Raw genomic sequence first — 72089 nt, 5'->3', positions numbered from 1 at the left:
TCTGCCCAGATAAACAGCTAAGCTTTTGAAAGGACAACATAAACCCTATTTGCCTCCATTTAAGAACCAGGCCTGATTTAGAAAAGAAGGCCATACCACACCAGCTCCAGGAACAGACCATAAAATCCACAAACAAGGTCATAAAACCCCCTCTCAAAGAACAGCCTGGGGGTAACCACAAAAATGGAAAAATATCTTATCTCAGGATGGACTATCTGTGTTGGGCAGCCCTATCTCATCCTATGATTAAACGTTCATGACATAGGAATGCAGACCACTGACCACCTGCCACCCCCTACCCAACTATCCAGTGAGGAGTGCGGCAGGACCTCAGGTGGCTCTTCCGGAGAGAAGATCTCTTCCCAAGTGTTATAGCTCTTGGAACAAAAGACTCAGCCGAAGGAGTAGTTCTCACACACCTTTAATTCCCTGGATAGATTTATATACAGTTCTGGGGTTGACTCAGGGTTCGACAGCAGGTACCTCTCATTGGCTTGGAAACCTTATTTACATGTGAGAAGGCTTGATGCTGTTCCTACGGTGACTGATAGCGCACCTCTCCTGTGGTGGCTGTGGGGATGGTAACTTCGACAGGAGCCAGATGTCCAGGAGACATGATCTTCTGTCCCATGTAGGTGGAAATTACCACCCACCAAGGTTCAAGAACTAAGCTCGACTAGCTTAGACCAGGCTGTCTGTGTGTAGCCCGTTGTCCCACAAGCCAGCACTACACAGGGGAACCCAGTGTTGAAGAAACAGAAGGGGAACAAGGAGGAGGAGGAGGAATATCCACAAGCACCACTGCCAAACTGAACCCCGTATACTATGTGTCTCTCTGTATGATTGTGTCCCCTGTGTATGTCTCTGTGTGTTTCTGTCAGTTCTGTTGGTTGGATAAACAGGTGTAAAATGGAAGGGAAAGTGAGCCATCCCAAGACTGCAGCCACTGGCAACTCAGGCAACACATGATTTCCTGCAGGTTCACAAGGGCACCTCACCCCGAACTCTATAGTGTCCCAGCTCTGCCAGTGGTTATGTGTGTGACTACTTCTGCTGTTGCTATAGCAACATAGGTGTGCATCCCACCCCACCCTCAGGAGCTGCAAGACCCCCACCTTACCTTAAGACCTGTGTCCTTTCACTGGGGACCCAAATCCTTTTGACCCAGCCAGGTCACCCAGAGAAACTCAAATTTTCTGCTTGCTCTTTCAGCCCTGCCACAGGAAGGAAGAAATAGTGTTGGCTATTCATGCTGACTTGGATGGCAGTGGTGGGGTTGGGGATGGGAGTGGGGAGTGGGAAGTGGGGGCTTTCCCTGCCAAGCACAGAGACTCCTTTATAAGCCCCACCTCTGGAGATCTCTGGCTGCCAGTCTCTAACCCTAGACTACTAAGCTGGCTGCTAGGCCTGACCCCTAGAACCTCAGGAATGGCCAGCACTAGCCCCCAGAAGCTGAGAAGTGTCAACAGCCAGGCCCTGCCTCCCAGATTTCCCTAATGGCATGGCTGTAATAGCTGTTCCTGAGAGAGGCCAGGCTCCATCCTACCAAAAAAAAAAAAAAAAAAAAAAAAAACACCACCAACAACACACACACACAAACTTGTCCCAGATCCACGATTGGGCCATATAATCCTTCCTTCTGATCCCAGGTCAACCTGTAAAGCCCCCCCTCCCACCCCAACCCCCCTCCCGCCAATTCCACCATAACCCTACATAAACCCTGTCTTCTATTCAATTCTTTGTTGCTTCTCACCCAAGCACAAGTAGTCCCCTCTCCCAGGTTGTTGTCTCCCAATAAATATCTCCATGTAAAGTTTCTAAAGCAGTGTGACTTTGTGTTAGCCCTTGGCTCCTGACTGCCAGGAGCTGTAACACTTGCAGAGAACTCCCTACCACCATCAAAGCTTAACACTTGCACTGGGGGAAGCCTTTCCCCTGGAGAGATGTAACACTTACACCTTTCCCATCCCAACCGTCACCCTTCCAAATAGTTCCCAGAGCCATAAGCTCCTCCTTCTTTTATGCCATGGGAAGGAGGGTGTAATTCCCCAGTCCCACGGGGGAGGGGACTGGAAGTTCAATTTCTTCCCTGTTCTCCTCCTGCTTTCTACCAGTGACTTGTATAATCAGAAGACCCCAAAACCTCCATTTTCATAAAAGCCTCAGGCCTTTATCAGTCTGTTGGAAATTGATTTAAGGTAAGAGGGCTTTAATATTTTTTCCACCAAACATTATTGTGCAGATCAAAAGCAACAGCCAGGAGAACTACCAGACAAATTAAGGTCCCTGGGGTCACTCAGAGATCTGATGAATCACCTGGAAAGACTCTGCTAGACATGTCAGGTATTTACCTCCATAGTCCCAGATGTATAGGAAAACCAGACACTAATATCGCCTATGTCATGAAGCTGACCCCAGGCAGAAGGAGAAAGCTCCAGAAATTAGAGGGATTTGAAGGGATGAGTAGGTTTCGGCATTTGTAAATTGCTCAGAAAATTCACAACAGCCAAGATTCAGTCAAAGACAGAGAAAGAAAGGCACTGTCCCATGCGGTCATCACTGCACAAGAGAGGAGAGGGAGGGGACAGACCAGGAGTCATTCAGGAACTCGTCAGCATCATTCGACGGGGCTTTGAGTGCAGATCTGTTGGAGTTTAGACAAAATTATCCACAAGACATCTAGCTCCAGTGTGTCGATGGAATCCTCACAGCCTCAATCGCTGAGGAAGAGTGTGGGCAGCTGACAGAAGGCCTTTTAAAGCTGACTGTCCCTCAGGCTACATACCTCTGCTACAACATGGAGGAAGGAAAGCAAATGCACCCCCCCATAACTATATTTCAGCTATCCTGCAAGTCCCCACTCTCTCATAGACCTAGAGGTGGCTTGATTGCTGCTGTTCACAGACAATGGGATTTCATAGAGAGCCAAGCCTCTTCTATGCCAGTACAAAGCCTTTGATATGGAATGAGAGTGGATCGGAAGGCCTTCGAGACCTTGAAAAACACCTTGGTGCCTGGCCCAGCCCTGGCCCTCCCAGACATTACTAAGCCATCCCATTTGTACATGGGTGAGGCCAGAGGCATTGCCTAGGGGGTCCTCACACAAAGCCTAGAACCTTGAGAAACACCAGTGGTGTATCTGTCCAAGAGCCTTGACCCAGTCACAGCCAGATGGCTGGTATGTACAAAGGCCATAGCTGCCACTGCCCTGCTAGTAAATGAAGCTGACAGATTAACTTTAGGACAAGAGCTGTTGCTGACAACCCCACATTCTGTTGAGACCCTCTTAGGGAAAGCACCTGAGAGATGGATGTCTTACACCTACTGACCTTGGGTTTGGTTCCACAGGACATGAGGCCTCAACCATGACACTCTCCTACCAAACAGTGACCCCCCCACAGGTCCCCTGCATGACTGTCTTGAGGTGACTGACCTGATCCAGTCTGTCAGGCCCGATGACCCATTGGAGACACCAGATGAGGAATTACTGAGTGATGGGAGCAAATTCACCAAAAATGGGGTCAGGTATGCAGGGGCAGAGGTGATGTCCCAAGACTATCTGGACACACTTTTCGAGAAGAACCTCAGCTCAGTGAGCTGAGCTTTTAGCTTTTCCTTGGGCAAATTTCCTGCAGATCAAGATGAGAACTTCATGAATAATGCTGTCTCGATGAATGAACAACTTTATAAAATTCCTGATTTGCTTCATATAATTTGAGGAAGGAAGTTTAAGGAGATGATGGTTTTAGTTGTTTTCCAGGAAGATGTAATCTAGTTAGAATCAAGAACAGAATGCGCCCCCTCCTCATAGAATAGTAAGGGAAGGTTGTATAATAAGGAACACCATGGGCTGGGCTCTCATAAATTACACTAAAAAGAGAAATACCCTTGGGATAGATTTGTGATCAAGGAAAAACATTCACTGTAAGTCAGGTCCAAGGATGAAGCCACAGGTGTGCACTGTGATGAAGCAAGGCCATGTGAAGCTATGGCTTTGAACCTTAATGATCTTATAGAATGAAACACTGGTTTGAACTTACTATTGTCAGCCTTCTATAACTCCCCTTTCGTGTAACATTGTATCTATGACGTCATTCTTTCTTATATATGTCTAAAAAGCTATAGAAAGCTGAAAGCAATAATAAAGAGGGTGTAGCCCTTTTCTGTTTCACCCAGTGTGCATGTGTCTGTGTATGTATGTGATTTTTTTCTTTCTGTCTTTCTTTTTTCCCCTTTCTCTCTGTCTCTCAAAGAGTTAAGGAACTCAAAACCTCTCACCTGGCTAGCAAGAGGCCATTGAGCCAAAGAGAAAAGAGTCCAAGTAACTAAATTTCTTTTCTTAATCTCTTGCTCCTATCAACAGGAGTTAATTACCAGAAGCCAGAAGCTTTGGGCCCCAGAGCAGCAATAGAGAGTTAAATTGCGCCGGGTGGTGGTGGTGCACACCTTTAATCCCAGCACTTGGGAGGCAGAGGCAGGTGGATTTCTGAGTTCAAAGCCAGCCTGGTTTACAAAGTGAGTTCCAAGACAGCCAGGGCTATACAGAGAAACCCTGTCTCGAAAAAACCAAAAAAAAAAAAAAAAAAAAAAAAAAAGAGAGTTAAATTGCCAAAAGTCATCAGTTTTGGGGCCCAATTGCTGATGCTATATCTCCTTGCTGCCTTCCATATACCGTAGCCCTTGGCACATGGTCCTGGTAGTTGGGCAGGGGAGTCCCAAGACCAAGGGAGAGAGATAGCCCATCCTCAGGAATAGGCAGATGAGAACATTTAGGCGGTTGGTTGACAGGAGTACTTATTTGTAGTAGGTTTAGCCTTCAGTTTGTGAATATAAGTTGCCACTCTCTGAAGCTTACAAGATTTTCTTTTAAGTTTACAAAAAGAGATAAAAGTTTTAGAGGTCTGAGCTTTATTACTGCTTATAATTTGTACTGAAATCCATATTGTAGAAAAAGCAGTAGACTCATGCCTTTGAGTCATAATAAAAGCTTGGGGACCCAGAAAGTGATTCTGGGTTAAAAGCATTAACACTCTTTCCTCTGTCCAGAGGGCTGGATGTGTAGATTGGACAGAAATGTCTTTAGCTTTATGAGATGCACTTTAAGTCAGTACTTTTTACTATAACAATAGCACAGCCAGAGGGAAGGGAATCTAAGACATTTTTCATTTTTCATGCATAAGTTGTTGATTACTGAGAGTAGTCACTGCAAAGCAAATTCCTTTAAATAAACAATTTAAAGAAAAGTTACTTTGAAAATCTGTTTTGTGAGTTTATCTCTTTCATAGTGAAGTTTGCCAGCAACTTAAACTGTCTGCCTTTCTCAGCTGGAGACCTAGTAACTCTCTAAGTGTGAGACCTGAGGCCCAATTCTACATAGGAAATGAATAGAAAAGGCAGCTGAGGGTGTGTAGGAGGGATGGATAGGGAGTGCTTGCTGCTGTCAAACTCACAAAGCTATAGTTGGCCAAAAACACCATCAGAGATCTGATAAGGATAAAGTATACCAGGATGTATCAATTAAAATGACAGAGACTCACCAGTCCCTGTAGCTGCCTAAGTCTTGGTGGCTTTATTAGGGGCAGAAGTATGTTCTTCAGCCGTCACACAAAACAGTATCACATCTTTATTTGCTGCACAGGACATTGGCCTCTGGCTGCCAGACCCAGAAGGTCTGAGAGATTTTCCCCTGGAGAAGGAACTTCTCAAAATTGACCAGTTAGGTCAGACAAAGTATAGCAATCAATCCAATCAACTGAAGTTTGGGCAGCACCCTCAGGGCAGCTGAGGTATGAGGAGTTCTTTGCCCCATGATTAGTATTGGCACAAATGAAATTGAGTCATCTGTGCCCCATCATCTTCTGGAGACCTCAGGGTCGCTGCTAGGAGCTAGCCTTTTTCTTTTCTTTCCTCTTCTCTTCTTTTCTTTTCTTTTCTCTTCTCTTCTTTCTTTTTTTTTTTTTTTTAAGATTTATTTATTTTATATATGTGAGTACACTGTCACTGTCTTCAGATACACCAGAAGAGGGCATTAGATATCATTACAGATGGTTGTGAGCCACCATGTGGTTGCTGGGAATTGAACTCAGGACCTCAGGATGAGCGGTCAGTGCTCTCAACCACTGAGCCATCTCTCCAGCCCAGGAGCTAGCATTTCTATCTATCATGAGAAGCCTTTTAAGTAAACATTTTAAATGCCATATTCAGAAGATCTCTGAAGAGTTTGAGGACCATTATCTATTACACATACCTGATTTTAAACAAATCTTATTTGTTTCTAGCTTCTTGCTTTTGGCTGAACCTTGAAAACTTATACAGGAGGCTAAATAAAGCTTGCCCCTGTAATTGAATTATTTACATATATATTTAGCATGGCTATGAGCATAGCTTTGAGCACATTAAAGAATTTGATCATTAATAGAGTAAGATGATTAACTTGCATGCCTTAACCATTTTTAGCAGTTTATAAATTAGCAGTTTTTAATAAGATTAGATTTTATACCTTTATTCCTATTAAGTTTGAGCATTAAAATTTTGAGTTGAAGATTTCATTGAAGATCCTTTAGTATCAAAAATAAAACTTTAAAATATAAATGCAGTCCACAGAGAGACTGAGAACATTGCTTTTCTGGTTTCTTCATAGGGCACCATAACAGAATACCACAGTTTCTTGTATGATTTAGATTATCCAAATAGCCAAAGCTTAATGAAGTTAGCAAAGACAAAAAGGCTAGACAAATATCATCAAGTCAGTTACTGTTAACCTGAGTGGAGCTTAGGAATTTATTGTGGCAGGCACACTGTGAACCCCAAGACTGTTATTTACTGGGGGGGTTGGGGACCAACTATTGCTAGTTGTGGTGTGGCTCAGCCTTTAGCACACACCTTTAATCTCAAACAATGAAGGTAAAGTTATTGGTAGAAGGATGCACCCATGTTTGAAAGTGATGTCTCATTGAGTAGCAGACAAAGTGATGAATCAGAGAAAGATTTGACAGAATAGGATATGCCCAACCCTTATAAGAAGAAAGAGGGAAGGGAAGCTGTTTAAGGAGCAGTGCAGAGAGAGAGAGGAGGCTGCACTTTTACTGGGATACTTGTACATAGACGGGTTGCAGACAGGACAGACAGACAGAGACAGAACAAGCTAAGCACAGGTGAAAACAGTAGGCCCCAGAAGATTAGAACATATTGCCAAATTAGTATGAGGCCAACCAGAGCAATTCAGAAGAGTCTGAGAGAGAAGTCAGATTGAATCAGTCAGCTTGGAGAAAAGTTTAAGCCAGAGCAGCTGAGTCAAACCAGACAGCCAAAGAACAAAAAAAGGTGAACTTATTCAAAAGTAAATCTCAGAGGCTGGAAATATTCTAGGCCTAGATTAGATTGTATGGAGGCTAGAAGCTTCCAGAAATAGGCCTAGGTTAGCAGACAAAAGCAGGAAGCATCAGAGATGACAATTATATCAAGCAAATAAAAATACTTTTACAATTTATAAACCTTATTTATCAAATATGTATTATTTATTAAATATATTGTCACATATGTTTATTATATACATGTTTATACATGTATATGTGTTACAGATATTTATTACTCATATATTGTTATAAAAATTTTTAGAAGCCTTGTGTTGGACACAGCAAAGATATAAGTGATTATATATACATCTCTAAGTCAGGTACCATTAGCTTGAGTATAGCTTTACAACCTTAGGAATTTATAAACCTTGATCAAACATACTTTGTTTGTCAAACATTTTGTTTCTTATCTAAAATTATATAGAAGCCTTATATTGAACAAAGTTGGCAAAGATATGAGTGGTTTGGCATACATCTAAGTCAGGTTCTGTTAACATGAATATACTTCTATTACCTTTGGAATGTATAAACTTTATTTATCAAACATATGTTGTTACTTATTTAAATTTTTATAAACCTGATGTTAAATATATCTGAAAAAGACATAAGTAGCTAGATATACATCTCTAAATCAGTTTTTGTTAACTTGAGTATACCTTTATAACCTTAGGAACTTATCACATGAAAATCCATCCTCATCCAAGATATTTTGGAGACCTGATGTTGCTTCCTTATCTAGAAACTAGAAAGAGATATAATCATAAGAAGGCAGCTCAGTAGGAACAAGAAGTGTTGCCTTAGTTGATACCACATGGTCATCTTAACCAAGATGGTGGTAAGTTACATTCTATGTACTCTCTAACCATATTAAAGATGGCTGCCAGCCACATAGTTGCTTCCATCATAATGAGATCATCAGCCAAGATGGAGGCAAGTCACATGAATGCTGTTGAAAACATCTATTTTCCTAATTCAAGTTACATACAAGGTATATCTTAAAATATAGCAAAATAAGATTGCATATGCATAGTTTTTTTAACTGTTGACTTTTTGTTACAGATTTTATAGACCCTTTAACCATACCCAGTGAACTTTCAAATCCTGAGATAGTTGACATCATAGTCATAGATTTATAGAGACCAGAGAGCAAATAAATCATAGAGATAAAAGAATTTGAAGAATGGAAAATAGACATTTTGGGGATTATAGAGCAGAGAAAGTTTTTTATTAGATATTTTCCTCATTTACATTTCAAATGCTATCCCGATAGTCCCATATACCCTCCCCACCCCCGTCCTGCTCCCCTACCCACCCACTCCCACTTCTTGGCCCTGGAGTTCCCCTGTACTGGGGCATATAAAGTTTGCAAGACCAAAGGGCCTCTCTTCCCAATGATGGCTGACTAGACCATCTTGAGCAGAGAAAGTTTAAATATGAGAGATTTGGATCATTTTTTGGGCAGTGGCAGAAGTTGTTATCATATGAGAGAATTTGAAAATCTAGTGTGCAGATTTTTTTGGCCATTGATTGAGCTGTACTGAGGACAAGTCATTTTCAGTAAGACAGGAAAGCTTTAATAGAATGTCTGAGTGTAAGGAGGAAATGAGAAAGGGTCATCAGTAAAGGCCCAGGAGGGCGCAAGGAAGAGACAGAGCAGTCAGCTCCATAGGGGAGGGAGGGGAGGGAAGGGCCGAAGTGTAGGATGGGGGGGGGGGAGGTAATGAAGCTGCAGGACTACAGCAGAGAGCCAAAGGAAACAGGGTTACAGAGCAGAGGAACCACCAGAGGCAGGATTCCAATATCAAAGAAGTCAGCTAAGGAAGCGTAAGGAGGCAGCAGGACTGCAGGTGAGGTGAGGAAGCTCTTCTAGTCTCCCCAGTAACTGGCTGTAACCACCTTTATTTAAGTAAGAGTTTTAAACTGGGAGCAAAGTAAATAAATAAAATAAAGAAATAAAATTTAAAAAGTAAATGTAAATAGCATATCGTGGTGTCCGTGAGGATCTGCTCCTCGAGAGACCACCAGATCTTGGGGACCACTGGGTTTGGGGTAGGGGGTGAGGTGAGAAGTGCTAGGAGGGGCCACGGCTACTAAGTAATACTTGTCCCAGGTTTCTTTGGAACCTAACAGAGTGAGCTCCCAGACCTAACCAGGATGCCTCCAAGTGAGGTTCAATGACCTTGCTCTAGTGTTCCCCCCACCCCCGTGTGTGTGTGTGTGTGTGTGTGTGTGTGTGTGTGTGTGTGTGTGTATGTTCTGGTGTGTAATCTCCCACCTTGGTCAGGTGTGTCAGAGCAAAACAGTAGGTAAGGGAAAGGGCAGAGTCAGTGAGTGAAAAGAAAAGGCTGCCTGAGATAAAGGGAGACCCTTTACCTTTCACAAGCTGGGGGTTAGGGAGCATATGAAAACCAGGCAGAGTTGTCAGGAGTGTATGTGTGTCCACTAGCAGGCTCAGATCTCCCATCCCAGCTCTTTAGCACCATATATTAGAGTGTTAAAATAGATAGATGAGAGGCATAAAGAAAGAGACTTGGTCTAACCTTAAGTGGGACCATGTTTCTTCACAGCAAGGGGCCATCTTTGTCACTCACACGTGCTGATGGCCTCTTATAGGGTAAAAATGGCATTGATTGTCTGCAATGGAAGATGGGAAGTGTAGTCTTTCACCAGGAAACTCACCTACCATGATGGTAATGAATTAATACTCTGAAAATGTAAGCAAGCCCAAATTAAATACTTTCTTGTGTACAAATTGCCTTGGCCCAGACCTGGAGACTTGAGGGTAGTGAGGAACAATCTGATGTGTCTAGCCAATGATGCTATCTGGGACTACGATGGGGTCCTGGCCTGTGCTCCCACCAGGGACTGGGTCTGGGTCTGTGGCCCTGCAGTAGCACCAAAGGCCAGGCAGGTGTCCCTGGTCTGGGCTGCTGTTGGGAACATTTTGATGTCTGACAGTTGTGCAGAACTGGCCCTACCCCTTGCCTTGGCATTGTGGAAGACCTGGCCCTGGGTGTATGAGAGCAAGAGAGATGACCCCACCTCTAACGAGCTGCGGTACTCTGGAGTACACATTGCAGGAATTATGGGTAAGCCAGCCCTGAGGCCGTGAGCATGGGAGAGCTGGCCCTGCCTCTTGTCTGCTGTGGCACAGATGAGAGAGAGATTCTCTTCCCTCCTTTTGCCCTCACCACCCATGGAGGGCAGGAGAATTGACCCTGACCAGGTCATAAAAGCAGAAGAGCTGTCTCTACCCCTCATCTGCTGCAGCAGTCAGGAGTACGGGCCTTGCACCTTACCTGGACACCACAGTAGAGATGTCTGGACATGGAGACTGCAGATGAGCCGGCCCCAAAAGCATGAGTACATGAGAGCTGGCTATGTCTCTTGTCTGTTGTGTGGTGGCAGGATGAGGGAGAGATGCCCTACTCTACTCCCTCATCTCTTGGTACCTGTGGCAGGTGGGAGAGCTGGCCTCAGGGTCAGAAGAGTCAGAGAACTGGCCCTTTCACCAGCTGCAGTATTTGGGAGAGTGGGCCCTGCACTTTGCCTGGGCTGCAGAGTAGAGCTGGCCCTGGTTGCAAGGGTTACCCCTGAGCCATGAGCCTGAGAATGGGAGAGCCAGCAGGCTGACCAGCTTACATGCCTCTCAGGCCCAGATCCAGGGATTTGAGTTGCCCTATTCCCACATCTGCTGGAGTGGATGAAAGGGCTGGTCAGACAGATCCAAAACTGTGAGATCTCCATGACACAGAGCAACAACAGGATTTCCGAGAGGAGACCCAGTGAGGTTCCAGTACTGATAGTGTAGCAGAAGCCAGAGACCTCATACCAGACGGATGAGTCACTGTACTGAACATTTGCAAGCGAAGGAGTGTGGAGATAGGGGTACACTGTGGGATGCATTATAACACACTACAGCTTCCTCTGTTGGAGAGGAGGTTTAAGGGTGCAGGGCAGGTGTGAGTGGGTGGGGAGAATTGTGGGTTGGGCTGCATGATGTGGAGTTCAAAGGGAACCAATGGAAAGTTTTTAAAAAGTTTACTGATGTCTTTGGCAAAAAGAAAAGGAAAAGAAAAAGAAACAGAAACCATTGCCTTGGTCATGGTGTCCATGTGTCTTTTCACAGCTATAGAGCAGTGACTGAGACATAATGTTCATGTTTTTCGTTTATTGAACAGATATTTTCATACAATATATTCTGATTACAGTTTCTACTCCCATTACTACTCCAAGTTCTCTCTATTATATCTGGATCTGACCCCTTAACTGTCTCTCAGAAAACAAACAAGCATCTAGGAAATGATAATAAAATAAAATATTGTAAGCTTATTTTAATCAGAATGAGACAAAACAAACGAGAAAAAGAGCCAAGAAAAAGTCAAAGAAACACAGGCATAGAGACACACTTGTTCACGAGAGAGAGAGGAGAGAGAGAGAGAGGAGAGAAAAGAGAGAAAAGAGAAAGTAAAAAAAGAAAGAAATCTAATAAAAAGTACAATCTAATAAAAAGTACAAACACTAAAGCCATAATATATACACAGAGGCTCTGTGCAGGAGTGAAAAAGTGCTGACACAACATTATGAAACAAGGAACTTCCAAAGACACTACTGAGTCCATTATCTGTCAGCCAATTCATACCAGGCTTGGGCCTACCAATTCATACCAGGCTTGGGCTTACCCACAACAGTGATCTGTTTCACCAGTGACAATCCCTTAAAAGAAACTAAATTTTCATTTGGAAGTGGTTATAAACTGGAGATAGCTTCTGGATTAAAGATGGGGACATAAATCCTCTTCTCCTTTCAGCTCCAAGACCCTGTCAGGCCCTGTGCGTGCGTCCTCAGTCTCTGTGAGTTCATGGGTGTGTTGATCCCTTGGTGGTCTCTATATTTGTTCCCATCTGCTGCAGGAGGAAGCCTCTCTGATGATGGCTGAGCAAGGCACTGCTCTGGGTATAATAGAGTGTCATTAGGAGTCATTTTGTTGTTCCTTTCCTTTACTGACACATTAGTATTGTGTTTTCCCCTAAGTCCTTGGGTTATCTAGTCTCAGAATCTTCATCACCTAGGCAACATCAGGTATTGGTTTCATCTCATGGAGGGAGCCTTAAATCAAACCAGCTTTTGGTGTGTAACTCCCACAAGCTTTGTGTTACCACTGCACTAACGTATCTTACTGGCAAGACCATTGTAGACGGAAGGGCTGGTGTTTACCTTTTGCCTTTAGTAGTCTGCGGAGTACCTTCCAGTGTCAATAACACTAGCCTATAGGGGTGTTATTGCAAGCACCAGCTTGGCTTCTCCGTGTTCGGTGAGTTACATAGCTGTTGCCTTTAGCAATGGAGCCTTACTGTCAATTTGTAGAGAGCAGCTGATGGTCTTGGCAAGAGCTTAGGTTGTTTAGATAGAACCCATTCCCAGTACCAGAAGCTCCATATGGTGACAAGAAATGACATCATAGCATTTGTAGGTAAATGGGTGGAACTAGAAAAAATACATCATCCCCAGTAAGGTAACCCAGACCAAAAAGGATAGTTGCATCTCTGTCTCCCCTGTTACTTGCCAGTTTTGTTTAGATCACGTTCATATATGTCCATATTTCAGGAAGCATCTACTGTAACAGGTTTCCATGTGGTCCTTCAAACAAACCCTGCTTTTAGATGTCCCTCCACATATTCTGTCCCTCTTCCCCTCTTCTCTCCCTTCCCCTTTTGATTCTCAGTCCTTCCTCTACCCCACCCATCTGTAACAATCCCCTTATTAGGGAGACCTATCATTACCCTCTAGTCCCTTGCTCTATGCCTAACCTCTGTGGTTCTGTGAATTGAAGCATATCAATGACGTAACAGCTAACATTTATGAATAAGTAAGTACAAACCATATTTGCCTTTTTGGGTCTGGGTTACCTTTCTCAGGATGACTATTTTTTCTGATTCCACCCATTTACCTGCAAATTTTATGATTTTATTTTTAATGGCTGAGTGATTTTCCATTGTGTAAGTCTAACACATTTTCTTTATCCATTCATCCGTTGACAGACATCTAGGTTTCTTCCAATTTCTGGCTTTTACAAATAGAGCAACAATGTTTCCACAAGTACTTCTGTCGCAGATATAAAGCACTCTTTGGGTATATCCACAAGCAGTATAGCTGGGTTTTGAGGCAGATCAATTCCCAGCTTGCTGAGGAGCCACCACACTGATTTCCACAGTGGCTGTACAAGTTTGCACTCCCACCAGCAACTAACAAGAGCTCCTTTTTCTCTATATCCTCACCACCATCAGGAGTCAGCTGATTTATTGATCTTGGCCACTCTGACTGCTATAAGACGAAATCTCAAAGTAGTTTTGATTTGCATTTCCTTGACAACCAAGGATGTCGAAATTTTCTTTAAGTATTCTTCAGCCATTGAAGTCTCCTCATTTCTGAATTTCCTGCTTAGATCTGTACCCCGTTTTAAAGTAGGTTATTTGTTTTCTTGATGCCCAGGTTTGTTTGGTTGTTTTTAATTTGTTTTGTTTTTAGTTATTTGTTTATTTTGGATATTAGCCCTCTATCAGATGGGTAGTAGATAAAAACAATCTTTTCTGAGTGACAGTGTCCTTGGCCATGCAGAAGCGTCATAAGGTCCTATTTATTGTTGACCTTAGTTTAGAGCCTCAGATATCAGTGGCCTATTCAGAAAGTCTTTTCCTGTCCCGGTGAGTTCAAGTCTATTCCCTACTTTCTCTTTTATCACATTCGGCTTATCTGGTTTTATGTTGAGGTATTTGATCCATTAGGACTTGAGTCTGTGAGATAAGTATGGATCTATCTGGATTCTTCGGATACAGCCATACAGCCTGACCAGTGCCATTTGTTGAAGATGCTGGGTTGATACCTCCAGCAATTCTTTTATCATTCAGGAATGTTTTAGCTATTCTGGATTTTTGTGTTTCCATGTGAAGCTGAAAATTGTCCTTTTAAGAACTGTGAAGGGGGGGGGGTATGGGGGACTTTTGGAATAGCATTGGAAATGTAATTGAGGAAAATATGTAATAAAAAAATAAAAAAAAAAAAAGAACTGTGAAGAGGCCGGGCGTGGTGGCGCACACCTTTAATCCCAGCACTTGGGAGGCAGAGGCAGGTGAATTTCTGAGTTCGAGGCCAGCCTGGTCTACAGAGTGAGTTCCAGGACAGCCAGGGCTACACAGAGAAACCCTATCTCAAAAAACCAAAAAAAAAAAAAAAAAAAAAAAAAAAAAAAAAAGAACTGTGAAGAGTTGTGTTGGAATTTTGATGAGTATTGCATTGAATCTGTGATTGCTTTTGGTAGGATGGTTATTTTTTTTAACCTTATTAATCCAACTGATTCATAAACATGGGAGATCGTTTCCATCTCTGGAATGAAGCCTACTTGATTGTAGTGGATGTTTTTGTATGTATGTGCTCTTGATTTGGTTTGAAACTATTTTGTTGAGAATTTTTATATCTATGTTCATTGGGGAAATTGGTTTGAAATTTTCTTTCTTTGTTGGGTCTTTGTGTCTTTAGATATCAAGGTATATCTAAAGATATTTTATGGCCTCATAAAATTAATTTGGCATTTTACTTTGTATTTCTATTTTGTAGAATGATTTTAAGAGTATTGGCATTAACTCTTCTTTGAAAGTTTGGGATAATTCTTCAGTAAAACCATCTGACCCTGGGCTTGTTTGGTTGGTTGGTTTTATTTGTTTTGTTTTGGTTTTTTTGATACACTTTTAATTACCGTGTCTATTTCACTCGGGGCTATAAATTATTCACTAAGGTATGTTTAAATTGTTTATCTATTCATGTTTAACTTTGGCATGTAGTTTGTATCTAAAACTTTACTCATTCTTTTAGATTTTTCCAATTTGGTAGAGTCCAAGTATTTAAAGCACACCCTTATGCTTCTCTGGGTTTTCTCAGTGTTTGTTGTTATATCCCGCTCCTCAATTTCGCTAATTTGGATTTTGAGAGTATGATCAGGACTCTACCTTTTAGTTAATTTGGCTAAGGGCTTGACAATATTATTGATTTTTCTCAAAGAACCAACAAAAATTTCCTGGATGTTTTATGCCTGAATTTTTTTAGTTTTAACATTTTCTTTGATATAGCCATTTCTTGTATCTTGTCTTTGTTTCATTGATTCTTTGTATTGTTTTTTGTTGTTGTTTGTTTCTATTTTGTTGATTTCAGCCTGAAGTATGGTTATTATTTGCCATCTACTCCTTTTGGGAGTAATTTCTTTTTGTTCTAGAGCTTCCAGGTGTGTAAAGAGAATCTCTTGTGTACTGTATAGAAGCATCACCTGTCAATAAAAAAGCTGTTGGCCTATTAGCTTAGGCAGGAAATAGGTGGTGGGAGTTCTGGCAGGCAGAGAGGATTCTGGGCTTGTCAGGCACGGGAAGGGATTCACCTCAAACACTGATGAAAACAGTTGCATGAACCTGGGGAGAGGTAACTAGCCATGGGACAGGGCTTAGCTATGATAGAATAAATGGGATAACTGAATAGTTACAAGCTAGTGTGAACAAGCCAAAGCTTTAGCCTAGGCATTTATTCATAGACAATTCAGTCTCAGAGTTATTATTTTGGGAATTGGGCATGAGTGGAACAGCCTGTGGTCACATGGGTGTGCTGTTAGGTTGCTACTATGAGATCGATCACTCCAATTTTTTGCCCAAATATTTGAGTTTATTCATTTCTTTTTTTTTTCCAACAGAATATCTTTATTATTTGGGAATTTCACTTCCCAGTCCTCCCAGGTCTACCTCTCAACCCTTGTGACCTCCTCCCCTGCCCCTCAAAAAGAAGACAAAGAAGAAAGAAAAAGTACCATATGCTCACTGGAGGATGGTCAAACTCTCGGTGACCAGCCCCTTGATAAACAGAGCACTTTCTGGCCCCCACCCCTGCCAGAAGCTATCAATGTGAAGCACTGAGCTTCAGCATCCCTCCCACAATTGTTACGAGTTCTCTTCAATAGCTTCCAGTCTAGACTGTTTCTTACTTTTGTTTTTGTTTTGGTGGGGTGGGGTGTCACAGAAACCTTCTAGGTTTCTCATTCTCAACTGGGTCAGCAGCCACTAATCCAAAAGAAGCCTCCATGCCCCTTACAGTGAGCAGCAGTAAGGATCAATGACTTCCACATGGTTTCTGGTGACAGCACAGACCACAGACATCCACGTGGTCTCTGGAATCATCACAGGCTATGGACCTCAGCATGGTCACCAGTTGTAGTACAGACCATGGACCATCAGCATGACCCTCTGCCACAGCAAAGATAGCAGCATAGGTCACAGATATCAGCATGGCCCCCAACAGCAACATGGGCTACATACACCAACATGGCCCACAGTGGCAGCAGGATCCGAAACCATCAACATGGCTTCAGGCAGCAACAAACACCAAGGACCTCAGCATGGCCTTTGGCAGCAGCAAGAACCATGGTCATGATCATGATCATCTGAGGCAGCCCTCTGCAGTCTATGCTGTCACCAGAAACCATGTGCAAGTCCATGATCCATGCTGCTGCTGACTGTAAGGGGCACAAGAACATGGCCTCCATTGGCAGCACAGCCTGTGGACCAAGTTTTTAAAATATAGACACCTACTACTATGGACTTGCATCTTAGAACTGCCTTCCTCATGCCTCATAAGTTTGGTATATTGTATTTCATTTTTACCCAATTCTAGAAAGTTTTAAATTTCTTTCTTAATTTCTATCTTGATCTATTTTTCAGTCAGTAGTGAGTTGTTTAGTTTCCATGAGTTTGTAAGCTTTCTGTAGTTTCTGTTGTTATTGATATTCAACTTTAATTTGTGGTGGTCAGATAGGATGCAGGGTGCTATTTCAATTTTCTTAAATCTGTTGATACTTATTTTGTATCCAAGTATGTGGTCAATTTTGGACCACATACTTTCATGAGCTTCTGAGAAGGTATATTCTATTGAGTCTAGGTGAAGTGTTCTGTAAATAACATCTATTTTGTTTATGATGTTGGTTAGCTCTAGGATTCCTCTGTTTAGTTTTTGTCTAGATGACCTGTCTATTGGCAACAGTGAGGTACTGAAGTTACCTATTATCAATGTATTAGGGCCAATATGAGATTTAACCTGTAGTAGTATTTATGAACATCAGTACCCTTGTGTTTGGTGCATAAATGTTGAGAATTGCTATCTCTTGTTGATGGAGTTTCCTTTGATGTGGATATAGTGTCTTTCCCTATCTCTTCTGATTAGTTTTGGTTTAAAGTTTGTCAGATATTAAAACTGGTACACTGACTTGCTTCTTGGGTCCATTTGCTTGGAATATCTTTTTCTATCATTTTACCCTGAGGTGATGTCTGTCCTCACCTGATATGATATTAAGGTGTGTTCCTTAGATGTACAGAATAGGTCCTGATTTCACATCTACTCTTTTAATCTGTCTTTTTATTGGGACAGGAGACCATTGGTATTGAGAGTTATAAATGATCAGTGTTTGTTGATTCCTGTTATTTTGTTGTTGTGATGGTGTATCCCTACACACATACTTGTGATTCACTGGTGTGGAAATCAAGTTACTTGTGTTTCCTTGGATGTGGTTAACTCTTCAGGTTGGTTTTCCTTCTAGCACCTTCTGCAGGACTATATTTGTAAACAGATACTGATTAAATTTCATTTTATCATGGAATACCTCTTTCTCCATCAATTATGATAGAAACTTTTGCTGGGTCTAATAGTCTGGATGGTATCTGTGGTCTCTTTGAGTCTATAGAATATCTGCCCAGGCTCATCTGGCTTTTAGAGCCATTGTGAAGTCAAGTATTATAGGTCTGCCTTTATATGTTATTTTGTCTTTTTCTCTTGCTGATTTTAATATACTTGATTTCTTCTGTACACTTAGTGTTTCTAATATGTGCTATGGGTAATTTCTTTTCTGGTCCAGTCTATTTGGTGTCCTGTATGCTTCTGGTGCCTTAATAGGCACCTCTGTCTTTAGGTTAGAGAAATTTTCTTCTGTTATCTTGTTGAAAATATTTTCTGTGCCTTTGACCTGGGTTTCTTCTCCTTCATCTATTATTTGTAGATTTGTTTAGTGTCCCAAATTTCCTGGATGTTTTGTGCCTGATTTTTTTTAACTTTTTTTTTTTTTTACTGAGGTACCCATTTCTTCTATTTTGTCTTCAATGCCTGGGATTCTCTCTTCTATCTCTTGCGTGCTCTTGGTGAGACTTACCTCTCAGGTTCCTGTTCAAGTTTCTAATTTTTCATTTCCAGATTTCCCTCAGTTTGGGTTTTCTTTATTGATTCTATTTCCAATTTCAGGTCTTAATCTGTATTATTCATTTCATCCACCATGTCATAAATTTCTTTAGTAGATTTATTCATTTCCCCTTTAAGGACCACTAAGGTATCCACAAAGGCTATTTTGAAGTCCTGGTCTTTATGCTTCAACTATGTCTTATTTCTTAGGGCCTACTGTAGCAGGGTTGCTGAACTCTACTGGAGACATATTGACTTGGTTGTTATAGGTCATATTATTACGCTGGTGTCTAGGTATCTGGGTTTGAAATGATTATAATTCTAGGTTAATATCAGTCTTGTCTTTGTTGGACAGGTATTTTGTTCCTTGTTTAGTTTTTGTCTAGATGACCTGCCTATTGTTAAGAGTTATTGAAGTCACTTATTATCAGCATATTAGGGTCAATGTGTGATTTAAGCTGCAGTTCTCTGTGATTCCCTCTCTGCTTCTTAGAAGAGTATGGTAGATTAGGTTCCCTGATAGGGAATGCTTCTGGGATCCTGTCAATTGTGGCCACTGGGGTTCTAGTTAGAGTGGTCTAGGTATTGGGAGATAGATAACAGTTGGAAACAGGAATAGTCTAGAAAGGAGGAGGCCTGAAGGGATCCACAAGAGGGGGGAAAGCAGAGTAGCCCCAGGATCTATTCAATCCACTGCAGTGCAGAGGGTGATCTGCTACAAAGTTGGGGAGAAGACTCAAGGACTATACTTGGAGGAGAGGACTGGGAGTGGAGGTCTGATGATCATGCCTACCTCCCTGGACTATTTACTTCTCTGGCAGGTATGGTGAGCAGGTTCCCATGGAATACATGTGGGAGATGGGGGCTGAGACAAAGGGATGGGTAGGGAAGAAGGTGGTAAAAGAAGAACTGCATAAACTGTTGACAGCAAGTGGCCTGCTACAGACCTGGGGATGAGACTTGGGGATTGGATTTGGAGGAGAAGAGGGAGAGTGAATTGTTCTCTCTTTCAATAAGAATAACTTATGACTATGCCTTTAAATACATTTTATATATATGTAAATAAATGTATATCTAAATACAAACATTAAATGATGTTTTTACTTCTATGTTCTCTTTAAATACATACTAATAATCAAATGAGTTTTTTTGAGATCCAATACACGCTTTCTGCCCTACTTTCCAAAGTAAACAACTATCATTTTCTTGTCTTCAGCTGAGCCAGTGTAAAATGATCACAACAAGTCCTGCTCAGTGCTAATACTCATTTACAATAAAAGAAGATCAACGGGCCATCCCAACCAATTTTGTTTTAATAAAGGGGAGATATAGCTATACAATTATAAAAAGATATGGTTTAAAATATTTTTTAATGTTTTAAGGATAAAAAGATATGACATTAAAAATAAAAATGTTATAAGGATAGAGATAAAAATTATCTTAATAAAAATACATAAAGATTAAAATTATTTTAATAAGTAAGAATTTATATATAAGGATCGAGATGATATATGCTTACAAAATGAATAACTAAAAGACTTTTATAAATTATAAATGTCCAAATAAGTTAAAGAACAGCAGAAGGTATAATATAGAAAGAGGATAACACTTATAAATAAGATATTTAACTTTATAAAGTGTATGATTAACAATTATGGACAGCTGGCTATAATGTATATCAAATCAAATTTTACTTTAAAATAACTCGCTATTAAAATATTATATAATAGTTATAAATCCTCAGACTGAGGTAATTGATCTGAAGGTTTCTCACCTTCCCTTTGACTATACTGGAATAACATCCAGTATTCTAACTTGTTTGTCGTTAGTGAGTCAGTACATACATATCTCTCTCATCTGAGTGACCCACAAGACTTTGGCTTTGGGGTCTGGCAAGGATTTGATGTGCAGGTTTTCAATATCATCAACTCATTCTCACTTGAGTTTTCTGGTTTCTGATCACTCACTGGTTACCCTGTTAGATAGACATTTCCCTCTGTGCAGTGAGAATCTGGTGCCTGGCTTTAGAGTGAATTTAGAATTCACTCTTGGGTGGAATGATCCACACTTCTAAAAAACTTTGTGTCTCTGAGTAGATAACCTGAATTGCTGGTTGACTTGCCTTGGAGGCACCCACCCGGTCTGGATGAAGGTAACCTTCTAGGTTCTCCTCATTAGCCATGCCCTGCTATAATGTCTCCAGAGGAAAGGTTCGGCCAGACCTTTGGCTGTTAGCCACAGCCCTGGACACTTTGACCATCTGTGAGACTTCTGGAAAAGATAACTCTAGCATGAACATCCTTTCATGTTTAGACTCACTGCCTATTAAACCCTTCATATATGTCACCGAACCGGAGACCTTATATTTTAAAATGTGGAGATGCTTCAATGTTACTGGTACCAATTGTTCCCCCTCTAATCGGGTATAGTCTTCATTTTAGCCAACAGTTTTGCAGTAGTCACTGCTATAGCATCTGCAGCTCCTTCCACTGTGGCCCTTACTTACAAATGCAAACTACCTATTTTGCTAATCAGCTTGCTTGCGATACCTCTATAGCTTTGGCAACACAAGATGTTACATAAAAATACAACCCTAGAAGCTAAATTAAATGCATTAGAAGCTGTAGTGTTAACACTTAGGAGATACAGTTCAAACAATACAACTTCAGTTAAAGACATTACAGTGTCCAGCTGGCTTTGGTATGTTTGTGTTACTCCTTTAAGGTATAATGAATCCGAATAAAAAGTGTGATAAAATCCAAAACCACTTGCAAGGAATATGACATTGTGAGAATGTTAGTTTAAATTTAGTAACCCTCAGACAATTAGTTACTGGCCTGGGTCATGTTTGTCTCACATTCTATTCCCCTTGGGAACTGGCTGAAGATAAATTACACAAGCTGCAAGGGTTAGCCCTTTAACATCCTTCAACATTCATTCCGTCTTACACTCAGATTACTGTGTAATGTGCACATAATGTTAAATCACCTACATGTCATTCGTGTTGGTGATGCTTTCGACAATATTAGGACATTTGTTAGTTTAAGGAATATCAGAGTCTCTTAGACACTCAGATACAAATTAAACATCTGACTTTTAAAAATAAAAACGGGGACCTGTAGGGAGCATTAGGAAAGTTGGAAAGCCCCTTTCTAGGACGCTCATCCCCTATTTGGGATACTCATGTCCCATCTCCTTCACTGAACAATACAATTTAGAGTTCCTTTGTATTCAGACTCAATGTAGCATCAGTTTGTATTCAGACTCAATGTAGCATCAAGATTTGTGAATATACACTAGCTATTCTCACTAAAGATTCAACCACGTACAATCCCCTGCAGTTAGATTTCACTGGCTGCATCTCAGTACCATGTTACATTCAAAGAAGCTTTTCCATTAACTTTGTGATGAAAAGGAGAGAGGAGAACAGTTGACACTGTAGGCGGTGGGTCAGAAGTGTTCACTGGCGCCTGAACTTGAATACCTAAGTGTGACCTGTTTACTACAGCTGTTCCCGGTCAGTGTAGGAATTAAGCTATAAATTCTGGATGATGGGGTAACCTCACAGTCCTGACACTGGGATGCAGGAGGATGTCACTGCCTCTGAGGAGTGGGACCAATGTCTGTGGCCATCAGCTTTTACCATTTCAATGAGATCTTTTTAAAAGAAAAGCTCGTCTCACTGTCCATACTTATGGATGCTTTGGGATCAAAGTACGAATCCTAGAGATCAAGGACATCTCAAGATTTTTAATTGGTCATGAAGATACTCATAAATAAAGTTTTACAGTCCTAAGAAATATTAAAAAAAAAAAAAAAAAAAGAGTTGGTGAGGGGAGGTTGAGCAGTGGTGGCACATGCCTTTAATCCCAGCACTCAAGAGGCAGAGAATTCAAGGCCAGTGCAGACAGTTTCAGAACAGTCAGGGCTACAAAGAGAAACCCTGTTTTGAAAACCCAAAATGAAAGAGAGAGAGAGGGAAAGAGGGAGAAAGTAAGAGAGGAGGAGGGAGGGACAGGGAGGGGGAGGGAAGGGGGAGGGGAGGAGGGGGAGGGGAGGGGGAGGGAGAGGGAGGGGATGAATAGGTTGGGGATATAGCTAAGCAACAAAGCACTTGTATAGTGTGTGCCAGATCCTAGGTTCAATTCCTAACAGAAAAAAAATTACCAGCAAAACAAAANGAGAGGAGGAGGGGGAGGGGAGGGGGAGGGAGAGGGAGAGAATGAATATGTTGGGGATATAGCTAAGCAACAAAGCACTTGTATAGTGTGTGCCAGATCCTAGGTTCAATTCCTAACAGAAAAAAAATTACCAGCAAAACAAAACTCGATCCAACAGTCATGCTGCAGAGAGGGTAACCAGAAAGACAAGCAAGAAGGCAGTAGTGCACAGTCAGGGCAGCTGACGCCCAAGCAGGTCCAAGGCGTTTCTCATCAGCAAGTGCAGGACTCCCATCAGTTAACACCTACACCAAGAACTGGACAGTGAAATACCTGCCACTAAGACCCATAAACATCTGTCATCACAAAGTGCTATCATTTTATATATTGTCCGATAAGCAAGGTTTGAAAGGTTCTGAATTTTTCAATTGAACGTTTCACTGGTTTTGTGCTACTCGCTCAACAAGCAGGCCGACAGTACTGAAGGCTTCAGCTCACATTTCTCAGATTGGCACCGTCAGTAGTCACTGTGGCTTGTTCTGGCTCAGTTCTACGATTCCCTGAGAAGTTGTTATAAACTGATAGCTAACTACTGAGTTAGGAAGTAAGCTTTAAGACAGGAAGGAAAGCTGAACATGGAAGATTTCGGTAAGTCCAGCTCTAGGGAGCCAGAGGGATTACCAACAGCTCTAGGGTAACCTGTGCTACGTGGCAAATTCCATAACAGAAGATCCCATTCCAAAAAAGATCGGATTGTTTTCAAAGGCCACACTTCTAGGTTGTCTTCCCAACATGTCACCCACGGAAATGAAAACACAAACTGTCCCTTTTAATTCACTTTAGACTTTAGTCTCAACGGGTACTAACAAGTTTGGTTTTTTTTAATTCTAAGTTTGTAGCTGGGCATGGTGATATATGCCCACTGCCCCAGCACTCAGACAGCAGAGGGGTAAGAGAAAGAGTTGGAAGATCAAGAAAGGCCTGGCCTATGATACTTTGTCTCAGAAGTCTAAGAGGTATTCCGCTGAGGCAGTTCAGGTTGAGGGCTGGCTTCTCTTATAGAACGTTGGTGATGAGCGTCTTGCACAAACATGAAGGGGTTCACCTCTCACTCTGGCTCCTTGACAGTGTCTTGAAAGTGCAGCTGCAAGACAGGGATTAAAATATATGCACACACCAAAATGTCACTCTAAAGAAAATATGAAAATAGATACTTCTCACCCCCTGCCCCCGCTCATTAACTAAATTAATTTTAAAAAGCACGATCATTCACAAGCCCTTTACATGTGAAAAGCAGGTATGCATCTAGCCTTCCCGGATTATAAATCTATTCAAGCTACTATTCAAGTAGCAAAACATAATGGTAGTATACATAATTTTTGCCCAAAAAAAAGCCCAAAATGTATAACTGAGTGGCTTTCTGGGATGCAGAGTCCACAAAGAAAGCACCCAGACCCACAGTTTGTTTCTTTTGAATTATACTTATTGCTGAGCATGGCGGTGCATGCCTTTAATTCCATCACTCCAGAGACAGAGGCAGATAGATCTCTAAGGTCAGCCTGGTTTCTTGTTAGCCAGGGATATGCAATGAGACACTGCCTCCGACAAAAACAGAAACATACAAACATTTCTTTATGGTGTGTGGTCAGGAGTGAGTGTGTGAAAGTCAGAGGAGTCAATTCTGTTCTTCCAACATCATGGGGGTCCCAGGGATCAAACTAAGGTCATCAGGCTTGGTGGTAAATCCTTATAACCACTGAGCTGCCTTGTCTGGCCCTATCTGCTCATGCTCCCTTAAGCTAAGCCTGGCCAGGATGTGTCTGTCCACAGTCTTTCCTTCTTCAAGTAGGACCTTAAACTGAGCACAGAGGGACTCTCTGTAGCCTATCCTTCGGCCTCAGAGGTAGGAAGTGCTGGGATAACAGATGGCAGCTGCTAGGCTGGGCAGTCTTCTACTGAGCATCTGGGGGTTGTACTACCCCACAGTATCTTCCTATATGATTATCTACCCACAGCCTTTGCTTGAGGAGGGCAACTGGTTTCGGAAGAAACCCCATGCACTCCTTACTGCAAATAGCATTTCTTAATTCTTTTCTTTTCTGTTGTGCCAATAAGCACTCATCAAAAATAGAACATAGTATGTTTTATTAAAAAAACATATTAGAACTTGTTAATCGATTAAAGATTAATTTGGTCTCGGAGGCAGACATAGTTGGATCTCTGTAAATTTAAGACCAGCCTGGTCTACATAGCAAGTTTCAGGCCAGTCCAGGCTACATAGTGAGGTTCTATCTCAAAAAACAAAGAAACAAAGAAAGAAAGAAACAAAATAGCAGCAGGGTAAACTTGGTGTGAAATTCTGAACTGCTAGAATGTATGGGTGGCTCAATGACACAAAGTCCTCCAACAGGCAAGAAGGTCAAACAGTCTTTTAATGCACATTCCTGTAACACGGAGGTAAGAAAATAAGCACTGGCATTCCTAGCCTGCAGTATAGTGAGGGCTCTGGATAACAATCTCTTAGTTAAGCAGGCATACCTACCTGAGACTTTACTGGAGTTACATGGGCATGGAACAGGAAGTGACTCCTTCATTTCTGTGGCCACAGCCCCTGGCAGAGCTGGTGAGGTTCTGGAGCTCGCAGGTATCCGGGTTTCCCGACACAGCAGGCAGCTTCTTGCTTGTTGGTTATTCCCGAAGCAGCAGCTCATCGTCCACAGCCTACTCTGGTGATGTAGCACCTTGGAGTTTTGTTTTTGGCACAGAGTCTCATGTAGCTACCCTTAAACTCCCTATGTATCTAAGATTGACCTTGAACTTCTGATCATCCTGCCTACACACCTGAAGATCTGGGATCACAGATATGTGTCACCATATCCAATTTATGTAGTTTGGTGGATCAAACCCAGGGCTTCCTGCATGTTGAACTCCATCCTAGGCCCTAGATCTATTTCTTCAGGAAAAAAAAAAAAAGTCTCAAAGCATCCCAAAGAGTCTATGAGCCGTCTATACTCTCTAATCCCCTTCATGTAAAGAATGAGAAGCTTCTTACAGAACATCCCATCACCTACAACCAAGAATTGTGACTCAGAAAGGATTTGTCTAGTACAGGGGCATTGAACACGGGCTAGCATGGGGCTGTAGCTCAGGGCACAGTATGTCTTTTTCTTCCTTTGCTCGCTTTCTCTCTCTCTCTCTCTCTCTCTCTCTCTCTCTCTCTCTCTCTCTCTCTCTCTCTCTCTCTCTCTTTTGAGGCAAGGTTTTGTCATAGAGCTCAAACTCATGGCAGTCCCCCTGCCTTAGACTTCCCAATGCTAGGATTCATGGGCATTCACTACCAAACCCATGAAAGGTACATGCTCAGTGGGTACAAAGTCATGTATAGGTTTGAAGTCCCACCACCACAAAAAGAGGGATGGGGCCAGCATGGTGCAGGAGAAAGGATTCAATGAGACCTCTTACCACTTCAGCCTAAGGTACCAGAGAACATGATAGCATGACTTCAGAGTGCTAGCTGTTCACTCCTTCCTACTCACGCTGAGTTACAAAGAGTAACAGTGGCTCAGATTGAGAAATGCCCAAATCTGGAGCCTCAAAGAACTGAAAGACAACTACAGATGTCCTCCCAACTGAACTGGGAGTAAGCCTAGGCTCTGGGAACTGCAGTTTCCTCAACCTTCCCAAGATCTCTCCCTTAAGGGTTTCCGTGCTGGGCTGGGGGGATGGCTCAGCAGGTAAGAGCACTTAGTGGTCTTTGAGAAGATGGAGGTTTAATTTTCAGCACCCACATGGTGACTCACAACCATCTGTCACTCCAACCCCAGGGGATCTCACGTTCTTTTCTGGCCTCCCTGGACACCAGGCACACACATTATGCACAGATATATATATGCAGGCAAAACATCCATACCCACAAAATAAAAATAACTGGGGCTGGAGAGACGGCTCAGCGGTTAAGAGCACTGACTGCTTTTCCAGAGGTCCTGAATTAAATTCCCAGCAACCACATGGTGGCTCACAACCATCTGTAATGGGATCTGATGCTTTCTTCTGGTGTGTGTCTGAAAACAGCTACAGTGTGCTCATATAAATAAAATAAACCTTAAAAAAAAAATTCTTCCCAGTGATAATAATCATCCAAGGGAGAAAAGACCCAGTGAAAGGTACTGTCATCCCATCCAAACCTATAACCTAAAAAAAAGAGCCTTGAGTTAAGACCCTGGAGAAAGAGAGAGCACAGAGGCCGACAGACAGATGAGATTCTTTCTCCAAAACTGTCTACAGAGGATGTCACTCAGTGGTGGAGCGCTTGCCCAGAACTCAGACAGCTCAATTCAATCCTCACCATCAGAAAATCAGAAAAAACAAAACAAATCCGTATTTAAATCTTGCTGGAATCATACCTGTAGCCCAGTGTTCAGGCTTACACCTGTAATCCCAACCCTTGCAAGGCTACAGTGGGAGAACTGCCATAAGTCCAAGGTTAGCCCAGGCTCTGCAGAGAGTCCCCAGTCAGCCTGAGCCTGTCTAATAATAATAATAATAATAATAATAATAATAATAATAATAATAATAAATCAAGATACCTGCTTGAGGAACTAGCTGGCAAAAACAAAACAAAGAAAACATGATCCTGCCTGCAAAACAATGCCTGCAGCTGTTGGCTAAACCAAGCCTTGAGCCTGAAGCCTGCAGCAGTAGAACATAGGCTAAAGCTGCCAGACAAGTAGAATACCCTTCCTAAAGTCCATTCAGATATGTCCCCAAACATCTGTAGACAATAATTATAGGACAGAACCCAGACCTCTGAGGACACTGGGACAAAGAAGCTACTCTCAGAACTGCCAACCAGGGAATGCCTGATGGGCAAGCAAGGGGACAATCATACCTTACAGCAGAAAGGCCACTGTTCTTGCCAAACAATATCTTTTTTAGGTGATAAAGATCAGCTATCCTGTTCTAATTGTTTCTCCTCCTCTTCCTTCTCCTCTTAAGTTTCTTATAGTTCTGGAGGTTGGTGATAGCCTCGCTCATGGTAGGCAAGAGCTGTCCTGCTGAGCTACCTCCCAGCCTTCCTCTAAACTTCCTATCTTGCTGCAGTTTCCCTGGCCCAGGCATCTTTTATGTGGTGTTCTCAGGGCAGAAAACACAAGGAGCCATGGTCTAACCCGATGGAGAGGGCGACAGAGTAATATCGTGGTCTTGGGCTCATGTGCAGTGATGATGGGTGAGCTTCTCCTTGGAGTGGGAGGATGAGAGTCTCTGACTCAGGAGAGCACAGAAAGAACTTTAGATGAGAAGCAAAGTCGAATGAGGTTGACTTAAGACTGAAAGTGTGGGGTATTCAGCTTGCAGAGGGCATCGAGGAACAGCAGTGTGACCTGCGGTAGGAGGCCCTGGTCTAAAGCTGCCACACAGGACATCCTCTGAAAGTCCACTCAGGCATGTTCCTGAACATTGGTGGACAGTCAAAATATAGGAGATACAAATTCAAATCTGCTGAGTTCTTCTGGAATGTTCCTCAAGTCCTTTTTCCTGTCCTTCCCCACTGCCATGATAGCCAGAGGATAAAACCACACACTGAGGACAGCAGAGTAGCAGAACAGAGATTTCTGCACCACTCCTAGATTTCCTTAGCCAAAGGGGGAGACTTCCTGTTAGTTTCTATCATTGTCACTGGTTTTCTAGAACATGAGTGACTGTTCTAGAAACAGTAACTGTTCTAGTGACAGAAGCAACTGTTCTGAGGCACAGAGGCCACTCAACTGAAACCTAGAGGGAAGGGTGCTAAAAAGCAGTCCAAAGTCACCAGAAACACTGGGGTCAAAGTGGCTTTTTCAGAATATCAAAGACAGATTTGCTAAGAGAGAAAGATAAGCACCCCTGAAAGGAAGCCATCCTCAGAGTGACAGCAGGTTACCCTCAAGCCACCCTCAGAGCTCTTTGTCCTAGCCAATGTCAGTGTCCAGAAATTATGGGATGTGGCCCTTGGACCACTAACAGAAAGAAAGAACAGTGGGAGGAGTGGCTGGGTTTGTTTTTGTCCTTTTCTGGGAGATTTCAATCCTTAAATATCCATGTCAAAAGATAAAAACTTGTGTTCTCACTTAAAAGTCTCTTCCTTTATTCCAAATGTGCTTTAAAGTATTTATTGAGTGGAGAGAAAAGAAAGGATGTTGAAAGATGAAATAGATGTTGAATCAACGGTTTTCTTCCAAGTTCTGGCAGACATCAGGACTTTATGTGTCTGTTCAAAAGAAGTATGCTTGCATTTTAAACATATCTTCCTTTATTCCGAATGTTCTCTTACTTACAAATACATTATTTTACTTTTTAAAGGTATGATTAGCTCATCAGAGACTATAAATTATAAACATGTTCCCTAGTAAGATTAATATAAATGATCATATAAAAATTACAAGTAAATTTGAAATAAATCACTGTGCCAGAATGAAGGCAATTATGTGGTATTTGAGAACTGTTCACCCATGAAATTTTTGGAGAACATTTCAATTTTCTTTAATGTAAATTTCTCTACTCCTTCAAATATATAGAAATATAGCATGAATTATAATCATCTGAATGAAGATAGACTGCATTCAAAATGAAGATGGATATCAATTCATAAAGGTTTATTTCCCTAAACAAACAAAGAAACAAAATTACATACGTGGCTCAAACTTCAGCTCTCCCGCTGGCCCTGATGGAGCAATGCCTTGTTGAAGTTTCTTCTGTTCCAGCTGCTGTACGGCCTGGGAAGTAGAAACAAAATATAAAGGTACTGCTTGATATTTTGGGTCATAGATGCAATCTTTGGCTAGGCTTAACAACCTGAGTCTTTTTTCTAGAACACTCTCCTATCATACCCTGGATATGAATGCTGGGTGAATGTTGTCTGACTTCACATAGACTCAGAGCGGAAGGTAGCTCGTGAGATGGGCTTTAAGGCAGAGTCCACTGTGGGTCATCGGTTCCCTGGGGGTCCCTAGCAGCTCTTCCTCCAGCCTGAGGGTGTGCCAGTTACTTTCATACACATTCAGTTACCCCTCTGACAAAGATCTAACCTCACAGTCTCCCAGCTCTGTGGTGCATACCTCCAGTCCCAGCACTGGGGAGGAGAGGCCAGAAGGTCAAGAGATCAAGACTATCTTCACTATACAGAGTTTGAGGCCAGCCCTAACTACAGGAAACCTTGTCTCAAAAGCCAATTAAAACAATCAATTTGGTCTCTTGGGTAGATCTGCTTTATGAGAATTATTAAGTAATGATTTTCCTTACTCAAGGATTAAATAATGCTGTCCCGAAACACTCACAGTTGCTTAACATACCTAGTTTGTTTTTTTGTTTTGTTTTGTTTTGTTTTGTTTTGTTTTGTTTTGTTTTACATGAATGTCGGGTAATCCCCATAAGTTTTTAGAAAAGGCAACCTGGTCCCTTAACAAACTGTAATCAAGATTTGAAACAAGGTTGAGAGGGCCTTCTAAACAATACTGGTTTTTTTAATCCAGTCTGGCCAGCTGATGACACTCCTGCTTGGCTCTGTTCTTGGGGCTGTGCATCGTTAACGCTCTGGTCTCATTCACTGGGAAAGGTCTAATAGCCTTAAAGTTACCGGTGGCAGAGTTTGGGGTATAAACAGGTAGGGCAAGTCTCTGACCAGGCAATAAGGAAACCCACCTAAGATTACTTAAGGAGATTTTAGTCTTTTAATGGCCCTGCTAATGATGTTCAAATGCAGAAGCTCCAGGTGAAGCTTTGACCATCAGAAAGCACAGTAAGACAGAGCCAGGGTAGGATGAGTAACATTGACTGTAAACTTGACAAGAGAAGGTCTACAGCTATCTAGAAGATAAAGCTCAGGGCGTGTCTGTGAGGAACTTTCCAGATTGAGTCAATGGGTGTGGGAAAAGCTACTGTATGTATGGGTGTTGCCGTTCCGTGGATTGGGGTCCTGGACTGCATAAAAAGGAGAGAGCAAGCCAGGTACCTCCCTCCAGCTGTCTTTGCTCCCTGATTACAAATACAGCACAACCAGGTGCCTCATTACTACCCAGCATGCCTTCCTTCCACGACAGGCTGCACCCTCAACTGTAAGCCAAAACAAACCCTCCTTCCTGTAAGTTAAATCCCACCTGGTACTGTCACAGCAACACAGAGTGTAACCAATACAATTTGTCTCCATGAGTTTTCACCCCACCCTAATCTTGTTTATCTTGAAGACAAAGCATGTGTAGGTCAGAAGGTCCCCTCAGATGGGCTGACAAAACTGGCTGAATCCAAGATGGCTGTCAGAGTGAATGTCAGACAGCCTCTGAGTTCCTATCATGCCATAGGCATGCTGAAGGACACACCTCTCAGGGCCAGGACAGTTGGCGAGTGTCGTGGAAGGAGCCATAACAGGAACAAAAAGAGGTGGCGCCCAGATTTCTGGAAAATCTATACTTATACCCAGAAAGGACATGGACATCCCTTTTGTTAGGCCAGAGGTTTGGGGACAAAGCCAGGATGGCATGGGCTAAGAGGTCCCTACCCCTGTCTTCTGACCGGGAACCTGTGCTTCCAAAAGCCTGTGCAAAATACTGGACAAAGCCAGCTCCTAGTTCCAGGTTCCAAAGTGACCAATGGCCCTAAATTCACCCCAGTACCTCACTATTGCACCACTGCCTCCCTCCCCTCCCCTTTAAGAAGCCCCTACCCTAACCCCCCCGCAGACTGGGAAAGTTGATTACTCATTTTGCCTCACTTTTCCTGCTCTTGGCCAAAGATAAAAGTTGTTTGCATTGCTCAGCTAGCGTGACACGTTCTCAATGATCCCACAACTCCAAAACTGAAAACGTGTATCAAAACTAGTTTCAAAACACACAAAAATTTAAAATGTGACAGCTTAGTAGTTCATCAAGGCATACTATAAAAACACAAGGTGCCGGGTGTGGTGGCGCACGCCTTTAATCCCAGCACTCAGGAGGCAGAGGCAGGCGGATTTCTGAGTTCGAGGCCAGCCTGGTCTACAAAGTGAGTGCCAGGACAGCCAGGGCTACACAGAGAAACCCTGTCTCGAAAAACCAAACCAAAAAAAAAAAAAAAAAAAAAAAAAAAAAAAAAAAAAAAAAACACAAGGTTAGCTTGATATTAAGGATCGGAAGTTCCAGGCCAACCCTGGCTACCTGAGAACTTGGAATAAATGAATAATCAAAACACCACCACCACAAGATGGTTATGGTGCACGCCTTTAGTCCCAGGACTCTAGAAGCAAAAGCAGATGGATCTCTGGAGGCCAGCTAGCCTGGTCTACACATCAAATTCCAGGGCGGCTAAGATAACATAGAGAACATAGAGTTTGAGCCAACCTGATCTACATAGTGAGTCCCAAGACAGACAAAGCTACACAGAGAAACCATGTCTCTTTGGGTTCTTTGTTTTGGTGGTGGTGGTGGTTTGGAGTTTTGCTTTGTTTTCTTTTGGAAGGGGGGGTTGGTGGTTTGTTTATTTGTTTTAATCTTTGTTTTTGTGAGACAGAGTTTCTCTGTATAGCCCTACCTGTCTTGGAACAAGCTCTGTAGACCAGGCTGACTTTAAACTCACAGAGATTCACCTGCCTTTGCCTCCTGAGTACTGAGATTAAAGGCATATACTGCCATCACCCAGAAACCCTGTCTCAAAAAAGCAAAATATGTATGTAAGTAAGTAAATAAATAAATAAGTAGCACAAAAAACATGAGCTTTTGGCAAAGCATCTAACATCTGGCTTGGATTTCTTGTCCCACTGGAGACCAAGCCCAGGGATGCTGACATGCTAAGAACACTCCCTGCCTCTGAGCTATACCTCCAGCCCCCAATTTGGGGTTTGTTTGTTGCTTGTTTTTGTTTATTTGAGACAGGTTTTACTCTGTGACACAAATGGTAGCTGGGCTCAAGCAATCCTCCTGTCTCAGGCCCTTGGACTCCAGACATGCCCTGAAAGTCCCTGCAAGCCACACCCCTTGGTGTCTACCTGATGATACTCCTGCTTCTGCGCCTCGAGGTGGTCGTGCTGCCGCTGCAGATCCTCCTTCTGCTTCTGCAGCTCTTCTGCCCTCTTCTTAAGCTCGTTCTCTTGAATAGCAATAATGCTTTCATACTCTTTAAGCTCGTCCTCGGTGAATAACTGCTGCTGGTCCAGTGTCTAAAGGAAAGGGAAGTAAAGAAATGGCCAGGAGCACAGAGATGTTTGTGCTCAGCCTGAAAATTCCAGAGTCACCACTGTACAAAAGAATAATATATGTAACACACTTTGGGGCAAAATAATAAAATACATGTTAACAAGGCATGGTGGTTCATCCCTATAATGGCCTCCAGTTCAAAGTCAGCTCGAGCTAGAGTGAGTTCCAGTCCAGCCTGGGCCATAAAATCCTCTCAAAATACAAAACAAACAAGTGAAAAGGATGCATGCCCAAGTTAGTTGATATGGCATCCAGAACATCCTGGGCTACGAGCGACCAGAAGTGAGTGGGAGTGAATGGGTGGGCGGGTGGGTAAACAGAAACGAACGATGGGAGAAAAAAGTATGCTTATCGGTCATTTCTTTTTAACTAATTGATTTGCTATATTTTAAATATTTATTTTATGTTATGTGTACATGTGTGCGTGACTGAGTATATTTATGGTACCATATGCATGCCTGGTGCCTGTAGAGGCCAGAAGAGGGTGCTGAATCCTATAGAACTGGAAGTATAGGCAATTGTAAGTCACCTTGTGCGTATAGGAAACCCAGCCAAGGTTCTCCACAGGAGCAGCAAATGTCCTTAACCACTGGGCGGTCCCTCCAACTCCTGTTCATACTTTTAAAAACTGTTTCCTTTCTGATCTTTGGAGACAGAGTCTCATATAGTTCAGGAAGGCCGTAAACTTGCTGTGTACCTGGTGATGACACCTTGACCCTGATCGTACTGCCTCCACCTTCTATGTGCTGAGATATAGGCACACATGACGGCACATGGACTATATGTCCTTTATATTTATTTGTGTTACTGGAGACCGAACATAGGTAGGACCCTGCACACGACCATGGCGTATTCCTGAGCTACACTCCCCACTTCCCTTTTTACCACCACCACTCTCTTTTCACTTTCTGCTTTGACAAGGTTTTACCAATTTGCCCAGGGTGGCCCTGAACTAATTCTGTAGCTCAGGGATAGCCTTGAATTTAGAGCAGTGTTCCTATCTCAGTCTCTGGAGAGTACCTGGGCCAATAGATTTACATCACCATTTGAGCTTCTTCTATAGATGGAGAGTAGAGGTGGCTGAACAATGCATAGGCCAGAGAAGACATGGGTGTCCTACTCTATCTCTTTAGACAGGGTCTTTGAACTTGGAGCTAGTCTGGCTGACCGCAAATCCCAGCAGTCCTCCCCCTTTGCCCCTCCCCCAGCTGCAGGATTACAGGTGTGTGTGACCACGCCTGACTTTTCACGTGGATTCTGCAGATTTGAACACCAGTTCTCACACTTGCACACCAAACATTCTGACCCCCTGAGCTATCCTCCCAGGCCCCAGCTTCTTTTATAATAGCAATAAAATATTGGAGGACAGGTCCAGGGGCTTATGCTTGTAATCCCAGCCCTCAGGAGACTGAGGCAGGAAGGCTATTTCAAGGGTGAGGTTGAAACACAGTCTCAGAAAACAAAAACATGATGGTGCATGCCTGTGATCACAGCACGTGGGAGGTGAGGCAGGGAAATCTGTTAAGGCCATCCTTGGCTACAAGGCCATCCTTGGCTACATGAGACATAGCTTCAAACAACAGTCATGAAAATGTATCTATACAGTGTAACAGCTGACTTTCCTACTTACACCCCAGTTACTGAAATAACGACCCCTAGTTAAATTATTTATGAAAAAATGCCTAGATAAGCTTGATCTTATTCCCCAACTAGCTTATAACTTAATTAATCTGTTTATTCTATTCTATGAATGCTACATGGCTAGTTGTCTCTCTCAGTTTTTTAATGCATCTGTCTCCTCAGATTTCCAGGCAAATCTGTTCCTGCACCTAACTCTATCCTGGAGTCCTCTCTTCCTACAAGAATTTCCACCGATTACTTCCTTATGCTAATAGGCCATCAGCTTTTTATTGACTGGTGATGCTTCCACACCGTACACAAGACAGTCTCTCTACAGTAAAGACAGCTCAGTGGGTCCTTTAATTTAATCCTAAAATGTACCTATGTTTTAATTTTTCAGTGGTGATTTTATTTTTTTTAAAGATTTATTTATGTATATGAATGAGTATACTGTTGCTGTCTTCAGACACACCAGAAGAGGGCATCAGATCTCATTACAGATGGCTGTGAGCCACCATGTGGTTGCTGGGAATTGAACTCAGGACCTCTGGAAGAGCAGTCAGTGCTCTTAACCGCTAAGCCATCTCTCCAGCCCTCAGTGGTGATTTTATATTTAGCAAATGTATACTTTTTAAAAGGTTTCTAATTTGAGCAGTTCGGAACACTGGCCACTCTTGCAAAGGACCCAGGTTCGGTCCCTAGAACCCCCATGATGGCTCACAATTGTCTATAAGTCCAATTCCAGGAAATTGGATACCCATTTTCCACCTCTTCAGGCACCAAGTATGCACAGGGTATACATGTATGTATACAGGCACAGATACACATAAAATAAAAATAAATAAATCCTTTTTTTAAAAAAAAGATTTCTAATTTTACACAGTATGATCATAAAAAAGATAAATTGCTAGAACGTTTTCCAAGGAGACAAGGAACTATTATTTTATAGTGACACTTTATATCAAGCATGAATACTGTAAAATTACACAAACAAACATAATGAGGAATGACAGTTAAAGCAGGACCCAATGGGACAGAGCTTCTAGAACCTCATGTCCCTGTAAAGTTGGCCTTGTTACCTCCCAGCTATCAGGCTCCAGGAATTCTTTCTTCTCTGTAGCTCTAAGGAATTCCTCCAGAGTCACCAATCGGTCTTTGTTGTTATCAATCTGATTAGAGGGAAATACAAAGGCAACATAAATAAATCTTCCATATTTTTAAGGTATAAATCTTCTTAGGAATGCTACTTTGTAAACATTCAGCTAATTATTATTATTATTATTAGGAACAGGTTAACATACACAGAAACAGGAAGGAAAATGAAGAAAAGTACTCCATTTTCATAGAATAAAGAAAAACATCTTCCTCTTCTATCAGAATTAAAACTTGAAAATGCAAGCTATCCATCTACCTGATATGCTCAAGACCAGCACACTGGCTGGTTAGGTTGTTCTGGCCAGTGCCTTCACCACAATAAATATAATCCAGCTAGACCCAAGTGCTTAGACAAGAAAAATCCACCACTCAGGAACAGCTGTAAAAGCCAAGAATAAAGCAGGTAAGGTTAAGATGCTCAACATACTGGTTGCTCAGGCATGGGGATATGCTTCCCAAGACAGGGCCTCAGTATGTATGGATCTGGCTATGAAGACCAGTTTGGCCTGACCTTCTGGTGGTTCTTCTGCCTCTGCCTATCAAGTGCTGAGATCAGAGGCATGTGTGGTGGTCTAAAGAAGAATGGTTCCCATAGGCTCATATATTTAAAAGCTTTGTCACAGGGATGGCAACAGTGGCACTATCTGAGAAGGATTAAGAGGCGTGCCTATGTTGGAGTGGACGTGGCCTTGTTGGAGGAAGTGTGTCACTGGAAGTGGACTTTGAGGATTCAAAAACCCAAGCCAGACCCAGTGTCTCACTCTTTCTGTCTGCAGATCATGATGTAACTTTCAATTACTCCTCCCACACCATGTCTGCCATATGTGCCATTATGTTCTCTGCCATGATCATTCATTCGTGTGTGTGTGTGTGTGTGTGTGTGTGTGTGTGTGTATGTGTGAGAGAGAGAGAATTGTCTTGGCCATGGTGTCTCTTCAAAGTAACAGAGCAATGACTAAGACAGTGTGTATGTACCACCACACCTGATCTGCCTGATTCAACTCTTTTTTTTAAGAAATATATCTAAACCATACTACAAATATATCTAAGCAGAAGTCAGTGGCCTCTCTAAGTCCTCTTCAATGCACAGTGTACAGTTCTTGGCAAACTCAATTACAATGGTGAACTTTAATGACCAAACAAATTCATTTGACACTGGGGCTATAAGACAGGGTCTCATTGGCAGTCCAGGCTAACCTCCACTCTACAGAGGCCCCAGTTCAGCACTGAAAGAGCAATAGTCCCAAGGAAACCACTGAAGCCAAACAGCAGCTACCCTGGGGCTGGAGAGAAGGCATAGCACTTAAGAGCATTTACTGTACTTGAAGAAGACTGGGGTTCAATTCCCAGAACCCTCTTGGTGGTCACAACTTCCTGTACTTCTACTTCCGGTCTATAGAGCACATGCGCTGATAGAGGGTGTTGTGGTCACCCAAGGAATGGACGAGAGCATGAAGACGACCATGGCCAAGGACAGGCCCAGCCACTGACATATTCATACTGGGGATTCCAGGGACTCGAAGAAGATGGTGTGGACTGTACCAGCGTGCCAAGAGCCAACTGCTATGAGGTCACACTGCATTGGTCAGCACTGCACTGGCCAGCGCAGGATGGATGGCCCTGAGACAGAGGAGGCTACAGCACAAGCAGCATAGGTTATGGAGAAAATAAAAGATCATGTCTGCCCTCTGGTGGAGGGAGTGATCCAGTACAGAGATGAAACCTGACCAAAGAGACACAGGGGCGTCAACAGCAGGAGTCTTTGAAGAGAGAGACTAGTATTCTTCCTGTATGAAGGAAAGGGCTTTCAACAGGAGCAGTAGCCATGATTACCCACATAGCAGATGCAAGGCAAAATGAACGGGCAGAAAGGAAGAGGGCCTGGAGGATTTGGTGGGAAAGATGGGCTGGTTGCTCCTCTGTAAAGCACTGGAAGAAAGGGAAGAAGAAGAGGGGCATTTTGAGGTCTTAAGAACAAAGAATAGGAATGGGGGAATTAATGGACCAGGGATTAGCATGTCCAGGCAGAGGTCGTCTTAGTGATCTGGGGTCGCAGCCTGGATTTAGTGAGCCAGTTAGCATGCTTTTGCGTTAGTCTCCATCACGTGTCTCCGTTCCTGTACGGGAGCAGGCGGGTGGGTGGGGGTGCACAGCAGGGTCACACACTAGAACAAACACTGTGCCTAGGCACCTGTCCTGCTCACACCTGCCAGGCACTTAACGACAGTACCTCACAGGGTGCTGTTTCTAGAATCCCAAGTCATGGGAGAAAGAAAAACTCACTCACAAGGAAAGTTTTTTAAAAGTCAGTTGCTCTAAAAGACAGAAATTCAAATTTTAGGTCTCTGTGATGGTTTGTGTTGTTACTGTAATTATTGCTCCAATCCTATAACAAACAGGGTTCTACATCCCTGCCTTCAGCTCAGCATGTGCTGCTGAGACAGCCTGTGAGAGGTGCCATTCTCTCCTCACTGACTGGAAACACTTCAGGCAGTGGGAAGTGAGCAGACATGGGCCTTGGCACAGCTGGGCATCGGTCTTACACTCCGTGATCGGGCCTTGAGCTGCTCATGTTCCTTATGTCATCCAGTGAGGGATCGCTCCTGAAGCCTGGGAATATAGGACACGGAAGAGCCAAAGCACGCTAGGCACAAGCTCAGCTGAGCCAGCCCTACCTTCTTGTACCCTTGAAGCACATGGAAGGCAAACAAGATGTAAATACTTGGTTGTCATAATTATTAAAGTAACAGAACTCGGAGGACTTTTTAGCATAGGCTAAGTATCCATTATCCAAAATGTGGGGGAACAGAAGTGGTTTTAAATTTTAGATTTGTTTTAATTAATTAATTTTGGATGTGATCTCAGCACATGAGAGGCACTTGCAGGAGGATCTCTGTGAGTTTAAGACCAGTCTGGTCTACAAAGAGAGTTCTGGGACACCAGAGCTACACAAAGAAACCCTGTTTCAAACCTTACCCTACCCCGACCCCCATGCCAAAAATTTTTGAGATATTTGCAAAAACATAATGAGGTATCTTGGGATGGAACCAATTAAATAGGAAGTGGAACTATTAGCCTTGTTGGCTAGGTGTGGCTTTGTATGAGGAAGTGCATCACTAGGGGTGGGCTTTGAGGTCTCAGACACTCAAGTCTAGCCAGTGTGTCACTGTCACTTCCTGTTGCCTGCAGATCCAGATGTAGAATTGTCAGATTCTCCAGCACGGTGTCTGCCTGCACACTACCAAGATGATAATGGACTAAACCTTTGAACTGTAGACCAACCCCAAGTAAATGTTTTCCTTTATAAGAGTTGTCTTGGTCATGGTGTCTCTTCACAGCAATAGAAACTCTAATAAGGACAGACCCCAAAATAAAATTAATTTATGGTTCATGTATACAACTTATACATATAGCTTGAAGGCAATGTTATACAAAAAATAATTTTGTGCAAGAAACATGAAAAATTCATGGTATAGGCTTTCCCACATCTTGCATATTTATCAGTGATCAAAAAGTATTGAATTTTGGAGCATTCTGGGTTTCTGACAAGGGCTTTCCAACTCATAAAAGCTTATCTACATTTAAAAAATATTAAGTATACATCATTGTTTTTTCACTACCCCAAATGTTTATTGCTAATATATAGTAGCAGCATTGCCTTATAAAATATTTAAAGTGGCCACAAATTATTTTGTTAAGGAAATCTAGTATAATACTGTGGTCACAAATACAAAATCCAATTAAATACTTATTTTGGGGGCTGGAGAGATGACTCAGTGACTCAAGGCACTTGCTGCTCTTGCAGAGGACACAGGTTCAGTTCCCAGTACCCACATGGGCTCTCACAACTGTCTTTAATTCCAATTCCAGGAGGTAAGGAGTGTTCTTCTGTCCTTCTCAGGTACCAGGCAGGCACAAATGCACATATGTACATACAGGCAAACACTCATGCACATAAAATGAATAAATCTAAGGAAATACTGACTGCATGTTTATTCCTCCATCTTGTGATACAAATTACTGCAAGAACTTGACTAATGGAAGACTGGGGCACACCTTAACCTTACAGCATACCTCACTCATGACATGTTCTCTCATCCTGAGCCTCTCCTCTTCCATTTCTATCATATCGTCCTCTGCATTTTGTGGGTTATACACTTTCTCCAACTGAAAAAAAGAAAATGAGAAGACCTAACATTAAAGAAGATGGGGTGACCGAGGAGAACAAGGCAGACCCAACCGACTGAGGATGTTAACGACCACTTACCTCTTTTGTGAATAGTGCTTCTAATTCTTGTTCATCCAGGAATCCATCGTTGTTAACATCTAAAGTTCAATAGTTACAAATGCAAAAGCAGATTTGATTCCTTCGGAGAGTAAATACTTAAGAAACAATTACAATGGTTTGCAGTAGTTCTGAGTAAAGCGACAATCGGCTGCAGGGTGGGGCTTCAGCTTTCTCATGAGGCCTCAGATCAGTCCAGGGGACAACTATATAGTTACAGTTCATTAACATGTTTTAGAAGAGTATGTATTATCTACTTCTTTCCAAAGAGATAGAGCAGTATCTACAAGAATAAAAAAGTAGCTAAAACAAAATTTAAGCACGGTCTCGCTATATATCCCCAACTGGCCTGGTACTCACTATGTAGTCCAGGATAACCTGTGCAGTAATCCTCCTGCCTCAGCTTCCCAAGTGCGGGGATTATAGGTGTCACCACCATATCAGCTTAGTAAATTGTAGTTATGTCATGAAAAGTGTGTTAGGTATTACTTAACCAGCCACAGAACTAGCTCCAGTCTGCAGACTGCATTGGGGTAAGTCATACAATGGCTCAGTACTAAATGTGGGCAGACAGACACAACTATGATCTAAGATAGTTTCTGAGACCAGCTAATGAACTATTAATAATCTCAGTTGAAGGGAAAACTCTAAATGTAACTACTGGTTGAACTCAACAGCAAGCCATCACAGTAATCAGTTATAAGTATATCAAATACAGACTTTTCAAACAGCAGGTATAAATATCAATATTTGTATCAAATCTATTACCATGTAATTTGAAAAATGTCTTGGGGTCAAAGTCATTAGGGTCCAATCCATCAGTCTCTTCCCAAACCTCTTTTAGTTGATCTTTGCTTCCCTGTGAACCAATTTTAAGAAAGTGCTCAAAACAAAACATAATCTATGTATAGAGACTCAAAAAATACATCTGAGGAACTTTTCAGAATTAAGACTCAAGATTTTATATGCTAAACTTAGGACAAAATTCTGCTACAAAAATCATCTAGGCATGACTTCTATGAATCACAGTCCTTACGGGATGATTAACTTTGGGGTGGTCTTCATGCTTCCTCTTCATCTCTTCAAACTTAGACTCCTCTTCTTTCCTCTTCTCCTCACTCAGCGTTTTTAAATACTCTCTACGCTCGTGTTCCTTCATCATCTCGTACTTCTTAAACTCTTCATGCCGAGTCCGGTCATATTGCTCCAGATCCGCGGTAGCCTAGAGCACAACACGTGAACATCAACGTGCGAGCGAGAAGTGTTATGTGCCATTCTTTTTTCTTTCTCTCACACTATGTGTGTGGTGTGCATTCCAGTGTACATGTGTGTTCACATGTGTGTGGGCATCTGTGTGCAGGTGCATGTGAAGGCATGAGGTTGATGCTGGGGGGTCTTACTTGATGGCTCCCTACCTTATTCACTGAGGCAGGGTCTCTCAACTGAGCCCAGAGCTATCTCCCCAAAACAAAATAAAATAGCTTTTAGAAATACCCTGAGCTCTCTAACAGACGTATGGAGAGTAAAACCAACAAACACTGGACTATTCGAAGCAAGCAAAATATAAACTGATCTCAAAAAGAAGAAACTGGGTCAAATGTGGACATGGCAGGAAATGAAAGTGGTCGTCAACAGCTATTTCATTGAGTTTCATAACTGCCCAACTAAAACATCTAGCTTGTCAATTTCTCTCATAACTAATATAATAGGTCCACAAACTCTCATCTAAAACTGCCTGGGCCAACCAGATATGGTAGCTCATACTAGTATTCCCAGCATGCATGAATCCCAAACATGCATGAAATTCTGAGTTATACTCCTACACAAATACAATACATAATCATACAATAAAATAATAGTAATAAATGTTACTATTTATAATTGTAGCATATATAAAATAAATATATCCAGGTGTGGCCTTGGATTTTTAAAATACAGTGCTAAGCTTCTTGCATGATAGACAGATATTCCAATAAATGAGCCAATTTCTCCCAATCTTTTTTTTTATTACTATGACATCCAAGCTAGATGTCATAGTAATAAAATTATTAAGGGATTTTTCAAATTTTAGGGCACAGGGAGGAAGGGCAAATGGAGATGGAGAGAGAGACTTCAGTGACACCGCATTGTGCCAAGAAATACTAAGAAACACTGAGCTGACAAAGGAAACTGAGTCTCCCATAGAACCTTCGTAGGCAGGACTTCTTTACAGAGTCTAAATAAAACCTACAGATACCATGGAGACTAGCTAGTTCAAGCCTGGTTCAGTTTTCACAGAATTTGGGATTTGGAGGTGTGGATGGATGATGTGCACCATGTTAGTCCTGATATCTGTAGTGAGAAAGCTTCAAGCCCAGAGCATATGAAAGTTAGGTTCCCACTTCATTGAGATTATCTGCAAATCACAGATCCTCAAAGGAACAGAAAGACCCCGTCTTGGGGGCGTATCCTTACTGCTTTGATTAGCATATCCAAATCTCTGGATTCAAATGTGTTAGGATTCTGGTGGTTCAGGTGTTCAAACTGCTTCAGAAGAAGGTGGTGATTCATGCCAGTATCTGCAACAGCGTAAGAAAACAGCAAGTATCAGCCTCAGAGGACACCTAACAGTAACCCCTGGCTCTACACACAGGCACATATGAGTGTGCACACACTACTCATGTAAACACATGAACACATACATACCACAAATATAAAGGATGCTGTCACCTAACATAAGACCCTTCACGAGCCAACACTGAAAGCATCCTCCCATCTGTCCAGCACCTACCTTGAAGGGCATCCAGCTTAGCTTTGATAAGCATCCGCAGTCTTCCTACTTCTTGCCTCTTCAGTTCATCCAGTCTCGTCCTCACTTTGTGACTTACTAAGTCCAGCTCTTGACTCAGCCTCCCGCTCTGTCAACAAAACTAATAAATTAGTTTTATCTAGTACATTTTACTTTATACCTGATGTAATGGAGAAAAATAGCATTATAGGAACTGGAGAGACAGCTCAGCAATGAAGACCACAGGCTGCTCTTCCAGAAGACCTCAGTACCCACATGGTAGCTCACAAACACCTGGAACCCCAGATCCAGAGGATCCAACACCCTAGCTGACATCTATGGACACTGTATGCACATGCACAAACACACATAAGAAAAACACTCACACATTAACATTTAAAACATATTTTTAAATAGCATTCTCTTAAATTGGTAATAGTTTGACTGGATACATTTTACATTATACAAGTACTCCTTTTATTTCATTGGGCATGATGACTATAATCCTAGCACCTGAGAGGTGGGGGCAGGAACTAAGAAGTCCAAAGCTACCTTCAGCTTCATACCAGCCTAGTCTACATGAAACCCTGACTCAAAAAAAAAAAAAAAAAAGACTGGGAGAACTTGGCTCATTTATTAGCATATCTGTCTATCATGCAAGAAGCTTAGCACTGTATTTTAAAAATCCAAGGCCACACCTGTAATCTCAGGCAGAAGGATCAGAAATTCAAAGGCTTTGGCTACATAGTGAGCTAGAGTCCAGCCTGAATGTCTGAGTCCCTGCCTCAAAAGACAGAAACAAGCTATTCCTTCAAAGCAGTTCTTTTAAAAGCTAACAACAGAGTGAGCACGTGACCCAGAAATTCCATCCCCAGGACTGTAACTTAAATTCTGAAGCATGTTAACACAACAGCTTCGGCACTGTTGTCCACTGAAGCCTGACTCAGAGTAGCCAAAATAAGCAGAAATAACCCAAATGCCTTATCAACCGGTGAACAGATAAAAATCTACAGCAGCCCTCCTTCAATCCCTAGGACAGGACATTAGTTCCAGGACCTGCACACACACTGAAATCCACGATATGTAAATACCTTATACATGATGCTGCAGCGTCGCATATAACCAATACAAGCTACATTTTCAATGCATATATTACACCTAATGGTATTCTTAGGGTGACGGCAAATGGCTGTCCCTACCATATTAACATAAGACACTGCTCACTACCTCCTCTGTTAATCTGGAACTGACCAGGCCCTAACCTGCTCTTCGCCTTTGAATAACTTCCTGTTCTCCTCAGAACATGATGCAATCCACTACACTTGGTGTACACAGCTCTCTGCCATCTGGCTCCTGACTCCAAAGCCATTATCTGACCACTTGTGGCCTCCACTTCTGAGCCCGGAATCCAGCTCCAGAGTACTTGCTGAACACAGCGTGAGTCACGGCCTTTGCATGTTTGGTTCAGACACCATCAAATCGTCCTTCTATAGTTGAGCTCTGACATGATCTCTGCTGGGAAGAATGACTTCCTCTTCCCACTGCTTCCCACTGGCCACGTGTCTGTCTTCTACACATCTCTGTAATATAACAGCATGGATCCATACGTCCAATCCACTTCTCAGTGTGATTTTCCCCATCTTTTCTACAAAGCTCTTATCTCTAGTATTTAGTTCAGCATGTGCCATGTCCACTGTCAAACTCCACTTACCCTTATCTCCTCTATGTCTGCTTTCTGGAGCTTTTCTCTGAAATGCGGATCTGTTTCCAAGACTTCAATCACTTGCTTGAGGTATTCATCATAATAAAGTCCAGTATCCTTTAATACAAACAGTCACAATTCAGAAAGTTTGCCTTAGTCTGAACAGAAAGACCTGAAAGCAACTCCTGGCAGAATGACACCAAGACAGAATGTTTCTTTGGCAGATGCCATGCAGGAAAAGCTGTGGCAAGCAAGTGAGCTTCCTGGAGGTGGCTCACTGTCTTTTGCATGACTGTGATTGGTATACCCTAGAGAGGCATGGACCCCAGGGACTTTGTCCCAGGATTGCTTCTTGTTGCTGACATATCTCTCATTGCTGTACTCTTCATTTTCTGACATGATATGGCTGGGCAAAGAAATACCCTGTCTGCCTGTAACCTGTTATGATTGATTCCTGGGTATGACCTCACCCTATTGGGCAAATGTCCTGCAGATCAACATGAAAGATGATACACTTTCATGAATTAATGCTGTTTAGAAGTAATGACTTTATAGAATTCCTGATTTGATTAAAATAATTTTAGGAAGTTAGAGTAATTGATAGAAAGTTTAAGGAGATATTTTTAGTTATTTTGCCAAAAGATATAACAAAGTTAGAATCAAGAATAGACTGTGTTCCCCCCTCATAAGACAGTAAGCAAATGTTCCATGAAAAGGGGTAAAATGAGCTTCCATGCACTACGTGGATGAAAAGAGCAGGAGGAAAAAAATAGTCTTGGAACAAATTAATGATTAAAGAAAACATTCATTCTAGGTCAGGTCCAAGGATGAGGCCACAGGTGTGCATCATGATAAAGCAAGGCCATGTACTAGGACTGGGTAATACTATAAAAACTACTGCTTTGAACTTATAATGGGCTTATGAAATGAAAAAGAGATAAAACTACTACTTTGAACTTATAATCAACAATCCTGCTGTAATATTTTATCTTATGTAATATTTTATCTATGTCTGAATGAGGTATTTTTTTCTTACATAGAAAACTTTGTCTTAGGGCATATAAACAGGACTAAAGGAAAAAATAAAGTTGTTGGAGTTTGCTCAATCCACCAAGTGTGTATCTATATAGGCATGTGTGTATGTATATATACATGTGCATGTATGAAATTGATGAAACTTGCTTGTTGAAGCTCCCTTTGCTTCATACTGTGTGTGTGTGTGTGTGTGTGTGTGTGTGTGTGTGTGTGTGATTTTCTCCCTTTTTCTTTCTCAACAGCTCCCTAAGAGTTAAAAGAGTTCAGAGTTTCTCACTGGTCACAGAAAGTTAACAGCCCCAAGTAATGATGTTTCTTTTTTTAATCACTTGCTGCTATCAGCAGGAGGCAATTGCCAGAAGCAGCCAGTTCTGGCCCCAGAAGAGTAAAAGAGTTGAGAATTCCAAGCCAGTAACTAGCAGTGCTGGTCTGGAGCCACCAGAGCCTCCAGCACTGGCTCCCTCTCTTTTCTGTTTTAATTACCCGCAGAGATCAATGGAGGGCCCCAGAGCTACCAGCTTTGGGCCTGCTGCTGACTCTGCATCCCACCTCATTTACCCCTGGTGTCAAAGACAGCTCTTCAACTGTCAAGAGAGAGTTCCAAATAGGGACCAATATCATGGTTTACTACAAAGTAAGTATAAACGTCCTGTAGGGTTTAGAAAGCAAAGTTTTAAGGTTGGGTGTGTGACTAAATGGTAGAGTGGTTGCCAAGAATGCAGAAAGTTCCAGGTTCCATCCTCACCACTGAAAAACAACAGCACAATGGTGTGAATGGGTGTCAGGGGGGTGGGGGAATGTTCTCTCCCATGATCATATATTCCCTCCTTAGGAAATAACAGCATTTCTCTTCTGTTACATTAAAATGTAGTATGATCACTTCTTCTACATACAAACTACGTTAAATAGCATTGGTCAGTGTTATATCACCTGATTCCTGGCCAATGGCTTTTTACTACTGCTTCAGAAATACTTCCTAAATGTGGAACTATACATGCAGTCAACATTAGCAATACTTCACGGCCCCTCCACTGGCCAGGATTAATATTCCATAGTCCATCCACTGGACACAATTAATACTTCATGGTCTGTCCACTGGCCAGGATTAATACTTCACGGCCCCTCCACTGGCCACAATTAACACTTCATGGTCCATCCACTAGCTAGGGTTTCACTGAGTGAGTCTCAGCAGTGATCCTCACTTCTGCTGCCATCATAATCCACCCACGTACTTACTGGTGGCTCTATCCTTGCACTTTCCACCGGCTCAGCGTTGTGTACTTTGGTCTTGTCCACATCTATAGGAACAGCTTCCAGAGCGGTCAGCATGCACGGAACCAAGAGAAAACAGTACTGTACTTGGATGATCCTCCACCTCATCTGAAATGGAGAAGTCATTACAGCAAAGTCCTGGAAAGATGCTGCAAGGCCGGAGACATGCGTTCCCAGTGCCACTTCAATCATATATCCATTCCCAAGAGGCTAAGTGCAAAACAAACACAAACAAACTAACCAAGAAACGCCTCTAGGGAGTGGGGTGAAAACAGATGATAACTTACAAAGCTGACATAATAAATCGCCAAAGCAAGTCAGGGGACCACCCAGCAAGACGGCTGAGTGGGGAAAGGCAAACACACATAAAGTAAATAGGTAAATAAATGCATATAAGAAAACATGATTTTTAAAAAGAAGAAAATCAAAGGAGAGCATGATGAACTGACATGGCCTATCATCCTATACTCTGGAGGCTGAGGCAGGAGGGCTGTAAGCCCGAGGTCCGCATAGGCTATCTGGGAAGACCCTACCTCAAAACAGTCAGAGCCTGGTGTGATGGTGCACAGCTATAAACCCAGCATGTGGGAGGCTGAGTTAGGAAGATCACTGCTGGTCTGAGACCAGTCCGAGCTACACAGTAATTTCCAAGCCAGCCAGGGCACTATAGCAAAAGCCTGTCTCAAAAAACAAAAAAGAGGGAGGGGAGGGTGTTGACAGGAAAGTACAGGAGAAATGTTCAAAAGACAAGAAACGAAACTTCTAGTTCTAAACTGCTTCTAGAGGAAAATATTTGAATATTAGACACGGTGGGCTCAACTCTTACTTCCCAGCACTTGGGAGGCTGAGACAGGAGGACTGGACATGAGTCCAAGGCCAGCCTGAGCCACCTCCTTGAGCTCCAGGCCACTCTGGGTGCAGATTCTTTATATCAATACACAAACAAAAGAAAGTAGCCAATGAGATTGTGATAGAAATAAGGAAAACAAAGAACATGAGCAGGTCAGTGCTAGGGGGAGGGGCAGGGAAAAAGATGGAGACATGAGAGGGTAAAGACAGAAGAAACAGGAGACATAAAACACAGCTTGTTTAACGTGATGGGAGGAATGTACATTTAAATACACATACTTACACACCTGTGACATAAAACCACAAAAGGCGCTATTTGTGAGAAGGGGAGGGGCCAGCAAGAGGAGGACTGGTGGGAAAGGGCAGTATCGTGTACTCAGTATCGAACCAAAGGGGGCAAAGCATATGTATGAAAATGTCATAAGTGAACCCATTATTTTGTACACTAGAACATTTTAATTAAAAAAAAAAAAGCTGAAGGAGAAAAAAAAAGATTACAAAATGCAGTGGTTCACCATCAGATTGCTCACAATTATGTAACTCCAGTTCCAGAGGACTTTCTGGCTTCCTCAGGCACCAGGCATGCATGTGCTGCACTGACACACACAGAGGCAAAACACCCATACACATAGAATTAAAAGTAAACAAATCTTAAATTAATAAATACAACAAAAGGCCCGCAGAGACAATCGACAGTTGAGAGCATTTGCTGCTGTTCAGAGACATCTGGCAACTGACATCTGCCTGCAGCTCCAGCTCCAGGGAATTTGATGCCCTCTTTTGGCCTCTGTGGGCACTGCATGCAAATGTACAGACAGACACAGATCCATGAACATATAAAAGTTAAAAACAAATAAACAACTACAATGAAAGCATTAGTGGAAAACCAGGCAGGCTGTCGAGATGGGTCAGTGGGTAAAGGCATTTTCTATCAAGGCTGACAAACTGAGTTTGGTCCCTGGGACCCATATGATGGCAGGAGAGAACTAACCAATAAAAGCTATCCTCCTGCCTCCACAGGTATCCCATGACCCAAGTGCACACTCAGAGAATAAATGAATGAATGAATGCTTAAAAGACAGCTGGACTGTGATAGTTCGTGTCTTTAATCCCAGCACTTCAGAGGCAGAGGCAGAGTTTGAGGCCAGCCTGGTCTATAGAGATCAAGTTCCAGAACAGGAAGGGCTGCACAGAGAAACCTTGTCTCCAAAAACAGAAACAAAAACAAAAACAAACAACAGCCAATAGTTGCTTTCAATTAAATTGCAGTAAAATACCAAATGGGCCAGGTGTGGTGGCACATCCCTGTAATCACAGAACTCAAGAAGCAAGGGCAAGAGGATTGCAGCAAGATCGTGGCCAGCCTAGTCTACATAGCAAGTTTCAGGCCAATCAGGGCTGCATAGAAGAGACTGTTTGAAAAACACAATAATGAAAAAGTGTGTCTATCGGGAAGAATGCTGGAGAGGTTTCTGTAGTGTACTGCTTATTATGCTCATCTCTTACACGTAGGATGTCATGGGGTTAAAACAGAACAAAAGATTTCAAATATCTTAAATACAATTGTTCAAGTTTTGTTGTTTCCTAAGGATCCATAGCCCTAGGTCTCCTGCAAGGATCAGAAAGAAAACATATTTTATACATACAGGCTTATGAAAGGGAACAAATCAAGAATAATGTTAAGAACATCAACAGCACAGAGGAAGGCACACAGGAAACAGACGCAGTAGTCAGAAAGCCATAGAGCAGGGCTGAGACCTGGAGGGACTGACACAACGCGACAGCTACCTGTAAGGAGCCTTTGCAGAAATGCAAATCCCCAGGGCCTTTGCTGGCCTCGGAAACCAGAGACCCCAGTCTTTATGGAGTACCGTAGCTAATTCTGCAGCATTAGAAATCACTGCCCTTCCACACATTGCCTCTGTCTGCTCTACTGTTCAGAATGCTTATCTCCAAGGTAGCTTGGGGGCTGAGGCAATAAAGCACTTGCCAAACATGCATAGGACCCTGCATTCCACCCACAGCACTGAGGTAGGGGGCAGTGTTCCCATGTTTGTGTGTAGATGGGGAGTGGTGCACATGCATGTGTGTGCTTACATGCATGTGGTGGTCAGATACTTCAGAAGCTGTCCACCTTGATTTCTGAGACAAGGTTTCTTGCTGAGGCCTGGAACTTACTAGGTGGACTAGGCTGGCTGGCTAGGGAATCTTCTTGTCTTCATGGCCCCTGTGCGGTGATTACAAGCATTTGCCACCCAGCCTGGCTTCTTACATAGGTTCTGGGAGTCAAACTCAAATCCTCATTCTTGCCTAGCAAGGACTTTACTAACCAAACTATCTCGCCACTGACGGTTGGGTTTGTACTCTAATACCGGCTGTGACCAGTCACAACTGTAGCTGCGTCATCACAACTCAGTCACTGGACACTTTTAACGTGGAGGATTTCTCTAGGCCTCACTATTCTTTCTTTATTGAGACAAGGTGTCACGTAGCCAGGCTGGCCTCAGACTTTCTGAGTAGCAGAGGATGACCTTGAATTCTTGGTCCTCCTGCCTCTTGCAGGTCTGGACCCTCACAACCAGCCGGTCCTCAGTATTCTTTAAGTTTGTAAATCCCACCATCAAATTAGTGGGTAAGATAGAGATTCTTCTCAGATACCTAATCCGAAATACCAATTGCTCATGCTCAAACCAACTGTATGGAATTACTGGGCTAAATAATTTACAAATACCTTTACATTAAACTTCTAGTTGAATAGGGCTTACTGTGCAAGCCTGACATCACACTGGTAAAGCAAGAGGCTAGCTCCAGTGCTCAGACACAAAAACCAACAGCAAGAATAGCACAGATCAAATCTAGAGAAAACTGAAAAAAGAGAGGAATCTAAGAGATTTCCCTGGAAACAGAAGACTCTGCCCAAAGGCCCGACTTGCTTTCGGGGGCAGGAACAATACTCAGGCTGAGACACTGATGGGCCTGTGTTCTTTCATTCTGGGTTGTTTTGGTTTTTACTTGGCTAAGACAATTCATCATTGTATGTCATTCAAAACCAAAAGCTATTTTGCTTTTTAGGAATTTTAAAAAGCCAAAGACTGAGATTTGTAAGGAGAAATCTGTGTATTTAAATCAAATATCATGATAAACACAATCGAGGGGGAAAAACACATATTATATGATTCAGTCCATGTAAAATGCCCCCAACAGACAAATCCCTAGAGAAGGAGATTACTGCTGCTTACAGCTGCTGGCAGCAGGCGAGGAAAGCAGAAATAAAGACTACCAGGGAGAGGATCTGTTTAGTGGGGAGGAGTATGTGTTAAATCAGAAAGAGCTGACTCTAAGAGCAGCATTAGCGTGCACCAGACACCAGTCAAGTGGACACTTTACATGAAGATGGACGATAGCTCGTGTGGCGACCCATGCTGTAATTCCAGCTTCTGGAGGCTGAAGCAGAAAGACTGAGCCTGAGGCCTAGACTACATGACTAGACTGCATAGTGAGGGTGTGTGTGTGTGTGTGTGTGTGTGTGTGTGTAAATTACATGATATAGAATCATCTTTCAATTTTACAAAAAAGAAACACAGCAAAATGTCGAGCTAAATGTTTTTAATGTGAAGGAAAAAAATATAAATGGCACTATGCTAGCCATGATTTATAATTTTCCATAATCTAAATTCTATATTCTTGACACATTCATTGTTTATTCTATCACTATCAGAGAAAAAAACATGATCTTCTTTCTTTGTAATTTTCTTGATAATTCTGTCAATTTTTACTTAAGGACAAGGCTACACAAATTTAAATTTTCTAGCCCTCTGTCAGACTTTACTATTTGAGTGACTTTGTGTCTGAGGCCAATTTTAAATTAGTTGTGCTCCTATTAGTGTGTTAATATATAAGCATGTACAAGTATATACATGTACACAGTTTTGTATATCTGACAACCTCTGCTTTCTTTCTTTTTGTTTTTATTTATTTACTATGTGTATGTGTGCATGTGTGTTCACATGTGTCACAATGAATGTGTGAAGATCACAGGACTTTTAGGAGTCCGTTTTCTCCTACCACTATACAAGTCCCCTCTCAACCTTCTTTCCCTTTTCAATTTCTTTTAGATTTTTTTTTCTCACATGTTTTGCCTTCGTGTATATCTACGCACCACACGTGTGCAGTGCCCGGGGAGCTCAGAAGAGGGAGTTGGATCCCCTGGAACTGGAGTTACAGATGGCTGTGAGCTGCCTTGTGGGTTCTGGGAACCAAACCTGGGTCTTCTACAAGAGCAGCAAGTGCTCCCAAACACTGAGCCATCTTCCCAGCCGCATCTGCCTTCTAATCCACATATTTCCTGTTGAAATTTACTCAGATCACTGAGTCTATACTTAAGCAACTTGATACAGGATTATTTAGCTTAATATCTTAAAAGTCAGGGGTTGTCTTTCAATTAACTGAAAAATACTGATTGACCAGGAGGTAAGAGCAATCCGGCTATACTACCTGAATGTCATAAAAGTCATTGCAGTTTTGACGTTCTGTCCATTTTTCTTACTGTCATATCATCAAACTTTTTGCATTATCATTAAGTCTTACTGGTCACTATCTTCAGAAGGATTAAGCTAAGTGAGACCCAGGGTTGCACAAGTGTGACCATGGGACTCGGAAGGCTTGAGGCCACCCTGGGCTACACACAACAAAGGGTTGCAGTCATAGCTCAACGGTGAGCTCTTGCCTAGCATGCATGGAGCCCTAACTCAATCTCCAGACCTACTGGGCGGGGAAGCAGGGAGAGGAGGGCTGTAGTTTGGCATTCAAGTGCTCTTCTGTAAGCAGAGAAAATGAGGCAGCTGGCAGAGGTGAGCAGCAGTGCTGTCAGAGGAACAACGTGACCTTTTCATTTATGGGCACTAATTGCTTTACCAGACTGTAGACAGGAAGCTACTACACAAAGCTGTGTTACTTTATGTTCTGAAACACACACACACACACACACAAATTCCCTACGAGCAGCCATGGTGCACTGTTGAGGACAGCAGAAACCGACTGCAGGTCCCAAGTACTGGGCTGACAGGGCGGATGTGGTCATCTCCAAGGCAGATACGCAAATGTCAAACTGTCAATAACGTCTTCCTAACACTGAGCAGATGTTTCATAACTTCCAGTGGCATGCGACATAAGAAAAGGGTGGAGGACATAACTCGGTGGCAGAGTATTTATCCAGCATGTGCCATGTGCTAGGGGAAGGCTTGACCTCAGTGAAGTGGAGAGGCAAAGCTGATTTCAGTCAACGGGAAAGGCTGACAAACTGCTTCTAATGTTCTCTCGCATGCCTCCAAATGATACACTAACCCTAAAGGGGAAAGACACAGGCACAAGAGCTTGTGCTCTTTTGAAACAAGGTCTTATGTAACTCAGGCTGGCATCAAACTCACAGTGACACCTCTGCCTCAGCCTCTTGAATGTTGAGGTTACAGATATGCATCTGTGTACCTAATGAGAACAGATTTTTTTATTTTTTGAAATGCTTATTAATTATTTTTTTTTTATTTAGAGATAAGCTGGCCTAGGTAACCAAGGATGGCTTTGAACTTCTGATCCTCCTGCCTCGACCCGCTGGAGTGCTGAAATTGTAAGTGTACACTGTCATGCGCAGTTGGACGTTGAACTCAAGGCTTTGTGTATGCTAGGCAAGCACTCTGCAGACTGAGCCACGTCCCTGGCCCACTTCCTTTGGTTTCCACAGACTCGTTTTCTGAAGTGTCCACTCATCAGCCCATGCAAGATAGGTCAGTAACTACTATGAACATGTCCACAGTTCAAGACTCTCTTCGAGAACACCAAATCTAGTGACTGCACATGCTAGGACTGAACCCAGGGGCTTCCTGCATCAAAGCAGGCACTCTAGCAACCAAACCGCATCTCCAGTCTATGACTGGGTTTTCATAGCACTCCATGGAAGGACTCTCGGAGAAAGAGCTGGCCAAAGTTCCTGACACATTACATTTAAAACTACAAGGCAGCTTCCCAAAGATGTTCCAGTGAGCTCTTGTGGGGGTGGGCGAAAGGAAGAGTTGCTAAATCTGGCTTGAAGAACCTGGTCCAACCTGCCGGGCATGTTCACTTAGCTCCTGGGGCATTCTGATATGATGTGTCTGAGCAGCTAAGGAACAGGACACCTGGGAAAGAACACGTTGGTGCTGTTCCTCCACAGCTGACAGCTGTCAGGGCTTCTGGTTAACAAACAATTAAAGGGAATCTGAAAGCCCTCTGCCAGCTTATGCTAACACCGAGAGAGCCCCAATACCAACGCTTGTGAAGTTCAAGTTACAGGATTAGAAGAAACTCCCAGGCAATGGAGTCTGACAGGAAACAAAGATAGGCTGGAGAGACTATGCAGCAGTTAAAAGCCCTGATTGCTCTTCCAGAAGGCCAGAGTTCAGTTCTCAGCACCCAAAGTCACAACTGTCTGTCTGTACCTCCATCCCAGGGGATCAGACACCCTCTCTGGCCTCCTTGGGGTACTTCATGCACATGATACCCAGACATATAGGCTAAACACTCATTCATAAAATAAAATTTAAAAATCAAATAAATGTCTTCTAAAGATGTGTTTATTATGTATATAGTGTTCTGCCTGCGTGTATATCTGCTTGCCGGCAGAGGGCACCAGATCCTATTACAGATGGTTGTAAGCCATCACATGGTTGCTGGGGAATTGAACTCAGAATCTCTGGAAGAGCAGTCAGCACTCTTAACCTCTGAGCCATCTCCCCAGCCCCATAAGTCTTTTTATAAATGCTGTGCAAAACCTGTGTATCTAAATTAATGTGTAAAAGCACTTTCAGGAACGAAATGGACTGTGCATGATAAATTATGTCGCGGCTGGCTCGGTTTTCAATGGCAGCATTTTGTTTCTATATGCCATAATGGTCATGTGTCCTACCAGTGAAACACAGGAATCCTACGTGTGAAAGCTACCATCCTCTTCAGGACGTTCTGTTTGCCTTGCCTTTTAATAGCTACTGCCTCTCCTTATTGCATGTGGAGCTCGGAGGTGACCTGCAGAAGTCAGTGCTCGCCCTCCACCCCCTTCACATCATCAGGCTTCTCAATGAGCGCCTTTCCCTGCTGAGCTACAGAGACAGTCATCTTGTTCACTTCTTTCTGATCAATGGAAACCATTCTAAACGCATTTTTCCCCCTCTACTAGATTCTAATCTTTTGGTGCTCATTCTAGATGTAACTAGAACAATTAACTTAAACATGGCTTAGGTCCTTAATAAAGACTGAGAAATGTCAACTGTTGCCCTAACAGAGGAAATGGAAAGTGTTCGAGTACATTAGGTAGAAGAGTAATGAGAGAGAAAAAAAATCGCTTTAAAAATGTTGAAAGTGACAGATCCAGTTACGGACTTCCATCGACTAGAAGATGTGGGAATGTTGCACATGATTGCAGAGGAAGGACAGCCGACAGGAAGAGGAGGTGTGAGCTAGTTTCCTTCCCTCACCAGGTTTCCTTTATCACCCTCTTCTTCCCTAAGGACGACACAGAGCTTGAAAGGAGACAGTGCACCAACTGCTGACCAGCAGACAAAGCTAAACACTACAGGCTGAGAGTTGACTCTAACAACAGGATAACATGAAACCCATTCAACTCACTGGATAGCCCAGGTTGGTCTCAAATTCACAGCATTCCTGCCTCTCAGCCTTCCCAGTGCTGAGATTACAGGCAGGAGGCCCCCAAGTCTAGTATGGTGTAGTATGATGTGAATCTTGTTGTGGTGGTGGTGGTGGTTGTTACATGTTGAGACATATAACCCAGATTGCCCTGAATTTACTATATAGCCAAGGATGAAGTTAGACTCCTGATCTTTCTGTCTCCATCTCCTGGGTGTTAGGATTACAGGTGTGCACCTCCACACCCAGTTTATAAGGTGCCAGCAATTGAACCCAGGGCTTGGTGCATGCCAAGCAAGCACTTGACAAATAAGCTACATCCCTAGCCCCATGATATGATAACATGAACAGTACAGACGCAGAAGGAATCAGAGCCTTCTCCTATGTATCCAGTAAATCTAAAACAAGCCTCCCAAGTCCAGAAAAACAACTCAAAGCTGTGACTCACACAGAGACAGATTTCTTAGCTGTGAAATCACTCAAGTAGTGAAGAGGTTATCCAATTACGAGTATAAACTGTGTAATTGTGTGTATGAGAGATAAATAGGTAAGTAGGTAGGTAGGTACATAGATAGATTGATGGATGGAAGGATGGATAGATGGATGAATAGATAAATAATACCATATGGTGGTACGTTCACATGCAAGGCAGAGGAGCTGGGACTACAGGTACATAAGGGATCATGTCTTACTTTTTACCTGAGTTCTGGGGATTTGAACTCAGATCCTCATGCTTGCATACCAAGCCTTCTTATTCATTGAGTCATCTTCCTAGCCCCACCCCTGCCTTTGTGAATCTGTTTCCTTTAGTTTTCCTTTTTAATTTTCCCCGGTTAATTAATCCCCACCCCCATTTGTTCTTCTTTTTTATTTTAAGGCTGACATGTGGGTGGTGGGACTGGAATCCAGATCCCAGGAAGAGTGGCCAGTGCTCTTAACTGTGGAGCCTTCTCTCCAACCCTGAAAAAAAAAAAAATGTTTTTAACTGAGCTGAGCCCAGCACATGGGAGGCTAAAACATGAGGATGGCAGCAAGTTTGAGGGTAGCCTGGGCTACAAAGTGAAACTGTATTAAACCACCAAAGCAAAACAAAAGATAAGGACTATTCAAGAGGTATTCGGGAACAGGCATATTTAATCGGATGACTCAAATGTCAAATGCATTTGAAAACCCTGTAAGATGCTCAGAAGGTAGTGTAGTTGGAAAAGAGTCTGCTTAGCCTGCTAGCCGTTCAGGACTGAAGAAAACTAGGGATGGTGGTTCCTGCCTGAAATCCCAGCACTAAAAAGGTAGAAGATGAAGGATCAGAAATTCAATGTCATCTTCGGTTCCACAGTGAGTCTAAGACCAACAGGAATCTGTGTAGCACCATGCCTGGCCATGCCCACGTATTAAGAGGAAGAGCAGAAGAGCTTGTGAAAATGCAAACACACTTCATAGAAATAAAACCATAATCTCTCTTTATCTCCATCCTATAAACACTGAACAACTGATTGAATCTTTACATTCTTTCTCGATTAAAATTCCATTCCCTGGATTGCTGTTTCATTTTCTCAAGGTTGTTCATTTCAATTCACTTTTTTTTTTACACTAAAATAATGCCAGTTGAACTTTCTATCCCAGGCCAGCCTCCATTCCTGATCCTCCAGCCTCTACCAGCCTCCGAAGTTCTAGGATTACAACTGTGTCCTATCAGAGCTGGTCATCCGAACTATTTTAAGTGATAAAACATGGTATGTCTGTAAATTATTTACAGGGAAAAATCTGAAAAGAAATACTGTCATGCCCTGGCGCTAAGAGTATTTAGGTAGCTCCATATAGAGGGTTTGAGGAGCATGAGTAAGGAAGGCCCTGGCTTCAACTCCTAACACTGGCCCCTGAGCTGGTATACTTAAATAAGTTATGTAAGGGGCAGTAGAAAAACTTTCATGCCAGGTAAGAGCTAAGTGACTTTAGACAATCAATTCCTTTCAACTAGCAAGCTAGGCTGAATACAAAGACTACACCAAGAGGGGTCACACTCATCAACAGTCACTTCTGATGACTGGTTAAGCGGCAATCTTGGGGAAAGGTCTCTATCGTTCTAGTGTCTTGCTTCCAGACAGGCCTGCAGTTTCATACATGTCAGCTTGCCTTTGAACAACAAACATCCACTGAACATTCACGGGTGGTTGTTTTTAAACAACCAGAACAAATCTCCAAACAAGAGGAAAGTGCCTTTATAACGAATCATAGAACAAAAGAAAAGGAGGGCCGGGCACAAGGGCACATGCCTGTAATCACAACTCCAGAGGCAGACTAGTTCAACAGCCTGGCAGACTTTGAGTTCCAGATCAGCAAGATCCCGTCTCAAAAAAAGACAAATTAGGAGAAAGAAATGACCTGAGAAAATAGCAGGAATGCAATTCAGCACACAGACTACCTCTTTCTCCAGGCAGCAGTCAGACCAGAAGGTCTGCTCCCATCACCGAGGCTGTGTAAGTCAATGCCCAGGGCATCGGAAAGGAGAGGAGGGAAGCTCTATCTGCGGCAGAGAGTTCTGCTTCTCCACTGATATCCAAACCATTCCTTCCTTCTCAGTAGCATAAAGCCCATCCATTCAGCTATGTTTCCTTGAAGTCTTGGTTCAGGGAGTCTCCAGAGAGACAGAATGCCTTCTTCTTGGTCTTTGCCTGGCTGCCTGGAACTCCACTGTAAAAGAGGTCTAGAAGCCATCTTTGCCATTGAAGACCAGAGGAACCTTAGGGGCAACAGATCAAGAACTAGAAGGTGAGGCTGCAGTCAACTTTATGAAGTCCTGTTGCCTATTATAAGCTATGACTTCAAAAACTCTTTTAGGGGCTGAAGAGACGATTCAGCCCTAAGAACACTGGCTGCTCTTCCACAGAACCCCAATTCAATTCCCAGCCTCCATGTGGCTGTTCACAACCGCCTGTAACTCTATTCCAGGGCATCTGACACCCTCTTCTGGACTCTGAGGGCACCAGGCATACACACGGTGCACAGACATGAATGCAGGCAAAACACACCAATACACATAAACTAAAATAAAGTTTAAATTTAAAAGGCAGAATTATTTTAGGGACTGAAGGGATGGCTCAGTGCTTAAGAGCACACACTGTTCTTAACCCAAGTTCCATTCTCAACACCCATGTTAAGCGATTCACAATCATTTGCAATGCCAGCTCCAAGGGCATCAGATTCCTTTGGCCTCTGAGGACACACACACAAACACACGTGCGCGCATGCGCGCACACACACACACACTAATAAATAAATGAGTAAAATATTTTTTAAAAGAAAAATTACTTTAATCAGGGTATGGTAATGAATGCCTCTATCCCATCACACAGGTGGCTGAGGCAGAAGGATTGCTGTCAGCTCAAGGCCAGCCGGGGCCACATAGTGAGTTCTAGACCAGCCTGGGCTACATAGTGAGACTCTATCTTTCCTTCCTTTCCCCCTGGTCTCTTCCCGGTGTTTATTTGCTGCTGGCTGCCATAGTTGGTTTCTGTTTGTCACAGAAGACAATTCTTCACTGAACACTTACCTTCAGACAGGCCAAGGTTTTATCTTTTTTTTTGTTTTATTTTCTCTTTCTTGCACAGATGAGGCCACTGAGATCTCAGGTGGTAAAATAATCTACACAATATTAAGTTTGTGAAGATCAGGGCTTGGCTCCTGGCCCAGGTTTTTCCCTTGAAAAACTGACTGGTGTGTTCTAAAGGGAGAAAGAGAGATTAAATATAACAATGAATTATAAATGCATTCTTATGTAGCGGGGGGGGGGGACACACAAGAATGTGTGCTATCAAATACATAGTATGAAAATAGTATGTAAGAAAAGTATCAAATTAGCAGGACTTGGTGGCCCATGTCTTGAATTCTAGCTCTAGAGGCAGAGGCAGGAAGATCACTGTGAGTTCAAGGCCAGCCTGGTTTACATACTGAGTTCCAAGAGAGCCGGGGCTATGAAGAGGATCAGGTCTCAAAAACCTTTAAAAAAAAAAAAAAAAAAAAAAGAGTATCCAATTTTTATGACCTCTCAAGATACTGATAAAATAGACAAAGACCAGAACAAACAGATCTTGTGTACAATGGCTAAGCTGTTCTGCCCTGCAAAGAACTCAAGATAAGAGCATAAGGCTTTCTCAGCAAACAAATAAATTTTAAGATATACAGTTAGTGGTTTGAATGAGAATGGCTCCCTTAGGTTCAAACATTTAAATGCTTATGGAATAGCATAATTTAAAAGGACTAGGAAGTATGGCCTTACAGGAAGAAGTGTGTCACTAGGGGTAGGTTTTGAGTTTTCAAAAGCCCAAGCCAGGCCCAGTGGCTCTCTCTTGTTGCTGCACGTGGATCCAGAAGTAGAACTCTCAGTTCCTTTTCCAGCATCTGCCTGCCTGATACCATGCTCCCCACCAGGATACTGGACTAAACCTCTGGAACTGTAAGCAAGGCCCAATTAAAAGTTTTCCTTTATAAGAGTTGCCACGGTCATGGTGTCTCTTCATAGCAACAGACCACTGGCTTAGACATAGGTAACGTCTTCTTCTGTTAAAAAAAAAGTATTTGTTTTTATTTTATGTGTATATGTGGGTGCCTGCATGTAAGTACCCATGTGCACCATTTGCATCCCTGTGGTCCTGGAGACCAAAATTGGAATTATAGCCACCATGAGGGTACTGGGGACCAAACCAGGTCCCCTACAAGAGCAATAAATACTCTTAACCTCAAGGGAGCTATCCAGCTCCAAGGATAACCTGTTCTGTTAAATCCTTAGCTGGGAAGCCAGCTATGGTACTACCTACCTGTTGATCCAGCATAATGTAGAAAACAGAAGGATCAAGGCTATCTTTAGCTATATAGTAAGTCTGGGGCCAAGCTGGGCAAAATGAGACCATTTCCAAAAGAAAAAAGAAAAAAAGAAAGAGAAAGAAAGACAGTCTAAACAATTAACAAATTCTTAACTTAAATATTTCTTTATAATTACTTACCACTACTTGAAAAGAGTTAACTTGGAGATGATAGGATGGATTAATGGGTAAAGGCGCTAGCCACCAGGCTTGGCAAACCTGAGACCCAGCAACCACATGGTAGAAATGAACTAACTTTTGAAAGTTGTCCTCTGACCTTCCACATGAATGCCATGGTACACACATACAAAAATAAATCTTATAATTATCTTTAACTAACTTGACCTGTTTGTCACAGATATGCTTCTATTTATTATTATTATTAATTATATGTGTATGTGCCTACTTATTTGTATGTGCACCATATGCATGTAGGTACCTATGGAAGCCAGAGAAGGGTGTCAGAGCCACTGAAATGGAAGTTATAGGCAGCTGTGACCGACCTGATATGGGTTCTAGGAACTGAACCCGGATCCTCTACAAGAGCAGCAAGTGCTCTTAAGCACTGAGCCATCTCTCCTTGCCACAGATACAAAACTCAGTTCATTTCAACGCCTTCTCTGAAACCCCCTTACATAAGACAGGATATACATGGTTAAACTCAATGCTGAAAGTATTTCTATGCAGTCTGCAAAGAAAATAAGCAAACCAAACCTCTTCAAATTTTAGTAACGGGTGTCTTTGGGCAGTGTATTTAATATAAGACTGTCTATTGGGGAGGCGGGGGGGGGGGCCGCTGGAGAGATGGCTCAGTGGTTAAGAGCACTGACTGTTATCCAGAGGTCCTGAGTTCAATTCCTAGTAACCACATGGTGGCTCACAACCATCTGTAATGGGGTCTGATGCCCTCTTCTGGTGTGTCTGATGCACCAGTGTACTCAGATACATACAACAAATAAAATCTCTGAGAGAGAGAGAGAGAGAGAGAGAGAGAGAGAGAGAGAAGGGGAGGGGAGGGGAGGGGAGGAGAGGAGAGGAGAGAATATGCAGGTTACATTTTGTACATGACTTCAATACAACATGGTTAAAAACAAACAAAGAACCGGCACATTGAACCCTGAGCCTCTTTCCTTCACTTGAGAGTTTTTGCACTTCTCTTCCTTCCCCCCCCCCCCCCCCCCCGCCTGGGTGCTGGGAATTGAATGGATGCTAAGATAGAGCTCCATTCTTAGTCTGAAACTTGACTTTCTGAGTCTTGATTTTCCTAACTATAAAACTGGATTAAAATGGGATGTGGTGTCTACTGCCTATAATCCTAGAATTCAGGAGAATTAGTCAGGAGCATTGCCTTAAGTTTGAGGTCAAACTTGGCTACATAGTGAGTTCAGGACAGCCTGGGCTACATGAAACTCTGCCTCAAAAAATTAAATAAGTATGAATTATTTTCAACACATGTTTTGTGTTTTACTTGTTTATGTATTTATTTCATGCGTGTGCACACGAGCTCCATGACACTTAAGTAAAAGTCGGAGAAACACTTGGGGGAATTGGTTCTTTTTCCACCTTGACATGGGTTATGGGATTGAACTTGTGACATCAGGCTTGGCAGCAAGCACCTTTTCCCTCAGAGGCATCTTGCCAGCCCTTCAATGTGTTTTAAAAACTAGCACTTGATCCTTCCAACTCCCAAATACTCAAGAAATATTTTGCAGACACCAGTCACTAAAAGTGTCCTTTAGGAAGTAGGACACAAGTTTAACATACATTATTGTACCACTGTCTGCAGTGACACATACAACATATCCTAAAACAAAGACACCAGAACTAACGCCCATAATCAGTAACTACTGATTTGAAAAGTTCCCTAATTGCCTTCTTATGATTTCATTTCACTTTGTATTTAGTGAACACAAACGAACTTGGCAAAAGTCGTGTCGACATCTGTAATGCCAGCACTCAGAAGGCTTAGACTGAAAGACTGCTGTAAGATCCAGGCTAACCTGGGTTACATATTGAATCTGAGTCTACCCTGTCTTAAACAAACAAACAAAAAGTATACTGAAAGGATATAAAAAATGTAAGAGGGGTTAGAGGGATGGCGGTTAGGAAATAGAGGTTAAGGGGATAGCTGTCAGTAAACTTTGTCACATAAGCATGAGGCTCTGAGTTTGGATCACAGACACCCACATAAAAAGCCAGGCAGGCCAGATGCATATAATCCCAGCACTAGGGAGGTGGAGACAGAAGGATCCATAGAGATCCTTGGCCAGATACTCTGCCAGATAGGTGAGTTCCAGATCTCAAAACATAAGGTGGAAAGTAATTGAAGACATCTGAAATGGGCCTCTAGCCTACACACACACACACACACACACAGTATGAAATGAACAGTAAGTACCTTAGGGAACAGAGGAGAATAAATGCAACAGGGGCTCCACCACAGAGCAGTGGGTAAATGAAAATAGCCTAAGAACAGCATCTGTAAACCCACAAGGAGGCAGAGAGGAATTGTTACAATGTATTTATGGATGTTTTAAAGGACAACTTGCAGAAGCTGGTGCCCCCTTCTACCATATGGGTCACTGGGACCAAACTCAGAGGGAGATCAGGCTTGGCTGCAGGCGCCTTTATCCACCGAGTCATCTAGATGGCTCTTGGAAATGAATTTTTGCCCCGCATCAGACAAACCTAATGATGGAGGGTCCTGTGCTCACCTAATAACCAGAGTGATACTATCTGAGATTTCATTTGTAATCCTAAATTTCCATTATTTTAATGTTCAACCCTGTTAATTGTGTTAACCAAGGAACATGTGTTGGAACATGGACCATTATTTGTTGAATTTGAGTTTTATAGAACCATAACACAGCTTATGTGAGGAAAACTCCTGATACAATTTCTAAAATAAAATAATCTGAGCATTACTCAAGTCCAGTTACTTAACAAAACCAGCCAGGGAAGACCTTAAGAAGCAATTTAAATAGCCAAAGGCTCCCTGGTCCAAATGCCTGATAGAATACCTCTTGACAATTCTTTGCGACAATCATCTCAACATTTTAAGCTTTCCTGTAGGGAAATCCCAAAATTAACCATAACTCACTATACCAAATATTTTCATTTAAGCCCCGTATCCTCCTGCCTCAGGCTCCCCTAACAGCTGATATTGTGTGAGTCACCACTTTCCTGCCTTTTGTCAAAATCAGGATGATTGGGGAGGGGGATAAAATGTATATTATTTATCCACAGTTTCTTAAATAAGAAACTTAGACGATAGCACTTAGCATTCAATTGTGTAAAAGGTACATTAACCCGTGTAAAAGGTATAAATTATCAGAACAAGGGTTCCTGTTCATTTTCATTCTCTTCCCCTCCACCCCTTTCTGATTTTGCAAAATAACTGTCTGGTAAGACTGCTGTCTGTATCAACCACAATAACCACACCAGCCCACCGAGGTAACATTCAGCAGGTGCAACAAGAAAGTAACATCTTTCTCTTCCCCCTAAATCGAAAGGTATCCTCTTTCGCCTAATTTGTCACTTTGGGGCAAACGATACTACAGCTGGCAGGAACTTTCTCCTTAGTGGCAGATGCTGGCTTCACATACCCCGGAGAAGAGCTGGGCTCCTGGGCCTAGCTTTGCTCCACAACTCTGGGGGGGCGCGGAGCATCAGCCCGGAATCGATAGGTCCAGAGACCTCACCAGTGGGCGAGCCCCTCGCCCACGAACCCCGCCCCAGTCTGGATCCAGCACCTACTCTGCCTGCTCGTGCTACCCACCCGGAAGAAAAGCTCAAGCTCTCTGTAGCTATAAGAGTGGTGGAGTGGACCCGACCCCTCCGGCTTCATCTGGGAGACCCTCCCCAACCTTGCCCGCCCAGAACTCGGCCCTCCATGCTCACAACCAGGGCAGGGCAAGAACAGACCTGCGCCCTCTCTCCTGTGACCCGTCCAGCCTCCTCGAGGCTGGGATCTACACCCTGCTCCGCGCCACTGACCTTCTCTGCAGGGTCCCGGCGCGCGAGGCTAAGCCGACTGATGCCCGCCGCGAGCACACCAGTTTTCCCTGCCCACGGCCCTCCGCCTTGCTCTGATCTACAGCCTAATGCGTGCCCGCCTCCTGGTTGCCATGGTGACTGCCTCCTCCCCCAACAGCCGCTAATTGGTCCAGCTCCGGATCGCGGAGAACTCCTATTGGTGAATTGGTCCAGGGACACGCCTACGCGAAGGCACTTCTGGAAGACCTAGCCAAGAGGGACGTGGCGCTCTCCGAAGCGTGAGGAAGCCGCGCCTCTTCCTTCCCTTGCTATCCTAAACTAGCTCGTAGTGCATGGCTTAGTAGGGTGAAGTGATGCCCGGGGATCCCCCACAAAATCTTAGGGTTTGCTAGGCTCTTGGTCTCTGGCATGAGCCTGCAGCGCCCACAGTGGTGGAGAAAAAAGTGGCATCCCTCTTGTGAGTCCTTGGAGAGCCTCTTTCTTGCAGGGACTCAGACTGGTTGGTATTTAACGTACCCCCACCCTCCTTATCGTGGTCCCTGAGTCCCTGTGACTTAATAGCATCTACCTCTCAGATACATCTTTTTCTTCTCTCTGCCCCGTGGAGTCAAGACATCTTCAACACATTTAACATTAACAACATTTTAACCGTGGGGCATTTTGTACGTGCTTGGAGGGTAGAAAAGCTTTAGAGCCTTGGAGCTGGTTTTGAAGAGTGAGTGCCAGTTACTCGCACCTGACTGACTTTTAGGGTGTTTTGTTTTGTTTTTCAACCCAAAGAAAAAGGCCCTAGGTTGTGTACTGACTGGTCTCCTTGCTGCAATGAAAAATACTAAGAAAAGCAATTAAAGAACGAAGAGGGGTTTGGTTTGGTTTGGTTTGGTTTGGTTTGGTTTGGTTTGGTTTGGTTTGGTTTTGGGGGTTTTGCTTGTTTGTTTTGCTCACAGTTTAAGGGTGTGCTTCAGTACAACAGCAGAAGCTTGAGGCAGCTGGTCACAAGGTATCAGGAAGCAGAGAGAGACACGAATGCTGGCGCTTAGCACTCTCGCTTGCTCTGTCTCATTCTCTCTATCTCTAGTTGGTTGAATCTACAAAAAACAAAGAACCCACGGATCCAGGGGAGGGTAAACTGCAATGGAAACCACTGTTAGCAAAACACAACATGGGTTAATGGCTGTGTGCACCATTAGAGATCTGACTTCTCTCTTGCAACACTCAACTTTTCTAACCCATCCTAAAGAAGATATCAGAGCACTTTGCTTCCATTTCCTTGTGTATAAAATGGGGTCAGTAACAGCCACACACACACACACACACACTCACACACACACACAGTATAACCAGTCAATAAAAAAAGAGTCAGTCACATTGTAGTAACTCGGCCATTCTTGGGATGGTGACTAAACCAAGACCTCAGCCTCTAGATTTTAACTCTTTTTTTTTTTTAAATAAGCAAGTCTTTATTTTTTTTATTTTTTTTAAAGATTTATTTATTTATTATATGTAAGTACACTGTAGCTGTCTTCAGACACTCCAGAAGAGGGAGTCAGATCTTGTTACAGATGGTTGTGAGCCACCATGTGTGCTGGGATTTGAACTCTGGACCTTCGGAAGAGCAGTCGGGTGCTCTTACCCACTGAGCCATCTCACCAGCCCTAGATTTTAACTCTTATCCACACCTCTCGTCCACTTACTTAGAATAATATTCCAAAGCTAAGCTCCTTTTGTGTTTTAGAATGTTGTCCATTTTTTGTTTTGTGGCTCTGCCTCCACTGAGGGATTGAGAGCAAAGACATATGTTAAAAAAAAATGAACAAGTTGAATGTAATGACACTTGAGGAGGATAAAAGATTATGTTATAGGTACACTAAATTTCAACTTGAGAGATATTACCTACATCATGAGAATCGTTAGTAACCCTGTAAGATTTGAGTTGATATTCCATCTCAACACTGGGAATTGCTAGACTCATGAGGCATGGTGGTCCCCATGCCTTCAGGATTAGCATATGGTAGATGGAAACAAAAGATTCTGGAATTCCAGGCCAGCCTGAGCTCTGTAAGAACCTGCCTTATGAAACAAAAACAAGATACTAGACTATTAACATATTAAAGCCAGGAACTGCCTTGAACATTTTCATTACCTATTAACCTATCACAAGGACAAATACCATGTGAATGGGGCACAAAAACTGGGCATAGCTTTTCTAAGGGCAAACCTTAGAAACCCTGGTGCTGATCTGTCTGTATGATTCATAGAAATCCGATGCAGATCAGTAAAACCTGGCAAACGAGAAGGTGGAATCCATCCAATGATGTAATTAAAGGAAGTAGATAGTGAACAGGAGTATGGTGACTGAGGTGACAACACCTTTCTGGGGTGAAGGGCATGGGGAAGACAAGAAAAACAGGCTGAACAATGAGTAAACAGCAAGCTCTTGGATTAGGAGACAGCGGAGCCCAGCACTTCAGAAGGCCATGAGGATAAAAGCCTGGCGTAGTGGCTCTTAATCCAAGCACTTAGGAGACTGAATCAACTTTAAGTTTGAGGTCAGTCCAGGGAACAGTGTGAGATCCTGACTCCAATTCTCCCACCAAACAGCACTAAATAAAAGCAAAGAAGAGCAGTTCTTACAGGAAAAAAATGATAAAAATAGCAGCAAGGGTGAGGAATGTAGTCAGTGGTAGAGAGCATCCCTTCTGTACTCAAGGCTCTGGTCCAGTCTTCAGTACTAAAAGGAGGGAGGGAGGGAGGGAGGGAGGGAAGGAGGCAGGGGAGGACAGAAGGAGACATATCATGAACCACATCGTATGGAGAGACATATGTAAGAAAATGGACAGAGCCGGGTGTGGTGGCACACGCCTTTAATCCCAGCACTCAGGAGGCAGAGGCAGGCGGATTTCTGAGTTTGAGGCCAGTCTGGTCTACAAAGTGAGTTCCAGGACAGCCAGGGCTATACAGAGAAACCCTGTCTCAAAAGACCTAAATAAATAAACAAATAAATAAATAAATAAATAAATAAATAAATAAAAAGAAAAAAAGAAAATGAAAATGAACAGGTTGAACATAATGACACTTGAGGAAGATAAAAATAACATGGTGTGGGGACACTAAATTTCAACTTGAGAGATATTCCCTACATCATAAGTGTCGTTGGTAACCATGTAAGATTTGAGTTGATATGCCACCCCAACACTGGGAATTGCTAGACTTGACAGGCATGGTGGTCCCCCCACGCCTTCAGTACTAGCACATGGTAGATGGAATCTGAGGCCATCCTGGGCTATGTAAGAGCCTACCGTATGAAACAAAAACAAACAAAATATGTGACTGACTATAAACACGTGCAAGGCAGACTCACATGAGTATTTCATGCAGTTCTACGAGGAGAAAGAAATATTACTTAATAATAAAATCTGAGACTTAGGTTTATCTAGGATGGAGAATTTCCTGATAGGGAGAAGGATGGAAGAAGAGCTAATACACTACACAGGTCAGAATCCTTCCCCAACACTACCTCAAAATGCCAGGCATCTGGGCCTGGTCTTGAATCTGTTATCTGACTCTATGCCTGGTGTGTATTCCAGCAGAGTAACCAATCAGCTCACTAGGTAACCAATGAGTCAATTCTGAATGGAGAGGTTAAATGAGCAAAAATCCAATGGATTAAAGGGTGAGAGAGGACTCAGTTTTCTTTAAGGGGCTGGCCACTGGGTGTCTGACCATGCTCCAGTGAACCTATGGTCAACAGAAATTGGCAGTTTTTTGTTTGTTTGGTTGAGTTTGGGTTTATTTCTTCTTGGGGGGGGGGGGAGTCACAAAGGTGGGGGCAGTCTTGGGAGGACTCAGAAGTCAGTGTGAAGGGTGCATGATGTGAAATTCCCAAATAATACTCAATAAAAATATTATGTTGGGAAAACAAAACAAACCAGTTCCAGGTTGTTTCCTGCCTTGGCAGTCCACTGCATTGAATGTGCTGCTTTGGAATATGCCTTTACTTAGCGTTATTAACTATGAGCAAGCCTCTAGGCAGCAGTGGTTTCTGCTGCAAAGACAGTGAAGAGTAAATTAGAGGGTGGCTGGCATGGCATGCTACGAGGATATGTTAAAAAGTATTTCTGCACCTGTAACCTGGGGGCATATTAGGTGCTGGAGATGGTGCTGAATAGAGTTTATCTTCTCTCCTCACACGCCCCTCTGCCCGTTACCTAGGAAACCCCGGCTGATTATTGCCTTCGTGGGATATCACTCATCTTGAACTAGGCAATTTGATTCTTTAATTTCCAAGAAAACCTCCGCTTAGCTAAGAAAATCAAAATGAGTTTGCTGGAGGGCAGGCAAGAAGAAAAGAAAAACATCTGGGCAAACCAGCAGCTATGAGCCCTGCCCCATAGAGTACTTGGTACCTCAGGAGAGAGGGTGGAGGGTGCCATTCAGCTGCTTCTGGGTGGTTGGTTGTTTTATGTTCATTGTTTCATCTCTCTCTCTCTCTCTCTCTCTCTCTCTCTCTGTGTGTGTGTGTGTGTGTGTGTGTGTGTGTGTGTACATATATTGCATTTATTCTAATGTTTTGTTTCAGCTTCTATCTCTGTAGTCCAAACCAGCCTTGAACTAGAAGCCTCTTGCCTCTGTCTCCTGACTGCTAGGATTACAGGCATGTGCTACCATCTCCCAGCTATTCTGGCTTTTTTTTTTTTTTTTTTTTTTTTTTTTTTTTTCCTTTTTCTCTATGTAACATCCCCGGCTGGAACTCACTCTGTAAACCAGGCTGTCCTTGAATTTAGAGATCTATCTGCCTTTGCCTCTTCAGTGTTGGGATTAAAAGTGTGCACCACCACACCCAGCCTATTCTGGGTTTTTTTGTTTGTTTGTTTGTTTGTTTTGTTTTGTTTTGTTTCTTTGGTGTTTTCAAGACAGGGTTTCTCTGTGTAGCTCTGGCTGTCCTGGAACTCACTTTGTAGATCAGGCTGTCCTCAAACTCAGAAATCCGCCTGCCTCTGCCTCCCGAGTACTGGGATTAAAGGCATGGTTTTTTAATGTGACAATATGCCCCTCTGTATTTTTCTTCCAAGATTCAACATGACAGCAACTGATCAGTTGGTTACAAAGGCAAGCTCTTTGTGTTTGTGTTCCGAAGATGGACGAAGACAGTAGAGACTGCTTACTACTCCAGACACATTAAGTACTCAGAAACAAGCGAACAAAAACAAAACAAACAAACAACAACAACAACAACAAAAACCTCAACAGCAAACTCTATGGGAGCTAAGACTTACAGTTGTAATAAGGTCTAGTTCACAGGTCAGCCTCCTGTAGCTATGAGACCAAATCACCCTGTTGCCTGCTTTTGTAGATAATTTCGTTGGCATACAGCCATATTTACCAGTTACACACATTACATATACAGTATCTGTACATAGTATCCCTGACTACCATGGTATTGCAATGGCAGATCTGAGAAGATATTAATTTTTTTTCAGTTCTCAAGACACAAATTATGAGCCAGGTGCAGTGGCATACATACACCTGGAATCCCAGCTACTCAAGAGGCTGAGACAGGAGGATTGCAAGTTTGAGACCTGCCTGGTCTTAAGCAAGATGATCTCAAAATACAATATGAGAGTACTGGGCATATATCTCAGTGGTAGAGTGCTTTTCTGGCATGTTCAGCATCCAGTATCATAGAACAAGAAAATTATTATCCTTGGCCCTTTACAGAAAGTGAATGAGTAAATCAAGGTCTAGATAATTCATGCAAAATCCTATTGTCAGTATCCTTAGTGCAAAAAAGAACTTGTTATCAAGTTCTCTAAGCCATTACTTCTCAGTCTCCCATGAATATACAAACCATTTGATGTGTTTAAAAGTGTTGTTGTTGTTGAGATTGTGTGTGTGTGTGTGTGTGTGTGTGTGTGTGTAAATGCATGATTTGAGTGGGCGGTCAGAGGACAACGTTTGTAGGCTGTTCTCTCCTTGCAATTTTAATGGTTCCAGGCATTGAATTCTAAGCAGCAAGCACCTTTACTCCCTGAGCCATCTCCCTGACTCTGAAGATCCTGATAAGACACAACTTTTTTTTTTTTAAGATTTATTTACTTACTTTATGTATATGAGTACACTGTCACTGTCTTCAGACACACCAGAAGAGGGCATCAGATCCCGTTACAGATAGTTGTGAGCCACCATGTGGTTGCTGGGAATTGAACTCAGGACCTCTGGAAGAGCAATCAGTGTTCTTAACTACTGAGCCATCCCTCCAGCCCAAGACACAACTTTGGATTAAGCAGGTCTGTGAGGAAACAGGAGAGTCTGTCCCAGTCTAGTTGATTCCTGGGGAAAAACAAACAAAGAAACAAACTCAATCCCTTTATGTTGTTTCTTCCTTCTTTACTTATTAATTCTTATTTGTTTATTTATTCATTCATTCGTTTGTTTGAGACAAGACTCATCTATCCTAAGTTGGCTATAACATTGCTCAGTTCTGATCCTCCTGCCTCCACCTCCATGCTGAGTGCCAGCATTGCAGACACATACCACCATGCTTGGCTTCCTTCAGGCTTTAGCCTCAATGGTATCCTATCACTTTTCCCCTCCTAACCCAGTTCAATGTCTGTGTTTGATCTATGAAATCGCTCCCACACAGGCATCCGTTCCTTTGCCTTTATTTCTCATTGTGCTCTCATCTGATAAAAACTCAGCCTTGGATTAAGCCAAAGTGCTCCCTATCTGAAACAACACTGCTCTGTGCTGTGGGAGAAAAGTCATCAGATCTTTATCTCTAAGGTCATTGTCACTCGCCCCAAAAGTATAACCTCTGCCAAGCAACCTTTCAGCATCTCTGTCCATCCTCCTCCTCCGTCCACATCCTCCATGTCCATCCCACACAATTGCATGCCTCTGGTCCTCCCTTCCCTCTCGTTTTTATCAGATAACCAGAATCACCTCAGTTGAGAACTTCCTTATGTCCGTTTGGTCAGTCTCCTGGTTTTGCTGAGGTGAGGGGTTGTCATGCTAGGATGGAACTTGAAGCCTCATACATTGAACAGTGCTTTCAGAATGAGCTACACTCCCAACCCAAGTCACTCATTACGTTTGTTTGTTTGTTTGTTTGTTTGTTTGTTTTCTTTATTTGGGGTTATACGAGCTGGATCATGTGTAGCCCAGGTTAGCTCCTGTGTTGCCAAGGATGACCCTGAACTTTGATTCTCCTGCTTCCAATTCTCAAATGCTATCAGAGGGATACACTACTACATACACTCCTGGTGATATTATGAATCTTGACCTCAAAAGTAGGAAGCATGGAGGTCGGGAACTGGGCAGTCAAGGCAGCAAGGGGCCTTTTCTGAGAAAGTTCTTTCCCTTTCTTCCACAGGACTTTCACGGTGGCCCTGCCAATCATTCTCTTCACTTCCGGGTATCCTAGTGTCCCACAGAGGGGAAGGCAATAGTCATGACTGGCTTGGGTCAATCATAATTACTTTCTACATTGCTACCCCCACACCAAATTTGGGCTCCATTAACAAGGAAGGACCGAGCTGAGTGGATGGTTAGGTAATAGCACCACACTCACCATATCTCAGTTTCAAATCTGCAGAGCCTCCAGGTGTGCTAATCCTTCCCTCTTTCTGCACAGGTGTAACCTAAAAGGCAGTCCCTCTGCTCATACTGACTTGGTTCCTGTTACCCAATGGTTCCACTCCTGTCTTTGGATATTCCTCTCCTTACCTGTTATCCTCTGCCTGTAAATATGGTACCCCAGAATACCTCCCATAATGTAAAAATCCCTTCCTACTAAGTAAAGAGATGTGGTTACAAAAAAGAAGTCGTAACATCAATACAAAATTCTTTCAACTTGTCTACATGTTTAAATGGCTCAGTGGTTAAGAGCGCTGACTGCTTTTCCGGAGG

General features: G+C 42.7%; 1 protein-coding gene and 1 pseudogene across 1 annotated transcript; one reads left to right on the top strand and one right to left on the bottom strand.

Annotated features, from left to right (window-relative positions):
- Nucleotides 1-28871: 28871 nt before the first annotated feature.
- Nucb2 (nucleobindin 2) lies at nucleotides 28872-64297 on the bottom strand. The gene is made up of 14 exons (XM_021167821.1): nucleotides 64182-64297; nucleotides 58877-59047; nucleotides 46771-46914; nucleotides 44509-44616; nucleotides 42801-42927; nucleotides 42485-42588; nucleotides 41067-41252; nucleotides 40799-40889; nucleotides 40013-40071; nucleotides 39820-39912; nucleotides 35670-35759; nucleotides 32763-32933; nucleotides 29442-29523; nucleotides 28872-29018 (listed from the first exon to the last, which is right to left on the bottom strand). The coding sequence occupies exons 3-14, from the start codon at nucleotides 46912-46914 to the stop codon at nucleotides 29011-29013; spliced, it is 1263 nt and encodes a 420-aa protein (XP_021023480.1). The 5' UTR covers nucleotides 58877-59047; nucleotides 64182-64297; the 3' UTR covers nucleotides 28872-29010.
- Nucleotides 64298-69318: 5021 nt separating this feature from the next.
- LOC110298050 overlaps nucleotides 69319-72089 on the top strand; it is a 7456-nt pseudogene continuing 4685 nt past the window's right edge.

This window comes from Mus caroli, chromosome 7, assembly GCF_900094665.2.
Source record: "Mus caroli chromosome 7, CAROLI_EIJ_v1.1, whole genome shotgun sequence".
Classification (NCBI taxonomy): domain Eukaryota; kingdom Metazoa; phylum Chordata; class Mammalia; order Rodentia; family Muridae; genus Mus; species Mus caroli.
This window is presented reverse-complemented; position numbering and strand designations above follow the sequence as displayed.

Excerpts from the sequence above, each read along its gene's own strand:
- Nucb2 (XM_021167821.1), bottom strand. The coding sequence starts at position 46,914 with ATGAGGTGGAGGATCATCCAAGTACAGTACTGTTTTCTCTTGGTTCCG. Across the intron at positions 41,253-42,484 it reads TGGATATGCTAATCAAAGCA|GCTACCGCGGATCTGGAGCA; the intron begins GTAAGGATACGC and ends GTTGTGCTCTAG. Across the intron at positions 35,760-39,819 it reads GAGAACATGTCATGAGTGAG|ATTGATAACAACAAAGACCG; the intron begins GTATGCTGTAAG and ends CCCTCTAATCAG.